Source organism: Pinus tabuliformis, chromosome 7 (assembly GCF_031772625.1).
Source record: "Pinus tabuliformis cultivar Carrire ecotype Pingquan chromosome 7, CPIR1, whole genome shotgun sequence".
NCBI lineage: Eukaryota > Viridiplantae > Streptophyta > Pinopsida > Pinales > Pinaceae > Pinus > Pinus tabuliformis.
The window spans coordinates 370432053-370504141 of NC_142293.1; positions in this window are offsets into that span (position 1 = coordinate 370432053).

Sequence of the window (72089 nt, forward strand, 5' to 3'; positions counted from 1 at the left end):
TTGTTATTTTTATGTTGGCCGACATAAGCTAAAATTAAACGTTTAGCACAAACATACTTACACATCATGGTCATACTGGGCTATAGACTGGCCGTCTCCACAGAACAAATGTCATATGAAATGATTTATGAATCTTTTGAACATGTGCTATTAATAAGTCATGGTATTGTAATAAAGCTATATTCATTCCATAGTATATTAGGTGTAATAATATTTTGATGTTTATTATGGAGTGATTTTTGTTAATATTTATAAATCATTTAAGTTTTATAGCTATGTTACTACTACCTTAGATTCATCTTAACTCTAGATTTATGGGATGTGCAAACATTTCTCATGTTTTGCACTAGAAAAAAAAGATTTACACCTTCATTATTCTAGAGGCTTAATAAATGCTAAGATAATCCAAATTAATTTAATATTTCTATATTAAAAATAAATTATTTATATTTTTTTCCTTTTCAACTAAAGTATAATACACTTTAATATAGATATACTACCCTTTAATATTAAATATATAAATATGTTTTTGATTTAATATTTTTATATTAAAAATAGATGTTTAAATATAATATTGTATTTATATGTTTTTTTCCATTCCTATTAAAATAGAAAACATTTTAATATAAATATATTTCATATAGCTTGGGTTAGTTTAATGATTAATAATATAAGTAATTATATAGAGGGAAAAATGTTAAATATCGAACCAAGCTGGGAAAATTTGGAATCGTAATTTTAAAAGAACATTAAGCACAAATTTAGGTAAGTTATCTCAGAAAAAAAATATCATGGAAAAAACAATGAATTATCAGGAAAATAATGAATTATCAAAAACTAGAGTGGTATGAAAACATATTTTCCCTATTGAATTAGAAATCTTGACGCAATTAAAGTTTACAAAATACATAATGTATTATACACGCCTGCAAAGATGTGGAAAGAGTTGCGGGTTGAGATGGATTAAATACTTATAGCTGGGCCTTAAACATTCAGTCAGAGAAGGAGGACTCATAATATAGTTACAGGGAATTCTCGGTAACAAGTTTCTACTTCTGTCCATCCCGTGCCTTCTCTCAACGTTTAACTTCCACATTTAATGTTTAATTCCTTTAGCTTCTTTTGAATGTCCTTAACATTTGAATCCTAGCCCACATGTTTACCTGTCCACGACAATGATAAACATGTGGTCTCAAATTGCAGCGCATTTGCCCAAACGCATAGATAATGATATCAATAATTCTTGGAATTCTTCCATAAAGAAGAAGCTCATATCGAAACAAAACCACCCCTCAAGCAACAACAAATATAATTTCCCTTTCTAGTCTGATCGAATTTCGAATGATGATCTAGTGCTTGACAGTGTTACGTCGTCTCACTCCGGTGCAGCCGTACATGGAAGTCATGTCAATAGAAGGATACCAGCCATATGAAAACAACTTCGATATTGGAGAAAATCAGTTGTGTGTTCCATGCTTATTCGAATTAAAACAATTAGCCTGGGATCGAAATGATGAGTCTTTAATTGATCTAGGCACCATTAATACAAATCTTATATCTCCCAGTCTACAAGCGCAGGGTGTGTCCAATTATAAACCTAAAACGTCATCGACATGCAATGAATTTATGTTAGAGGCATGCACGACTACAATATTACCTCATGATATGCCTGGCTCTGACAATAATTAGCTTCTGGGCACAACTGGAATCAACATTCCCCTGCTCTGGTTGAAACACACTCATCGAAAGGAAAAATTGAGAATGGTGATAAGATAAATGAAAACAACATCATGATTGACTATTCGACCTTCATAGCATCTAGTGGAATAAATGCATGGAGCACTGGTCATTCCTATTCAAATATTGCAGCTCATTTTACAGATATCAATTCAGAAGTTCCTTATACCAATAAACTCTTAGGAGTTAGAATCCTAGAAGATATGCTAAGTGTGCATCATGATAAGACTACTTGTTAGTCAAGCCCGTCACTGAATTTCATGGAACAAGTTGTTGGGCCCTCGATGAAACTGGCCAACAATTTCATGTTGAGGATGATTGGAAGGATCGTTCAAATTTGAGATATGATTTAAACTTGGGTTCCCCTAGGTATGCTGATATTAATGGCATCTGGAAGAAGAGATATCAGATGGAGAGTGGAGGGAGAGTGGAGGGATTGGTGATCAACTGGATTATTTAAGAATTTCCAATGAAAAAGAAGTGAATACAAAGCCAAATCCTAGAATATTTGGAAGAGGAAGTGGATAGTTGGAGATTCATGAGTATTATAAGGATGGAGATGGAGAAGTTATAGTATGGGGGCAAGACTATATGTGAAATACCAATGTTGTTGTTACTCCCTATTCCCCTCAAATCTATTTTCTCTAGTGCGTTGTCTTCCGAAAATGTTTGTTAAACTTATTTGAGCTAATATGATTGGATTCATAAAGTTGAAGTTCGCCTTGAGAAAACATTTGTAAAACTTGTTTTTAATATTTTTTAAATTTTTATATGTGATTTTCTAATAATAAATCATATGAAAAAAGTTGTATGTTTTTGTTGGCATTATGATGCATGTTATGTTGTTCTTGATGGCAACTCATTTATAATAGAACAAGTATATGGTAACTAGATGACTCCACATGATAGTTTAGAGGTGACAGAATGATGGAAAAGAATAACAGAATGATGAGACAAAGGTTTACAGATCAGAATCAAAAGTTTGATACAGGTGAATATTTGAAGATCCATACATGTGTTTGTCAAAGGAAAATTCATTTATACATGTGAGTTTAAAGAAGAAAAGGCGCGTATAGTTTCCGCATCATGGTATGCTAAATACCAAGGGTACTTACCATGGTTTTGCTCTTTAGTATTGAAGGCAACAAAAGTTGTTTTGATCTCGTCTAAGAAAACCATTGGCTGGAGTATGGTTTTGACCCGTGGTATTGAAAAAGGAAAAACTATAAAACAAGGTGAAGACAAAAGTGCTAAGTGTGCATGTGAAAGGGTTTTTGATGAATACTTCAATTTGAAGTATATTGGCATTATAAGGGCCATAGTTGACATATAGATATGAAATAATTCTGCACCGATGAATACAATGATGGATTAGGATCATGAAACCTTAAATGACTTTCCATTGTATGATATTATCATCGCTTGAATAGATCTAAGTATTGATGCATGCTTTTATCTGTGAATATTATGATCTCAGACTTTTGGAAGTTCTGACGAGCTGTTCGATTTTAGGTCAAAATTTGTAGATCTATACGTAGGTTGGTCTTGGTGAAGTCACGTATACATGCAGGGTCATTTCCTCAAAGTTGTGTACATAACGTAAGGGTATATTCTCATAAATGACTGATCCAAAATGGATACTAAATCAAGAAGAAAAGTTATTATAGACTCATGTGCAGGAAAATGCCTATATTACTTAGTGCAACAGATCAAAAAGATTGCAAATAATATAGACAATTAATATTGAGAAAACATAATAGACACACACATCAACATAGCCAAAATAATAACATAGTTCACCAGAATTTCTCGCTACATCTCCTAATCCAGCTATCAGTGTTGACCTCTATATTATGTCTTCAAGAACATATTATTACAAGAGTGAGCTCAAAATAGAGTCTCAATACAACAGTGACATTAAACAAGGATCCACTCGAAAACCTTAAGTCTAAAAGAGTGCACAGACTCTCTCGCTGTCCTATTACTCTATTCGTCTGCTCGTTGTCTTCTCTGTCTCAATCTGTTTTCTCTCTGACTGTCACTTGTCTCTGTTCTGTTATGGGATGGATCTTTAATCTTAACAGTGTTGTCTGTTTATTTTCTTGTTCCAGCTCTCTAGCTTCCGGCCTCTATCCGTTCCCTTCCTTTACAGGCTGTCTGGCTCTCGTCAAGCGTTGAACAGTCATTGTCAAAATGCTTGGGGCACAAGGCAGCTAACAGGTACAAATGCTGGCGAGCACGGGTGGAACCAACCGTTTGGCCTTCCCCCATCACAAATCCTCAAAACAATGTATTTTTAGTTCCCAAAGGAAATACACAGAAAACATAGAAAATCTTGACCAAAAATGCCAAATCCAAACTTCAATGATATAAAGTCCACCCTATAATCCTTTCAGGTCCACCTACAGGCCATAATCCCTTTGTATTCCACACCGTTGATCTACCTTCAATCCAACAGTTCACATCCAACTTGAAACATCATGTAGTCCACTTAATCTCCATTGTTGATCCACGATCTCCAATCCAATGGCTCACAAACATTTTGGGTGGCCTACTTGCATGGATATTACCTGCCCGGAAAAGCGGTTTTCTCTCTCCTATGGCGAGATACATGTTAGCCAGTGTATGGAATCGAGTGGAGCCTCTCCAATACTGCTTATCGCCTGAGGCCTGCTCAAAATACCGTTTACCTCAAAACTCAAATAAAATAAAGCTCCATTTATAAACCCTTTCGGGTCCGCTGAAAGCCTTTTGTCTATGTTAAGTCCTCCCCTTTCACATTATTGCAATGCGATATAGAACTTGCAATCTCTACCATTGATTTACGTGGCCGATGCATGGTCCATAAATCATCACTGATCACAATTCGCTTGAGTTAGAGGTCAGTAAGCTGCTGGCTTTTTCCGATGCGATTCAATCTCATCAGTTGATCCCATAGATCCAATGGCTCTGGGGCATTAAGGCTGCACTTCTGCACTCCTTGGTGCATTTGGGTTTTCGCCATTATCTATTTGTGTTTTTTTTTAAACATATTTGAAGACTTGGACTTAGAGGTTCTATTCAAGATCCATTTTGGATCACGCCTTCCCACTGAAAAGCTTTTGGACCACCAAAAGTTGGTTTTAGGCATCGATCAAGTGAGGATACAGTTCCTTCACTTCTCCAATTTCTATCCATCATGCCTTTCTTGGATTTGAACCTTTGAGACCTACTCTGAGGTACTCAACATCCCCTTGACGCATAGTTCTTACCTTCCTGTCTAGAACTGTGTCCTCCTGTAACTCACTGAGATACTAAGGAAACAAATCCCTAATAGAAGGCATCTGGCATTGCTCTTCAAGATCTTCAATCAATGAAGGTGGTTCATACAATCTCAATTTTTCTACATTAACGACTAAATAGATCTGCATATAAGCTAGAAAATCAAGGCGAAAAGCATTTTCACACATTTTATCAAGTATCTTGAAAGGTCCATACCTTATTGGTTTTAGTTTCTTACCTTAACCCTGCATCCTGTCTTTGCTGATGTACAGCAGACTTTGTTCACCAACTTGAAAACTATGCTCAACTCGATGCTTGTCATGTCTTGCCTTGTACTTGGCTTGTCTTCTTTCCAGCTGTTCCTGTACTACCTGTTGAATTTCCTAGATTCGTTCAATGAACTTGGTTGTTTTGTCCACATCAATGTGTCCATCAACTGTTATGTTTTTACCACAGAAAAAATCCAAGGGAGACTTTGGTATAAATCCAAAACAAGTCTCAAAAGGAGATCTCTGAGTGGAAGAGTGCTTGGCACGATTGTAAGCATGCCGCACATAACGCAAATGCTCATCCCAAAGCTTGGGATGCTTGCTACAATAGCCTCTATGCAACTGGATCACTGTCCTGTTGACCACTTCTATCTGACAATCTATTTGTGGACGAAATGATGTGATCTTCTTCAACCTGGTGTCCATCAACTCCCATAAACTTGACCAAAACTTCCCAACAAATTGAGACTCTTAATCAGATACGATAGAAGTGGGTAACCCAAAATGGACCCATACATTCTGAAAGAACAACTTTGTTGCTTGTTCAGTTGTAACATGCTTGTTACATGGTATCAAAATACACATTTTACTAAACATATCCACAACAACATACAAATAATCATAACCTTTCCTAGATTTTGGTAATCTCCCAACAAAATCCATCGAAACACTTTCCCAAGGACAAGAAGGAATTGGAAGTGGAGTGTACAAGCCTAATTTCCTATTATTGGGCTTGCTTGTAGCACACATAGTACACCCTTTTATATATCTAGAAACTGTCTCATGCATTCTCGGCTAATAACAGAATCTTTGCAATTGTGCAATTATTTTACTTACACCAAAATGACCTGATATGAGAGAAGTATGTGCTTCTCGAATTATGTTAACTCTTTCAGTTTGTGGAATGCATAACTTTCCCAAATGATATAAGAGTTGGTCCTTTACATAATAATCCAATTCTTCTACTTGCTTGCCATGACTTAAAGTTGCATATACATCTTTAAAATCTACATCTTGAGCATATTGTTCAATGTAACTTGCATGTATTATTGAGTTATGCTAAAATATAGTAGATGCATTTATGATTGGTCTTGATAACATGTCTACAACCTTATTGTGTATGCCCTTCTTATATCTAAGGACAAGATGAAATTGCTGTAGGAAACCCATCCACTTATAATGTATTGATTGCTGCAATTTAGTTTGTGAGTGCAAATATTGAAGTGGTTGATGATCTGTATGTATGATTGTTTCTTTACCCATTATGTAATGTTTCCACTTTTTCACACTTTGTACTAATGCATACAATTCTTTATCATATGTGTGATAATTAACTACTGCAGAAATAAATGTCTCAGAATGATAGCATATGGGTTTTCCTTGTTGCATCAACACTGCTCCCATGGCATAGTCATTGGCATCTGTCTCAATCTCAAATGGATGTTGAAGATCTAGCAGTGCTAGTATTGGTGATGTACTAATTTTTTTCTTTAAGGTCTCGAAGGCTTTCTGCTATTTGCCTCCCCACTTAAACACTTGTTTCAATCCTGTTAAAGCATGTAATGGAGTTGCAATCAAAGCAAAGTTAGCAATAAACTTTCTCTAGTATTGTTCAACCCCTAGGAAACTCCTAACCTCTATAGTAGATTTGGGTTTAGGCTAGTTCACAATGAATTCAACCTTAGAGGGATCTATCTTCAGTTCACCACCCCCTACAATATAACCCAAATAATTTAAAGATGTTCTACCAAATTCACATTTTGATAGTTTTACATAGAGATTTTTTCATTTTAAAACATCTAAAGTCTGCTTTACATGCTTTACATGGTCTTCCCATGTCTTACTAAAAACAAGAATGTCATCTAAATAAAAAATTACAAAATCATCAATAAACGTCTGAGTACATCATTCATGACTCTCATAAATGTAGCAGGATCATTATTTAAGCCAAAAGGCATAACCAACCATTCATATAGTCCTTGCTTTGTCTTGAAAGCCGTCTTCCATGCATCTTGTTATGCAACTAAGACCTGATGATAAGCACTTTGCAAGTCTAACTTAGAAAAGTAAACTTCTTTTTTTAATTGATCTAATAAATCGTTAATATGACAAAGAGGATAATGATTCTTGATTGTTATTTTATTTAGTGATCTATAATCAATGCACATTCTCCACAAACCATCTTTCTTTCTCACCAGCACGATTGGAGATCCACATGGTGATTTGCTTGGTCGTATAAACCCTTTATCGAGCAACTCCTGTACCTACTTCTTTATCTCTTCATTCTCTAAAGCTGACAACCTGTACATTCTAATGTTAGGTAATGGAGCATCTTGCTACAAACAAATATGATGTACTATTTCTCCCTTGGGTGGTAGACCTTTAGGTTCTTGAAATAGAACATCATACTCTGAAACAAGTTTAACTAAATCAGCTTTATGTTTAGAATCACATCCTTCAAATGCATTGTATTTTTCACGATCCTTTTCCTTGACAAACATTAGTAAAAACTGCTTACTTGAATTCACAATTCTTTTCATCTATCATGAGTTTATGAGAGAATAATTACCTTTGAGTTTATGAGCTCTTGCAATATATTCTATTCCATCTTTAGTTAGTTGATACTTATTCTCAGTTCGATAGAAAATAGCTTTCCTATCATACAAGTATGGACTTCCCATAACAATACCACATATATCCAATGGAACTATATATAACTCAACCTAATCTACAAATTTTGATCCAATAGGAAACTTAAGTTTACATTGTCTCATTACTCGTAGCGTTGTTTTATCACAAACCCAACCTAATGGATATGGCTTTTCATGAGGTTTTGTTTCTAATCCCAACTTCTTTACAATTGTTTCAGAAATCAAATTTACTTGTGATCCACTATCAAATAAAGTATTAATCTTATTGTGCTTAGAAATCACTCTAATACTAAAAAGCTCATTTCTTTGCCTCCCATTATTTTTGTTATGAACAGATTGTGAAAAATGACTCGTGGATGCTTCAGAATCTTTACCTTTAATATGTGTGCTTGTAATTGTTGTTTCATCGCCTAAATTTGATCCCAAGTCTTGCTAAATAACAACAACATTTTTTTTCTCCTTTCCACTCCACTGAACTTCTTAGGTTTCAGTTCTGGATGCAAAAACTAGCAGTGTGCCTCATCATGTCCTTCCTTCTTGCAATGAGTGCATGAAGGTTTATCCTTCTTTACAGTGTTTGCTTTCCTCTACTTCCATTTCTATTTCTTCTTTTCCTTGCTCTTGCTTACAGAATATTTAGATGTTCCCCCAACCTTTGGGTTTACATTCTTACCTCTAGCTTCTAGATGTGTGGCTTGAACTGATACATCATCTAAGATAGTGGGATTAAACATGAGAATAGTATGCTTCAAATAGATATGAATACCACCTATATACTTCAATAAAGTCTCAGGAAAGTCCAAGGATATACCTAGAGTTAAAGTTCTCTTTATGAATTCTTGAGTATAACTTTGTACACTTTGACCCTTCAACTGAAAAAGAGTTTGCCAATTCATCAGTGCCTGCTACATGTAAGCTAAAGGATAGAATTGCTTTTTGATAGCAGAAACAAATTCATTCCAGGTAGAAATGATTTTACCATGTTTTTGCAGATCAGCTTGTGTCTTGTCTTCCCACCATACTACTGCAGTTCCTCCAAGTCGAAGGCTAGCCATCTAAATCTTCTTCTTTTCTGAATCAACATTCTATACCCTGCAACATACATCAATTTGTCTTATTTGATTATCTAATCTTTCTGCATTAAGTTCCCCATCATAAATTAGCAAATCAAACTTCATATCTAATTTGATTAAGGAAGTTTTATTCTTCTTCTTAGAAGAGATAGAAGATGATGATGATGAGGATGATGATGGAGGAGATGGTGGAGGAGTCATTCCTCCTTTTCCTTTGCCTTCTGGATGGGCAACTACAAAATGTTCCTCTGCTCATTTGTCTAGTTTGGGTGTTGCAGTGCTTTCACCTCGACCCTTCTTAAATTCTAGATACATCTCTTCCACCATGGATTGGAGTGTCTTAAAACTTTCTATAAATTGAGATTCCGATCCCAATGAAGCTTCTTCTGCCATTCTCCTCTGAGAATAAACTCTTCCAATCTCTAGATTAGCCTCAACAAGTTCATCTTATCCTAGTCTGATCTTTAATCTAGTTAGCATTCAAAAACCAGCACAAGCTTTTATAACCTTAATAAAACCAAAACCAAATGCTATGATACCACTTGATCCGTAATGCATACTAAATCAAGAAGAAAATGTATTCCAGACTCATGTGTAGGAAAATGCCTATATTGCTTAGTGCAATGGATCGAAAAGATTGCAAATAATATAGACAACTAATAGTCAGAAAACATAACAGACACACACATCAACACAACCAAAATAATAAAGGAGTTCATGAGACTTCCTGGCTACGTCTCTTGGTCCAGCTATCAGTGTCGACCTCTATATTATGTCTTCAAGAACAGATTATTACAAGAGTGAGCCCAAAAGAGAGTCTCAATACAACAGTGATATTAAATAGGGATCCACTCAAAAACCTTCAGTCTAAAAGAGTGCATAGATTCTCCCGCTGTCCTGTTACACTATTCCTCTATTCGTTGTCTTCTCTGTCTAAATCTGTTTTCTCTCTGACTATCACTTGTATTTGTTTTTTTATGGGATGGATTTTTAAGCTTAACAACGATGTCTATTCATTTCCCTATTCGAGCTCTCTGGCTTCTGGCCTCTGTCCATTCCCTTCCTTTCCGGGATCTATGGCTCCCGTCGACCATTGAACACTCATTGTCGAAATTCTTGGGGCATAAAGCAGCTAACAAGTAGAAAGACTGGCGGGCACAGGTGGAACCAGCTATTTGGCGTTCCCCCAACACAAATCCTCAAAACAACATATTTTTAGTTCCCAAAGGAAATACACAGAAAACATAGAAAATCTCGACCGAAAATGCTAAATATGAAATTCAACAATCTGCCTATGGGTCATAATCCCTTTGTATTCCACATCGTTGATCTGCTTTCAATCCGACGGTTCGCATCCAACCCAAAATATCAATTAGTCCGCTCAATCTCCACCATTGATCCACGATCTCCAATCCAATGGCTGACAGCCATTTCGGGTGGCCTACTTGCATGGAGATTACCCACCTAAGAAATAATTTTTCTCTCTCCTACGGCGTGCTACATGTTGGCCAGTGTATGGAATCAGGCAGAGCCTCTCCAATACTGCTTACTGCCTGAAGCCTGCCAGAAATACTGTTTACCTCGGAACTCAAATAACATAAAGTCGCATTTATAAACCCTTTCGGGTCAGCTAAAAGCCTTCCACCTGTGTTAAGTCCTCTGCTTTAGCATTATTGCGATGCGGTATAGAACTTGCAAGCTCCACCGTTGATCTGCGCACTCGATCCACGGTCCATAAATCATCGCTAATCAAAATTCACTTGAGGCAAAGATAGATACGCCACTGGCTTTTTTCGATGCGATTCAATCTCGTTCATTGATCCCATAGATCCAACAGCTCTGGGGCATTAAGGCTGTTCTTCTTCGCTCCTCGCTGCTTTTTGGTATTCTGCCATTCTCTGTTTGCGTTTTTTTTTAAACATATTTAAGACTTAGACTTAGAGGTTCTTCTATTCAAGATCCACTTTGGATCAATGACTGATCAACCTTATCAATGTTGTGTTTATCTGTATTGAATGCCAATAATGTCCTCATGTTGATTTGGGTCGAGTGATTATGTTTGAAGTAGAACTAATTGAATGATGGAGTTGAATTTGGTTACATGTTGATTGGTTGAAAATATTATTGATGTTGCTAAATGTATGAGGGTTCTATAAGCTAACATAATATTTCAGAATAATTTTGGTCAACTCTATGTCTGATTCAAAATTACAAGTTTTTCTATATTGAGATATGTGCGGAGGTTTATCTATAGAAAAATGCGTATACACACGGGTTTCCTTAAGTGAAGTAGTGTGTACATGTTGACATATGAATGATCAAGGTTGCAATTGAGTTTGTGTGTTGATGTAGTATTCTGAGTTCTGTTATGTGTTCTGGTTATAGTGATCTCACCATTTTATTTGAATTAAGTTGGTGTTTGCTTCAATTGATCTATAATTTGTGATGTTTTAAAACAGGTGGATCCAGTGTGAAAATTTATGAAACGTGGTCCATGGATGTTGCTGAGGGTTGGAGCTTTTAGTGAGGAAGTCGAAGCTTCTTTCTAGTAGTAGATGGTAATCAGATTAGGGGGTTGGAGCTCCCTTCTAATAGGAGTTGTAGAATGAGTGAAGGTTGTAGCCTTCAGTAGGTGGGTGTCTGTGCACTGGCGTGAGTATGTGCTAGTACAAGAATGTAAGAAGTTTTTTATATTAATAAGTTTGAAGACAGAGAGGACAACAACAATAGTTTTCTCCCACCTTGGGTTTCCACCTTAAATCCTGGTGTTCATTTGTGTTGCTTATGTGTGATACTTTATTCTATTCTTACTGCACCTTATCACTTCTTATCAAATTCCTAATAAATATCTTAAATTATGGTTTATGTTTAACAAATAAATAATTATCCTTTTTACATGTTTACTAAGCATACCCTAGTTTCTTTTACAACAGTTGCGTACATATGCGAATTGGGTTCAGTAAGGTTGCTTATAGATTTAAGAAAAGAAAATTATTATTGTGATTTTTTAAAATACGGATTCACCCCTCCCCCCTCAGTATTTTTCCCAACAATTTAAATCAGAGAAGGTCCGTTAAAATAAGCTTGACCACTTCAAGGAAGATCTCTCAAGATGAGCAATGAAGACAGAACAACATCTATGAGAAGACCACTCTTCAACGAAAATAATTTAATATATTTGAAGATAAGAACCATATCCTATCTTGAGTCCCTTGGAGTAGATGTTTGGGAAATTATGGAAGGAGGTTACTAATACCCAGCCGCAGTTCCCATAGATGCAACATAAAATAATACATATGAAACCAATTCCAAAGTTGTCAATGCATTATTGGGAAGTCTAACGGAATAAGAAAATTTTAAAGTTATGCATTTAAACACAATACAAGAAATATGGGACAAAATCATTCAAAGCTATGAAGGTGATACCAAGAAAAAAGTGTTAAACTCCAAACTCTCAGAATTCAATATGAAACTCTTAAAATGCATAATAATGAAAGTATTGCTAGTTTCTTTCTACGTATAGATGAGATTGTTAATCGCATGAAAAATATGGGTGAAGAAATAAAGGACACCACTTTAGTAGAAAAAAGATTAAAATATCTAACTCCTAAATTCAAGTCAAAAGTCTTTGACATCGAAGAAAAGAAAGATCTGCAGACTCTTAGTGTTGTTCAACTTCATGGGATCCTGTCTGCTTTTGAAATGAGGAAAGGAGGTCCCTCAGAAGTTGGAGAAGTCACATTTAAAGCATCTAAAAAAGGAAAAGAAAAGGAATAAGAAAAGGAATCAGGATATATATCAGAATAACATGAGGTGAACTTTGTAAAGAAACTTCAACTGGGCACCGGAAGGTTCAAAGGTAACCTTCCCATCAAATGTTTTTCTTGTGGTAGAGTTGGTAATTATGCTACTAAATGTCCTCATAAAGACAATGATGACAAAGGGAAGGATACTGCAAAAGGTAATACGAGACAGTTTGAAAATAGAAGAATTTATTATACTCATGAAGATAGTGATGGCTTGTCAAATAGTGAAGAAAGAGAATATGATCAAGATCTTAAATTACTCATGGATTTTGAGAAAGATACTAATGAGTCTAATGATAAATTTGTGGATTCTTTAGAGGAAAAAGATTTCTTTGAAGAAATTAGTCAACCCAAAATTTTCTTGGAAGAAAATAAAATAGCCATAGATACTTTGAAGCATCAACTCATAGAAAAGGAAAATCATAATGAGAAGTTAGAATGTGAAGTAGTAAGTCTAAGAAAGGAACTTGAGAAAATAAAAAATCTGAATCTTAGATTTACTAAAGGATCTGAAACCTTAGATGAAATTATCAAGGTATAATGCTCTCCTCTTATGAAGATAGGACTTCGATACATTGGAGAAACATATCAAACAAAAAATCTTTAGCCACCATCAAAAAGTATCTAAATGGAGCAAAAACCAGTCAGCAAAGCTTCAGTTCTCAACCAAAGAATAAAGGCATTCCACAACTAAATCATGTTCACTCTAATCCAAGGATGAAGAAAAATAGAAGAACCAATCAAAAGGTAAATAACACTTGAATATTATATGATCACAAAAATTTCTTCTTTAATGGACAATGTTTCTCATGTCATAATTTTGGTGAGAAGGCTACTCAATGAGTTTCATACAAAACCATCATGACTAGAGAAGCAAGAAGATAAAGGAATGAGACACGAGTCAAGAAGAACACTTATAATATTTTCTCAGCTCTTAATGATGAAATTGACTGCTCATTTTGCAATAATTTTGGACATGAAGAATCTGAATGTAAGATAAAATTACAACCAACATCTCAAAAAAAGAAAATATCAACAAATTCTAAGGTATGGAAAAGAAAGGACTTACATCTGAAAGTTGTGGCATAGCATTATTTGTAGAAGGAAAAGAAAATCAATGGTACATTGATAGAGGATGCTCAAAACACATGGAAAGTGATAAAGATAAACTTATTTCATACAATGCCTTAGATAAAGAAAAGAATGTCACTTTTGGAAATGACTCACGTGTTGTCATTATGAAAAAAGGTTATGTTTTTCAAAAAGAAAATGTTAAAGCTAGTAATGTTATGTATGTTGATGGATTGAAGCATAATTGGTTGAGTGTTAGCCAAGTGCGTGACCAAGGAAATGAGGTGGTATTATGATCAAAATAATGTTTGGTTTGTGAACTTGATAGAGGAAAGACCATAATAAAAGGAACAAGAACCCTGAGAAATCTATATATATTAAGAGGTGGCCACAAACAATGTTACCTAGGAAAGGGAGAGGAAACCTGGTTATGGAATGTAAGGTTGGGAAATCTAAGCTTCTCTCAAACAAAAAAATCAAGAAGACTCAAAGTTATTCGTGATCTACCCAACATCACCATACCAGAAAGTACCATATGTAAGTGATGTCAATTCGTTAAGAAAACTAGATTTCAATTCAATGCAAAAGAAGGATCAGAAAGTAAGCCTCTTGAACTTATACATAGTGATTTGTGTGGACCAGTAAAGAAAAAGTCACCTCGTGGGGAAAAATACTATATCTTATTAATTGATGACTTTCCTAGAATGTTGGATCGGTTTATTGAAACATAAAGATGAAGCATTTGATAAATTTAAAGTCTTCAAAGCAGTAGTTTAAAATGAATTAGATCTAAAAATCAAATGTCTTAGATATGACCGAGGAGGAGAATACACATTAGATGAATTCACATGTCATAAACGTCAAATTTTTGTAGCTATGACTCCTCAAAAAAATGGTGAGGCAAAAAGAATGAACAAAACTATTCAAGAAATGGCTTATTCCATGCTTGATGAGTCTAGAACACCTAACACCTTCTGAGGTGAAGCTACACATAATGTAGTAAATATTCTCAACAAGGCTCATGTTGATGTGAAGAGGGAACAAACTCCATATGAACTTTGGTATGGTAAGCCTCCCATTGTAAATCTTTTTAGAGTTTTTGGAAGAAAATATTCCATCAAAGATAATGATGAAAAACTTGGTAAGTTTGAAGCTCGAGAAGATGAAAGAATACTTCTTGGTTAATCATCTAGAAGTAAAGGATACAAATGTTACAATAAGAGACTTTGGAAAATTATTAAATGCATTGATCTTGTGATTGATGAAGCATGCACAAATCCCAAAAAGGTAACATCAACGAAAGAGGATGATGATGTTGAATTCTTTCCCACATCAAATCACAATGATATAGAAGAAGAAATTAATGAAGTAGCAAAAGAAGACACATCAGACACTGAAAAGGCTCCCACCAGGTATGTTCAAAAGAATCATCCAGAGACTCAAATTTTGGGAGAAAAGGAATCCGATGTACAAACAAGGATAAGCCTTGTAGGATCTTCTAGTTATCTAGCTTTATTATCGACCATTGAACCACAAAATGTAAATCAAGCTAGTAAAGATGAATGTCGGGTTAAGGTCGTGAATGAAGAACTTGATCAAATTGAAAAGAATGATACTTGGGAATTGGTTCCAAGGCTTCATGATAAAAATGTTATTGGGACAAAATGGATATTCAAAAATAAATTGAATGAAAATGGATAGGTCATTAGCAACAAAGCTAGACTTGTTTGTAAAGGTTATGCTCAACAAGAAGGTATATACTTTGAAGAAAACTTGCTTCTATTATGCAACAAGAATTTGAAATGTATTTACTTGGGGAACTAGCCTATTTTCTTGGTTTACAAGTGCAACAAGAAAAAGATGGCATCTTTCTCTCGCAAACAAAATATCTAAAGAAGATTCTAAAGAAGTATGGGATGGAAGATTGCAAACTTGTATATACTTCCATGATTAAAGGATGTAGCCTTAATTCTAATGATGATTATCCCACAGTAAACCAACTAGAGTACATGTTTATGATTGAAATTTTACTTTATCTAATAGGCACCAAACCATATATCATGCATGAAGTTGGGATTGTTGGACATTTCCAAGCCAATACAAAGGAATCACATCTTCAAGTAGTAAAGGGAATATTCAAATATCTCCACGGAACCCAAGACTTTGGTCTCTAGTATCCTAAAGATGTAGATCTTACCCATCATGCATGCACAAATGTAGATTGGGTTGGAAATGTTGATGATTGAAAAAGCACTAGTCATGGTGCGTTTTACATGGGGACTCGATTGGTATCTTGGTTCATAAAGAAACAAAGTTCCATTTCCTTATCTACAGCAGAAGTAGAATATGTGGTTGATACATCTTGTTGCACACAACTTCTCTGGATGATGCAAACATTACAAGATATACAATTCAAATGTTATCTACCAATCTCCATTCAATGTGATAATACAAGTGCTATTAGTATTTCAACAAATCATGTTATGCACTCAAAGACCAAGGATATTCCTTTTAAGTATTACTTTTTACAAGAACAAGTGCTTGAGAAAAAGGTTAAATTGGAGTATGTTCCATCCAAAGAACGAGTTGTTGATATATTTACTAAACTTCTTCCGAGAGAATCATTTGAATATCTCAAATAGAAATTGGGAGTTGTATCTACCTCATTTTGTTGTTAATATAGTCTACTGAGTCTACAGGTGAAAATTTAGAAGGTTTCTTTCTATACGCGGGTTTCATGAAGTATAGCAATGTATATATGCAAGTTTATTTGCAGACATTCACATATGTGTTTCTCTGATAGAAAAATAGTTGGACAGACTCAAGATCATCCTCTTCCATGCTACTGACAACTATGATTTGATTTTTCTTGGTCTAGTGTTGATGGGTATAGTCTGTTGATATGGTATTGAGTTATGTTTTTCTCATTAATATTTATCTGGTTAATGAAGATGCTTTGGTGAATGAGTTGTTGACAATGAACAGGTAGCACAATTTCAGGGGGATCATTAACCTTTCTTAATATAATGCATTGTTGGCATTATGGTTGCTAAATTATGCTACTATTAAAATCTTTTGGTCTCAGTTAATAAATTAATATTTGTCATTTGGTGTAAAGGTGATGTGGATACCTATGATGTAATAATTGTCATATTCAGTCATGTATGGACTTTTGAGGTCATGTCAAATATGCAATCCCATTTGGTTGGGTGGTAGTGTAAAAGATGTTATCCCACTTGGTTGGGTGGTTGAGTCAAATATATATCCCCACTTGGTTGGGTGATCAATGTAAGTATGAGTCCTTAGTGATAGGAAGGTCATACTCAGTTGAGTTATAGAGTCATGTTCTTCATTTGAAAATCTTTCTGAAGATTCAACATGAGCTGAGGGGCAGCACGGATAGTATAATACAAATCAGATCCAAAGGGAGGAGTTTTGGGATGCCCTTTTCCTGTGATGTCAAAGGGAGAGAGTATCTTGGCATTTGAAAAATGGTTATTTGAAGTATCTAATAGGTTTTTATATGTTGAGGTGATCAACACCAACATGGTTGCCATTAAGTCCAAAGGGGGAGACAACAACAATGGTGCTTTTCTCCCACATTGGGATTCCACCTTAAATTATAGTGTTCATGTGTGTTGCTTATGTGTGATACTTTGTTATGTTCTTACTACACCTAATTACTACTCATTAAATGTGTGATAAATCTCTTACATTCTTGTTTAAGTTTAACAGATAAGTAATTAGTTGTTTTACATGTTTACTAAGCATACACTAGTTTATTTTACAACATTTGTGTACATATGTGAGTTGGGTTCAGTAAAGTCACATATATATTTGAGAAAAGAAAATTATTATTGTGAGTTTTTAAAGCACTGATTCAACCCCCCTCTTAGTATTTTTCCCAACAGTTTCTTGAAGAATGTTTTATATTAACAAATTTCATATCAACCATATTTTATATTAATAAAGTCATTTTTTATATCCACAAAGATTAATTTTTTCTTATTATGTAAATTTTCAAAATATATTCGTCGCTATCTAGTATGTATAATATTTACTAAGTTTTAATTTGAATGATTCAAATTTGATATTTAAAAGTTCGAATTAAAATTTTTTAATTCTAAAAAATTAGACAATATACATCTTAAAGACTTTTGTTCTTATAAAAACAATATTTTTAAGTCACTCTTTTCTAAATTTCTTTTGAATTGAAAAAAACATTTATTACCTCCCTCCAAAACTTCTATTCCTTTCAAAACTTAAATCTAAAATACTTTTCTGATTTAAAATATTATTTATACAAATTACTTCATAATAAATACAGACATATTTAAAGAATACATAAATTCCCATAAAATCAGTCTCTCTTTTTAATATTAACACTTATTACAAATTAACATGGTCACAAATATAGATGATTTCCAGGTGTTGGCTAGGTTTTTTTAAGTTTTTAAAAAACATAAATGATACTGGAAAATGTTAAACTTTTTTATTCTACTATGATATTTTAGCAGAGAAGCTCATTCTACAACCCAACATAACGGGATGTGTAAATTTGTCAGTCCATCCATGCCCCTTTAAAATAAAAATAAAATCGGCTATAATTAAAAAAAAATTAATATGTTGTAAAGTAATTAGAAGTAAAAAAATGTGTGAATGTGTGAATGTGTGAATTGGTGGTCCAACGTACCTTCTAGCTAAATGCCTTGCCTCTAAGCTTAAATCCTTAGTCGGCCTTACGGAGTCCTTCGTCAAAGACTCTGCGTCCTTTGTTGAAGAGCTCAAAGGCATAAAACTTGAACTTGAGGATATTCTTGTGAGTTTTGATGTAGTCTCCCTTTACACTTGCATCCCTATAAAGGAGGCCATGGAGGTTATCAAATGTCTCACGGATCCTGATACCACTCAACTAGTTGAGATCTGTCTCACTTCCACTTTTTTCAGTTTCGAAATGAGTTCTTTGAGCAGACCTGTGGTGTCACCATGGGCTCCCCCCTGTCCCCTGTTGTTGCTAATATTTTTATGGAATATTTTGAATCCAAAGCTTTAGCCTCTACCCGTCTCCTTCCCAAATTCTGGAAGAGATTTGTAGATGACACTAATGTCATTTGGTCTCATGGCCATGAGGAGTTGGATCTCTTCTTCAAGAATCTCAACAATCAATCCTCTACCATTAAATTCACCATGTAACAAGAGGTCGATGGTTTCCTCCCTTTCCTTGATATTCTTATTTCGAAAAATATTGATGGTTCCCTCTCCCACCAGGTGTTTTGAAAGAAAACTCACATTGAGCAATATCTTCACGCCAATTCCCATCATTTCCCAGCTCAAAAGTTGGGTGTTCTTAACACCCTCACTACTTGTTCCTAGAGAATCTCTGATGAAAAGAGCTTCGATAGAGAGAAATCCCATCTCCTTAATGTCCTTTTTGAAAATGGTTATAGTAGAAACCTCGGTCAGAAAGCTTTCATTAAAGCCTTCAAGAACTTAGAGGTAAAAAAAGAACCTAAAAATCGAATCCCAGGGTCCATATGCCTTTTATCCAAGGGACCACTCATAAGATTGCTAGGATTCTTAAGAAGCATATTATTCCCTCGACCTTCAAACCCCTTAAAAGCATTCATAATTCCCTCCGATCAGTAAAAGATCCCATCAACCCCAAGGACATGAAGGGTGTCTATATTATTCCCTGTTCATGCAGAACCCCCTACATTGGTGACACTAGTCGCTCTATTAATCAGAGGATTAATGAGCATGCAACTCACCTAAAACATGGGAGAACCAAGTCCTCTACACTGGCGGAACATGTGGAGAAGACTAAACATCATGTTTGTATTAAGGAAGCCCGAGTGATTGCTAAGGTTGCACAATTTCATCACCGAAAATTTAGGGAAGCTATTGAGATTGGAAAAAGTCCAAGTAATCTTAGCCCATGGGGCTTTGGATTGACGGTGAATGGGTGCACTATTAAGGCACTCCTTTTGATAGGTCACTAGTTCAAATCCCCCATTGTTGCTTACCTACCAAAGAAAAAAGGCCAAGTAATATCAATAGGGATAACGGTTGGAAGATCAATAGTTGTTGGATCCCTGCCCTTTCTTCCCAGTCATATCTCCCCTCTTCATCAACTCCTCCTCTATTAATGACTTGAACTAATTTATCCCCTTTCCTTTTCTTTAAGATTTCCCTTGTCATAACTAACTGAGTGGAGGAATATTCCCCCTTTTTTTAAACAATAAGATTTGCTTCTCTTTAGATAGCTTAACGAATAAATTTACTTTAAAAAGTTTCCAAAAATCATTAATGATAAAATATTATTTTTTAATTATTTAATATTATTTAATTTAAGAATAATGTTGAAGAAATACTATTAATATTGACTGTATTAAATAACATTATATTATTACTATACATTGATAATATTATTAAAATTGACCTTATCATAACTAACTAAAAGGGTTAATATTACATATTATAAGATTATTATTTGGATTTAAAATCGTAAGTTTATTACTATGATAATGTTATAATAATTTAATAATACTTAGTATCATTATATTGTAGCAATACTATTAATATTGACGCGTATTAAATAAATATTAATATTATCATTATAATTAAGATTACCCTTGTTATGACTAACTAAATGGGTTAATATTACCCATTATAAGATTATTATTTAGATTTAAATAGTAGGTTTTGGCTAATAAATTTATAATGCTAAAAATATTACCACTAGTATAATGTTATGATTTATTATTACTAATTTTAAGGATAATATGATATCCACACTTTTAATATATAACATGTGACTCAATTTTTTATAAAACTCATTAGATAGACCAAAAAAGTATTAAATAGCATTATAAAATATTAATATTTTTACTCTAATTTATTGATAACTATATTATAATTAAATAATTTTAACTTACCAAATCTATCCATTTCTTAATCAATTATGGCCTTGGTCCAATCGAGTCTAATATAGCCGTTTTTCCAGTGAAACCTAACTATTTGGAAGATTTGCCATCCCTATTTAACATGTAGCCATGATCTGATTTTTTCAACTTGACCCGACGATGAACCACACTCGTTGGTTCCAAACGCATCGATAAAGATTTCTAATGTGATTTTTTGAAAAATATTTTAAAAAACTCAGATGTTTAAATCTTATACTTTTAAAAATTATTTCAGCTAGGGGTTCAAATAAACTCTTTGAAGATATCTGTTAACTAATTTATTGAGACATGTTTTCGATGATAATCACATCAAAATTCATTTGTCAATGAGTTTTGAACCAGTAAGTGTGGTTCATCATGAGGACAAGATGAAGAATCAGATCCAAGTAACAAGTTAAATAGAGATACCGACCATTCAAATGGCTAGAAAGAAACAACTACTTTAGACCAAAAGAAAATGGCTACATTTGACTTGGCTTCAAGTACAATTGACTCGACCATGAGTTAGGAAATTTTTTATTAATGAATTATTTAATTAGTTAATATTTTTCTTATAGATTATTTATTCATTAATTTAAATGTATAGATGCTGATAATTATCTAAAATCTTTTAACTCTGTTTATATGTAATCTTGTTTATTATAAATATTGTTTAATCATATAAAAACTAATTAAAAATATATTAGTTACATATTATACTATACTATATTATATATATATATATATATATATATATATATATATATTATATATATAAAAATAACTAAAAATGCTTATAAATAACCAAAAATACTATGCATTAATTAAATAAAAACTAACTTAAAAATATATATTAGTTAAATAAACTTGATACATAGCTATTAAGGGAAATTGTTTTATGCTTTTCATTAATACAATATATATAATCTTATATCAATACTATTATAGGAATATTATGAGATAAATTAGAACTAGAAATATATCATAATAATAATATTAAAACAAATAGATAACAATAATAAATACTAAAAAATAACAAAAAAAATATAAAAACAACAAGTAAATAGAAAAGGGAATATAGATTAAATCGAACCATTGAGGAGACGAGGGAATAAAATCAAAACCAGAAAGGGAAACACCAGAGAAAGGAAAAAGAAGGGGTGGGCGGTTATAAGAGGAAAGGGAAGGGATCCAACAGTTGTTATTTTTCCATCCATCATCCCTGTTAAGATTAGTCAGCCTCCTTTCGAATTCAATGGTCTCTCTAAACTTCTGGTGATGAAAAGAAGCAATCCTAGTGATGACCCGAACCTCGTCAATGCATATATGATGCTTATTCTTCTCCGCGTGTTGTGCCAAAGCTGAAGACCAGTTACCCTTGATGTTGAATGTGTTCTCATGAATTCTCTGATTAATAGAGCACCCAATCTCACCAACATAGGGGTTCCCACAAGAACAAGGAATAACATAGACACCTTTTGATATCCTTGGGGTCAACAAGGTATTTCACAAATCTTAAGGAGCTCTGAATGGTGTTAAGGGATGCAAAGGTTGAGGGAACATTATGCTTCCTTAGGATTCTCGCAATTTTGTCAGTGGTCCCCGGGATGAAAGGGAGATGCACCCCTGAGATTCTATCTTTAGGGTCTTTTTTAACCTTGGGACCTCTACCAGCTTTGAGGAAAGATTTAAGACCATGGTGCCTACTATATCCATTTTTAACAAAAACATTAAGGAGATGGGGTTTCTCTTTATTAAGGTGGTTCTCATCAGATATTCCCAATGCATGAGTAGCTAGTGTGTTGAGAACACCTAGCTTCTGAGATGGGAAATGATGAGACTTGGCATGAAGATACTACTTAGCATGAGTTTTATTCCAAAACACCTGGTGGGAGAAAGAACCATCATCTTTCTTCGAAATAAGAACATCAAGAAAAGGCAGGCACCCTCCAAATTATTGCTCTATAGTGAACTTTATGGAGGGAGATTGATTGTTGAGATGCTGGAAAACGTAATCTAGCTTTTCTTGGTCATGAGGCCAAATGACACAAGTGTCGTCTACAAACCTTTTCCATAGCTTGGACTAGAAATGAGCTGAGGCAAAATCCTTCGATTCAAAGTCTTCCATAAAAAGATTAGTCACAACCGGGGATAGGGGAGAGCCCATGGAAACCCCACAAGTCTTCTCATAGAATTCCCCTTCAAAGAAGAAAAAACTAGAAGTAAGACAAATCTCTGCTAATTTAGCGGTATCACGATTACTGAGGCGATTTATGAACTCAATGGTGTCTTTAATGGTGATGCTACTGTAAATGGAGACTACATCGAAACTAAAAAGGGTGTCCCCATGATCAAACATTAAGCCCTTTAACTAATTGACAAACGAAGAAGAGTCTTTAAGGAATGACTTTGAATGAACAACAAGGGGCTTAAGCTTTAAGGCCTAAGTTGGTGAAACTGGGCACTCTATTAATCAGAGAATTCATGAGTATGCAATCAACATCAACCAAGGGAGGACCCGATCTTCAGCTTTGGCAGAACATGCGAAGAAGACTAAGAATCATATATGCATTGAGGAGGCCTGGGTCATCGCTAGGATTGCTCCTTTTCATGACCGAAAGTTTAGGAAGGCCATTGAAATTGAAAGGTGGTCATGTAATCCTAACATGGATGATGGACGGAAAATTAGTAGTTGTTGGATCCCTGCCCTTTCCTCTTTGAAGGCTCCCCCCTTCTTTTTCCTTTTCTTGGTGTTTTCTTTTCTGGTTTTGATTTTATTCCCTCGTCTCTTGAGTAATTCAATTTCCTCTATGTTCCCTTTTCCATTTACTTCTTGTTTTTCAGATTTTCTGTTATTTTTAGTATTTATTTTAGTAATATTATTATGATATATTTTTAATTCTAATTTATCTCATAATATTCCTATAAGATTATATATATTATATTAATGAAAAAAAGTACAATTTCCCTTAATAATTATGTATTGAGTTTATTTAACTAATATATAATTTTAAATTAGTTTTTATTTAATTAATATATAATATGTTTGGTTATTTTTAAGCATTTTTAGTTATATATATATATATATATATATATATATATATATATATATATATATATATATAACTAATTTATATATCTATATCTATATCTATCTCTCTATATATATGAGAGAGATTTAATATACTTTTAAGTTTTTGTTTAATTAAACCTCGTATTTATAATAAATAAATTTTAATATAAACATAGCAAAAAATTTCTAATTATAATCATATATATATTTAATTAATTTTTATTTGATTAAACATAGTATTTATAATAAACAAGGTTACATATAAACATAGTTAAAAGGTTTTAGATAATTATAAGAAACTATAAATTTAAATTAATAAATAAATAAATCTATAAAAAAGAAATTAACTAATTAAATAATTAATTAATAAAAAAATTCCTAACTCTTAGTCCAGTCAATTGTAGTTGAAGCCCAGTCAAATGTAGTGGAAGCCCAGTGAAATGTAGTTGTTTTCTTTTGGTCTAAAATAGCCATTTCTTTCTAGCAGTTTGAATGGTGAGTGTCTCTATTTAACTTGTTACTTGGATTTGACTCTTCATCTTGTCTTGACAATGAACCTCACTTGCTGGTTTGAAATGCGTCAATGAATGAATTTTGATGTGATTATGACTCAAAACATGTCTCAAAATTTTGATATAGATCACAGAAGCCTTAATTCAATAATTAACTAATTTATGTCAATATCAACTTCATATATATCTACATATAGAAAAAAAAGATATGGTTAAATTTTTTATTATATGTACTCAATTTAGCATTCAAAATTACAATTTGAACAATGAAAAATAAAACATTGTATTTTGCACTCTAAATATGTTTGCACATGAAAAAATTTGATCCCTCTCTACTCATGTTAGATCCCTACTTATGATGGATCTTGGTTTATTTTCTTTTGTATTTTCTTTCTTTATACATGGACTCCATCCCATTACTATAGATTTTAGTAAATATTGTTATTCACCTCCTCTCTTATTGAATAAAAAATCTCCATCCCATTACTATGGATTTCAGTAAATATTTCCATTCCATTTACATCCTTTGTTATTGAATAAACAATCATTAATATGGATTTGAGTATATATTGCCATTCACGCCTCTGTGTTATTGAATAAAAAATCTTCATCCCATTACTATGGATGTGAGTAAATATTTCCATTCACATCCTCTGTTATTGGGTAAAAAATCAGTCTGTATAATAAACTACCAATATTTTTAATATTTCATAATTAACCATTTATCCTACCGAATCTAATTTCAATGAATAATACGACATTTGTATTGAATAGGTGAATTTTTTTGACCCGATTTGGGAAAACTTGGTATCTATGGTATATATGATTATGTAGAGGCTAGTATTAAAAGAACATAAATTATTTTGGAAAAAAATGGAAATTAGGATAAAGTTTGGTAAAAAATTATGAAATTTTTTTTACAATGGTTAAAGTTCAGCATTTTAGGCGCTCTACAGATTATGGATGGTGTTGAATCCATTTCCACTATAAGAAAAACAATTCAAACACTATAAATTTTTTATTTTTTAATTTTATTTTATCAAATTCCAACAACAAAAATCTATTGTTCAAACTAATTTATAACGTTGATAAACATTTATCATATCTCAGTCTCGATAGAATTTCTCACCTATTACAAATCTAGATACTAAAATTTTATATTATGTCTCAGCTTCAGCTAGACGTCCAAATGACACGTCAATAATTTCTACATAAAAACAAACCATCATCAAGACTTTCATTATCCAAACGTTTTTATATATCATCATAACTATTTTTTATATCAACAAAGTTTCATTTCAATAATAAAATTAAGTATTTTACTCTATAAAATTTAAAAATATTCTAAAATATTCTTCTATTATTTATACACGGGTATGATTTAACATTTATCACCGCTCACTCTCTTTCGATAGAATTTCTCACTTACAAGAGATCTTCAGTTAGACATCTGAGTTCCACGTCGATGACGGACAACCCATACCTTGATGACATGCTATATAAACACTCGGAGGACTCGAATGTGAAATCTAACTTCTTCTCGATCTTTCTATTCTATGATTTCTTGGCGTCTCAATCCTATCATACCTCAATCATGATATGAGCTTGGACGAGATTTCGATGTGGTCTCACTACTCATAAACTTAAATTTAACTTATATTTATGAGTGCAACCTCTTCTCGATCATTCTATTGTATGATTTCTTGGTCCCTGAATTCTATCATATCCTCAATCCTGATATGAGCTTGGACGAGCTTTCGATGTGGGCTCACTGCTAGCTCATAAACTTAAATTTAGCTTATATTTATGACTGCAGTCTTTTTTCGTGAGGATTTATTTTTATTACTAAGAAAATCTTAATGCAAAGAATTTTAGACACTCCCAATTTATGAAAAGTTTATTAACAATATGAATTCATTCACGAATCTTAGAGACTCACAATTCAGGGACAAGTTGTTCACTTCGAACATAAACAATATTAACATAATCTACACAAAGATATTTTTTAGAAATTATTCTTCACTTTGAAAAGTAATAACATCACAATGAAAGTGAAGAATGATGAAATGAATTCTCTATATAACAAGAAGTATGACTAAATATACCACCTCTCAAAATTCCACATGGCCTCACGCAAAATTCACACAATCATTTTTTCTTTTTGCAAATAGATTTAATAAAATATAAACCAAAATGGTCTAGCCTCTCTAGCTACCTCTTTCTAGTGGGATCATAAAATATAAACCAAAATGGTCTAGCCTCTCTAGCTACCTCTTTCTAGTGGGATCATAGCCGTCATTACTCTTGCTCTTTTTCATGTGCAGTAACATGATTATTTTATTATAAATATTCAAAACTATTACATAGCCAAGATCTTTGGCCCTATGTAAAAAATATACATTATTAAACCCATGGTATTATATTCCCTTACCCCTTATTTTCACACCATCCATCACACCATCCAATTTGGATAGTTTATCAATCACATGCATTCTTAACATGTGTAATCATTTGATCATCTCTATTTTCCCATTTGATTCTCAATGATATATTGTGCTAGCGTTAATATTGTATTGAACCATTTAAACAATACTCTCTAAAAGTTTGAAGTAATGTTTGAATCTCTATTTGAAACAATTTATTTTGGTACTCCCTGTAATATAGAAATTTCCTTCATGTATATTTTTTCAATGTTAGCTACATGTTCTCATTGGAATACAATGAGAATCCATTATCAATGTGTCAACTAACATCAATATTGGATCATCTTGCCTTGTTGTCCTGACCACATTTTTTCAATGCATCCACTACTACCATTATTAAATCATGTTTCTTTGTTGTTCTAGTAAAGTTGGTTATAAATTAAATAGTTACAACATTCCATTTCCACTCATGAAAAATTGGCAATGTAAGAAACACGATATTGGAAACCAATACAACTATATATTAATGGTTGATGTCAATGAATGATGTACAATGTGTACATACAAATACATACAAGAAACCGTTGATTCAGTTTTTGGGTCTTCTTGGACTCTAATAACCACTCACCCTTATACAAACTAACCCAAATTTAATCACGAGGATTAGCTATCTAATATTCCCCCCTTTATCCGAAGGCATGTCTCAAAGTCCAAGAATATGAGCTCAAAATGCAAAAAATGCATCCCAACCAAGAGCTAAATGTCTCTCAGAAATAGTTTTTAAGGGTAACCATAAACCAATGTGGGAGAATTCAATGTCTCTAACAACAAAAACTCTGGAACCTTCATAGAAATTCTTAGGACAATGAAAAATGTGGTTTTAAGGTGACCACTAACTTTGGAACTATCAATGTAGTTCCTCCAAAAATTCCAAATATGAAAGTGCTCGTTCACAAACAACTTATTCAGCAAAAACTAAAGTCTCTTTGGCTACAACTCTGGCTCTAATTGGTATAGGTTGTGGCGCAATGGATCTCTGACTCAGGCTTGTTTGACATCTTCAAACCTATAGCAGACCATAAAAAAATCCCCCCCTTGTCGGATACAACATGAGAAGTATTCTTCATCACTCCAAGGTCGGTCAAAGCTTTTAAACATATCTTGTGGTATAACCTATAAATATTCTTGGTTGTTTTCGACCAATCCCAAGAAGAAATCCTCCAAAATTTAGTTTCTCTCTTGTAGTAGTTTGGTTTTTGTAACACCTCTTTGAATGGTGATTATTCTTTCCACAATGATTAAGTGGGTGAAGATCAAAACACCAATCTTTCACATATCCAATCCCATCACAATGTTGGCATTGATCAATTTGTTTTAGAACAACACTATTCATAAATCCATCCCTACGAATTTTATAGGTTTAGAGAAATCAGGAAGATGAAAACATACATCTAGGACATCTTTGTTACATCCCAAAGCAGTTATGTGTTTGTTATGCATAATCTCTTTGCATGGTCTTATAATTTTTTTGGGAATGACATGCTTCTCATAAGCACTGTTGACTGCATCCAAATTTTCTCCTAAAATGCATGCATTTCTTTTCATTTGTTGCTTGGAATCGTGTGAACGTACTTGAGAATCAATTTGGAGAACTTCAATTGTCTTCAATGCATCATGTAAACGAACTTAAATATCAACAAGGCTTGCTTTGTTAATATTTATAGTTTCATCAACAGTAGAACTAATGAGATTGTTTAATAATTATAAAACATTTTTAATATGAGTTGTTTCAATCAATCTTGAGTGTCGGGTCCAATCGAAAATACAACCTTTTTGCAATACAGATATAGATGACACCTAAATGTCAAAAAAGTGATAAAAAACTGATAAATAAATTAATTCAAAAGCCTCCCATAAGAATGATTGGTCTTCAAATTGGTCTTCAAACCTTCAAAATAGGTACTTTGGCTTTCCACCCTTCAAAATAGCGGACTATTTCCTTTGACACATATATATAAGAAAATCATGGATACCTTGCAATTTCATTATTCTTTTAATCAACTGTCTTGCCAAAGTTCTTCAATCAGCGTTACTCCCGAAGTTCTATACAAAAATGTTCTTACTCAAACTGTTAAATTTTCCAATTGTCTCTTTAAACAAAACCACTTTTCATCTCCTACGATCACTGGGGCATTCATTATAAGAAGCCATCTTCTTCATGTGGATATGAATACAAACAAAATTAACACTTTCTTCATAACCCATTCTGAATTTTCATTATACTATGCACGCTAACAATGCTCAATTTTCAACCTTACTAACTTAGAAATAAATATCACTTTCCACTCCCAGAGAAAACCTACAAGCCTTCGTTCCATGATTTGACTTCTGACCATCATAATGGAATAAGAGTGCGATATATGTTCCATACTGCAACAAGCCCATGTTCCATACTCTGTCAAACCATCTCAATCAAAAATATGGAACCACAAGTCTCAGTTGATGTGTCGTTGGACAGTGACTGTCTAACTTTTCTTATTGAGATAATGCTTTTTTTTAATACAAGTGCCAACAGTGGAATTTCAAGAGATATCCTTTTAAATAGTTTTTAAGAACCGACAAATTAAAGAATGGCAACAAACATTTTTTTTTTTTAATCTCAGATATATGCAGTTACAAATAAAAATAAAGTCGAACTTTTTCTCAGTTAGGAATGGGGGAAAGATAGGAAGAGGCATCATACAAACCACACTTCAATCTTGCCAAAACTCTACAAAGTTATCGCTGAAGAGCTGGAAACTCACTTGGTGGGAGAATATGACACTTCGGGTGGAAATGAGGTTAATAATTCCTTTTTCCTTTCAGTTTAAGAGAAGGAGCACTCTCCAGATTTTAAATGAAGCAATCTCGTATGAGCAGGTCCAATGAAGTCCAATGAGTAAGTGTTTTGAATACTAATCTCATGCACCATCGTTCATTACAGCTGGAAACTCACTTGGTGGGAGAATATGACACTTCGGGTGGAAATGAGGTTAATAATTCCTTTTTCCTTTCAGTTTAAGAGAAGGAGCACTCTCCAGATTTTAAATGAAGCAATCTCGTATGAGCAGGTCCAATGAAATCCAATGAGTAAGTGTTTTGAATACTAATCTCATGCACCATCGTTCATTACAATTTAAAATCCTTTGCAAATTATTCACTTAACACTGTGCATTCTACAACGAAGAAAATCCCCAATATAGAGCTTAAAACTGGCTTAATAAATGAGACAATCAGCCAACATTTCACACAAACAGAACGCAAACATCATGAATTATAAATCACTACTGCTGTAGAAAGGGGAAGGACCGGCCACTGGAAATTAAACTTATCGCATAAAGAGGCAATCATCTTAAAAAATGTGCACAACTTCACTTGCAAATGCAGTAGCAATGAATCTCATACCACAATATAATATGGCAATGAAAATCATGGCTTGACCCAAAATTAGAGGTTTAAGTAAAATTCACAAAATAAAATTTTATTTGAACCTGAGTTTATTTTATTTGCCGCTGCCAAGAACATCCCTTTAATGACAAATTATTCCCTTAACACTGTCCATTCTACAACCAAGCAAATCCCCAATATAGAGCTTAAAACAAGTTTAATAAATGAGACAACCGACCAACATTTCACACAAACAGAATGCAAACATCATGAATTATAAATAGCTACTACTGTAGAAAGGGGAAGGATCAGCCACTGGCAATTAAACTTATCGCATAAAGAGGCAATAATCTTAAAAAATGTGCGCAAATTCACTTGAAAATGAAGTAGAAATGAATCTCATACCACAATCTTCAGTAATATGGAAATGAAAATCACGACTTGACCCAAAATTAAAGGTTTAAGAAAAATTTACAAAATAAAATTTTATTTGAACCTGAGTTTCTTTTATTTTCTGCTGCCAACAACCTCGCATAAAATCCTTTTCAGATTATTCTCTTAACACTGTGCATTCCACAACCAAGCAAATCGCCAATATAGAGCTTAAAACTAGTTTAATAAACGAGACAACCGGCCAACATTTCACACAAATAGAATGCAAACAACATGAATTATAACTCGCTACTACTGTAGAAAGGGGAAGGACCGACCAGTGGCAATTAGACTTTTCGCACAAAGAGGAAATCATCTTAAAAAATGTGCACAACTTCACTTGGAAATGCAGTACCAATGAATCTCATATGGTAATGAAAATCACGGCTTGACTGAGAATTAGAGGTTTATGAAAAACTGACAAAATAAAATTTTATTTGAACCTGAGTTTCTTTTATTTTCCGCTGCCAAGAACCTCCGTCTATTTGCAGTGGTGTATCTTTAGAGTGGCCAATTTGCAACAATGCTGAGACACAAAAAATAATTTTAGCTTTTCATTGGTGATGACGTCCTTGTGAAGTAATTAATTTGAAACCTTTTTAACTCTGTCGACTTCCTCATTAAGACACACGACAAAAGAGATCAGTCTATGATTCACAGACAGCCTCAAGCTCTAGCTTGCTATCTCTGTTTTCCAGGAATACTGTACAATCACTGCAGATGAGTTCTTTTTCAACTTTAAGTATGGCCCCAAAACTAGTGGATCATATTAACAGAGTCAATTAACCCCTTACTAGTGGATCATATTAACAGAGTCAATTAACCCCTTCCTTGAAACCACCGTAAGACACACGATATTGGAAACCAATTCAACTATATATTAATGATGGATTTCAATGAATGATATACAATGTGTACATATAAATACATATAAGAAACCATTGATTCATTTTCCAGGTTTTTTTGGACTTTAATAACCATTCACCATAATACAATTTAACCCAACCTTAGTCACCAGGATTAGTTGTCTAGCAGGAAATAGTTATTGTGCTAATAGGAACATTTTATAGCCCATTGGGAGGGAGATTTATAAATCTGTGCTCAACCTAAGTTGACATATGTCATTTTTTTTTAAATGAATAGAGTTCACATGTATCCCTTTTTAAATGAAATAGAGTTCATATTTATCCTTTTTAAAATGAAAATAAAATATTTATTAAATAAAAAAATACAAACAAGTATGAGATCCATTTTAATCATGGATCTAGCAAGAGCCGAGAGGGATTAAATCTCTTTAGGTGCGAACCCCTTTTATAGTGCAATACTTTAAATAAATTATACCTCCAAGGATTACATCCATCTAAAGACTTGATAGATGATGGGATTTCTCTCTCTCTCTATATAGGACTCAGCCCCTTGAAAATCCATGGAATACATGAAATAAAATTGCTAAAACATGCAATTTCAATAAAATGAGGATACTTATAATGTCACAATAAGAATTTAAATTTTCAATTACTTTTTTTATTATTATTATTATAATAATATATGTAAATTATTGACATTTATTTATGAATTACATGGTACACATTAAAGCCTCTTTTTCTATTAAAATATTTTTAGTATTGCCTAATTTTATATATTAGAATAGTTTATTTGCGATGCATATTGGTTTTTTTAATTACTATTAACATTAACCCTTAATATTAAGTTCCTTATTATTTATATTCCTTTGCTTGGGATTTCATTTAGCCTAAGTATTGTCTTATTGATTTATTAATAATAATTTATTTATAATAAATTGATATCATGAATGTTTAATCATTACATAATAACTTTAAAAAAATATTCTTTTGACTTAAATTATTATTAACTTTAAATATTTATTTATTTTTATTAATAATTTATTATAATAATTTAATTTTTCCATATTAATGATTTTTAAGAGATTAATAACCTGAATTTATATTCCTTGGTCTTAGGATTCCTATGCATGTATTCTAGATTATTATTATTTAAACTATGGCATATTTAACCCTTGATATTATTAATATTAAAATTTATTTGAGTTATGATATATTTATTTATTATTAACCTTTTATAATAATTTAATTACTTTAGTTATCTATTATCATCATTTATTTTTTATTTCATTTATTTTCTAACTACTATTTTATTGGATGTTTGACCTAATCATTTATTTTATTATATTTATTTTGTAATGACTATTTTCTCTCACCTTTAACCTAATCATTTATTTTTATTTAATTTATTTCCTAAGAATTATTTTCCTAATCTTTGAGTTTGTAGGAATTTTCCCCCTTTTTGTATTCCCCTATTGGATCAGATTCTCTTCATTTATGTTTGAATTCAAAACTTTTGTGATTCATAAAAAGCGTTTTTCAGATTAATCAGATATGAGTTTTGGCATCAGCATTTTGAACCCCCTATTGTGGAGGATATAGTTGGAGGATGTGATCTAACAAAGAAAAATAAATAGTGTGGAGATTCTCTAGAAAATTCCAATAGAAAAATCAAAATAATACGTTAGAAATTCAAAGAAAACAAAAAATTCAAAAGGCTAACTATTTAATTCATATGCGATTAATTCGAAAGAGATTTTTCTCTATTCTCTTCATCTAATCATCTCGAAGATGAACCATATTAGCTGGCTCCAAACCCTTTGGAAATTTAAAAGAATTATGTGATAGATAATCTTTGAATAACTTTACTCACAAAAACCTCCATTCAATTACTATTAATATTTTTTAAATGTCACATTAATTTTATATTAAAAATTGAATTAATTAATTGTATATAAGAAATAAATTGAATCTTTTTAGTTTCAATTACTTCTTCTCTTTGAACATTGAAATATTTTATTGTGGTTCATATATTTACATGTACTTTTATGTTTTTTCTAAAGTTGATACTAAAATAAATTAGCTAAAATGGATATTAAAATGGGTTATTTAAGTATCCAATGGAAATATGGAGATATAAATAATATTTAACCTTTTGTTTTCTATTTTAATTACATTAAAATAAATTTAAAGTTGATATAAAGTTTTCTTGTTTCATATAGACATGGATATATTTTATTTATAAACGAGTGTGAGAGTGAAGTAATTATAACATATCTCCTTTGTATCAGGTTTTAATATCAATCAATAACCAAGAAAGAAATCATAGTTAGAGTGGAACTACATTTTATAATACTTTTAAAACTAGCCAAATATGTATACTTGTTTTTTATTTTCATTTTAGCTTACATTATTTTTTAGTTTAAAGAATATTTTATTTTCATTTTAAAAGGGACATGTGTCAACCCCACATTGAGAACAAACACAATTATGCATCGCCCATCATATTGGGATGTAGAATGAGCCTCCTAGCTTAATTATATTTTTGATAGTTTGAATTTCAATGCTCAATTTGGAGTTTAGTCCTTTATATATATATATATATATATATATATATATATATATATATATATATATATATATATTCATTAAATAAATAAAATAATGTTAATGATAGTAAAGCACAAAAATAAATATACATATTTGGTTTGTTTCAACTCAAAACAATATTGTTGATTAATATTACAACTCAATATGAAGGACGTCTAATTCCTTCCATTTTCATTGTAAAGTTGACATGTGGCATTTTAAAAAATATATGTATTAATAAAAAAATATGAATACTAGAAAATTATTCCACTTTTAACCTAAGCATAGCTTTATATCCACTTTATATAGAGGTAGATAAACTAATGGAAAGGAAAAGAATATTTATATTTTAACTTTAGAGTATGAGGAATATGTTTAATTATTAAAATGTAGTTGATACATGTTGCATGCACACACACGCCCAAACACCCACCCACACACACACATACACATCTGTTCAATCACCTATAGGGATCAAATCTCTTTAGGTGCAAATATTTGTTCAAGGTTTACACATAAATAGGTTTTCACTGAGAGGCATGATCCGTTTTGATCCATGGTTAAGATGGACCTATGTTGGTAGTAAACCAACTAGGTGTATATGCTTAGCTTTAACTTAGCTTTAACTCTCACATTCCATGCATATAGAGATATAGAAGATAGTAAACCACATCCTTCTTAATTCTTGGCCAAAACATTCGTTTCTAATTGCTGAAATTATATTTTGATAACTTTGATGTTCACATATGGAACATAATGCATTTTTTTAATAATGAAATTCATCAATTCATGGAAATTAGAAGCATAGACTTTATTTTTACACAAAAATATGTCATCTTCCTATAACTTGTACTTTTTAAATTTCTATAATAGTTCCTTTTGCTATATACTTTCTTTCACATGTAGGTCATACTGATCAATAGAAACAACCTATAAAACTTTGATTTTTAAGTATGATGTATGCATACAAATGACTATAGTATGCAGAACACATACCCTTCTAGTGAGTGCTTTGGAAACTTTTTCCTCCTTCCCTTTGAAGTGCTTGATGTGAAATTCATACTCACTCACACATTCCAACCAGCTTGTTTGTCTAACTTTTAAAATTGTTTTCCCAAATAAATATTTCATACCAATGTGATCTATCCTTATTTCAAATTTTATTCTCATTAAATAATTCCTCCAAATATTAAATGTATGAACTATGGTAGCAAGTTCCAAATCACATGTGGCATAATTTATTTCATTCTATTTCAATTTTCTTCATTCATAACTAATGTCATATATGCATTTGAATTACTCTACCAAGTTGTTATTTGAATGAATTTATATTTACCACTAAATCTTCATTTGAATTTGCAATATTCAAGATTGTTTCACTTGTAAGGAAATAATTCAACAGCTAAAAACTATCTTTACATTATGTTATTCATACAATCTTTAATCCCTTCTTTTTTAAAGAAGTAATGGAATGCACAATATTTGAAAATAATATTACAAATATACTTTAATATTCAGCTAACCCCATAAAATATCTAACTTCTCAAACATTCTTTGGTGCTAGGAATCCCTTAATGGACTGAATTTTATTTGGATCCAACACTATTCCTTATTTTGAAATTATAGGCCTTGAATAATGGATTGGTCTTGGTAAGAATAAAACTTTCTTACCTTAGAATATAGCTTGTGCTCCATTAACACTTGTAGTACCAATATTATATGTTTTGTATACTTTTTCTTTCAATTGGAATAAATGAATATATCATCTAAGAATCAAAATAACAAATTTGCCCAAATAATTTATGAATATACCATTCATTAGGCAGATACATATAGTTGTTGCATTTCTCAGTCCAAAAGGCACCACTACAAACTCATAATTCTCATACTTCATTCTAAAACTTATCTTACTTATGTCTCCTTCCTTGATCCTCTCCTAGTGACATCCCAATCCTAAGTCTATCTTGGAAACTATGTTTTCTCCTCTTAGTTGATCAAAGAGGTCATGAATTTTAGGTAGAAGGTATTTATTTTTCATTGTAGCTTTGTTCAATTGTCTAAAGTAAATATGTAACCTTATTGTTCTATCTTTCTTTTTCTATAAGATGATGATGATGATGATGATGATGATGATGATGGTTAACGTCCGCTGAAACCAAATAATGGTCTATCGGACCTAAAGAAACAAATTATCTATTTTGATTTAAGATTTTATTCCTATGTTCAAAAATCTTGGAGAGAAGCCTCCCGAGCTCACTATAATTTTGACATTGTAAAAGGCTAGGAAGGTCAGTATTGTAACAAAGATTGTGAAACTGAGATCTAATGTGGTTATACGCGGGGCACTCTAAGAGGAAGTGGTTTTCATCCTCGATGTTCCTATTCTTACATATATGGCAGATCCTTTCCGTCCATGGCATTTTAGGAACTGCCCAACGACCTGTTTCACTATGGAGCTCATGAGAATTCGTTCTAATCTTTGCTATATTAATTTTCTTCTTTGAGCTAGTTAAAATAGAGAGATACTTTTGATCTTCTAGGGTGGGGTTGATGACCTTCTTATAATAACTTAATTTTCTTTTAGCCGCTAAGCCTTTCTCACACCACATTTTTCTTTGAACTTAGAAGTAACAATATCTTTAATGTTATTTATGTTTTGCAATGCATCATTTTCGTTGATCTCCCAATAGTTTTAACCAGGCCCTTGTGTCTTTATGCCACCCTCGATTGAGCCTTAGGTGGTTTTGGCTAGAATTTAAAGCTAGCTTAGGAAGTCTATGATCGTTTATGTTACTGATTTTGTGCTTGTACAACAGAAACCTAAGCATAGCTAGGCTCTCAATAGGGGAAAGACCTGCTTCTATAACGAGAATATGATAGGGTGTATTACTTTTAATTTTCAGGTTATAAGTTATAAAACGCTTCTGGATTTGCTCAATCTTTCTCCATGATTCTCTGTAGATGCTGCAACCCCAAACCTCACAGCCATATAAGATAACAGGAGTGACTAAAGTTTCAAAGAGGAACTTCTTTTTATCCCACATTACAAGGTTTGCAATTTTACAATTATTTTCAAGACCATAGTAAGCTTTCCACCCCCCATTAATCCTTTTCTCAATGCTATGGTTCCAGTTGAGCTTGTGATGAATATCAATTCCTAGGTACTTGTAAGAATACACTTCCTCCAAGTTATTATTGTCATACATAAAATTAGCGTAAGTGTCCTTCGTGGATTTGATAATCATAACTTTTGTTTTGTCAGTGTTAACAGTCATACCCATGGTAGAGCAGAAATCATTAAGAAGCCTGAGTTGCTTATTAAGATCAGATGGGCACCTTGCCAAAAGAACAATATCATCAGCATAAAGAAGAAGGATGACGACTATCCCAGCTAAGATTGTGCCATCACATCCTGCTTCCTCTAAATAGCCTTCGAGCTTATCGATGTAAATGCCAAATAGGGTAGGGGAGAGGGGGCAACCTCGTTTAACTCTGATGTTACACTTAATATCTTTCAAGAATATGCACCATTTATTCAACAATTATTATATCTACACTTGCAATTATTTTAACTCTAAGTTGTTGATGCGATTGATGCAAAGAAAATGATCTAATGCTTTGCGAGGTTTGGAACATTGACACCCCGCACATTGAAGGATATTGGTGTATTGAATACAAACAATCGGCCATAGTAAGCCCCAAGTAGTGTGGAATATTTGTAGGCCTTTGGGTGGATTTTTGATAATGAAGGGATCCCAATCATAGAGGAAATTAAATTATTAGGATTAACCTAAGTGTTAGGATCATAGTAAGTGAGTTGATCTATGATGACATCCTCCCATTATGAGATAATTTCTTGGTGCAATAAATTGATGAAAATAAAACCTTCATGATGTTTACGAAGCTATGACCTAAGAAGAGATTATAGTCTAAAGTGGCATCGATGATCTCGACATGTTTGAAAATCCAATATTAATTGTTGGTTCAATACTATAGGGAAAAACCCTATATTTTAATGCATCAAAAATTGCACAGCTTCCAACTGCATCCATGTTTCATTGATTAGTTCAACGACAAATCTCGACAGAAATTGCACAACATTTTTTTTATTAAAGAGCATGCACCTTTCCACTAATTGGATAACTCCAAGAATCGAATGAAAAGTTGAATGATGGATGATGTCAGGAGTTCTGAGACATTTAACACATCACTCTCATATAATTATGACATGTGGACACTAATGCAATTAGCCTCAACATCATGGAGTAGTCATAGATTGGCATTCAGTGCATCGTGGAAAGATGAGATGATGTTGCCAATATAGTCAACGTAACATGTTAGTTGATGACATCATCACAAGTGACACAGCGCCACCAAAGGCTGCCATGTGGTAGATAGTTTTGGCAAGTTTTGATCAGTGAAAATTTTGAATGTGGGTGGCATTTTGAAGTCATACTGATGTTATCATGCATGATGTAGCCATTTTTCATTTTTTATTTCAAAAATAATATATATATCTATATATATCTATATATATATATATACATATATATATATATATATACATATATATATACATATATATATATATATACATATATATATATATATATATACATATATATATATATATATATATATATACATATATATATATATATATATATATATATATATATATATATATATATATATATATATACATATATATATATATATATATATATATATAATATATATATATATATATATATATATATATATATATATGAGAGAAAGAAAATATAGGGACTCATATGATTTGTATTTTGTAGATTCATTGTATTAAATATTTATCATATATCTATGTTATGAGCCTAACATGTCAAGCCCAAATTTTAAAAGTCGAAGATATTCATATAAATTTCAAGCAGTGCACCACCCCATAGATATATACAATGGTGGGAAAGTATGAAGTGTGCATGTTGCAAGTGCATCATCATATTCTTTGACCAAACCACGCCTATAACCAAACTCGACGAAATGAATAAATCAAAGGTTAAGTGGGGAGGAACCCCCGAGATGTTTTCTCTTGAGACAACCATTGTGTAGATCTACGATCTAGATCTTCCCCACTAGCTCTCAATGGAGCCCTCGAGGGTGGAAAACAAATTCCATTAGGCACTTATTATATAGATTCATTTACTCTTGCTCTTGGCTCAAAATTGGAAAACAAATTCCATTAGAAACTTATTATATAGATTCATTTACTCTTGCTCTCGGCTCAAAATTGTAACGTCCTCCTCCTAAAATATATTGGTAATAATATCACCTCATCCTGTCTACCTTTTTCTTGTCAAGTCATCTGTGATCCTCCACGCTTGACCTGTGGCTTGAGGAGCCGCAACCTAAGGGAATCTAATATGGCAAAGTCACTCAAGGATTACACATGGCATGGGCCACCACAACCTTTAGCGGACATGATTTTTTAGCATGTCGCCTCCCACTAGCATAGGGCACAATGACCCCCTGTGAGGTCTGATCTTGGGCCACAATGTTGATGAGGCCCATCCTCAATAGGTTCTGCTAGTGGGACTTGACCCAGGTATTCTCTACTTTAATTAAAAAACAAAATGCTACAATTGGCAAGAAAACTTCTCTGTCTATTTCATCCACACATATTCCACTAATGGATATGGAGAGGGACATTTTTGGCCCTATCTATTCTTTAAACCTTATGGAAGTTCAACAAAACCTATTTGTCAGTCAATTGAGTCATCGGTCTCTGTTCGAGTAGTTATGTCTAGTCTTGGATCTACCATTTTTCTTCATACTTATACTTTTGTAGAATTTTTTGATTGGATAACTTCTTCTCTTTATCCTTAATGCAATTTTGCAATGAATTATGTAGGGGCAAATATTTTCAAGGTGTCTTCTCAATTAAGACATCAAGCTGTAAATTTCCCATAATTTTATAATTACACAACATTTACCGATGACCCCCTCTTATCCTTTCATCCAAATATTACTAAAGAAGATACAGAGAAGTTGTTAACACTCATTTTTCATCCCAACGTTGTTGTCCCTCTAACTACTACAAAGTTTCCCATAACCTTATTTTTAGAAACTACCAAAACAATTCTTTCAGTTATTTTTGGAATATTAGGGAAGGATGATATAAATATCATTAATTTTTAGGATTTTTCTTTTTCCATTTGATGATATAACCCAATATTGTGCTGGACGTTCCTACCTATTGGGAGTGTTCCATCAATTTTCAATGTCATAATTTTTTATCCGAATAAAAAAAAAAATTGTCATTAATTGAACCGATATTGTTAGAAAAAAAGAATAATGAAGGTTTTTCCCATTATATATCTTTTTCCATGTCAATTTCATACAACATTATAAATAATCAGCCTACTCCTAGAATTATTCCAGAATAAAACTGCTTATTGCAGTTTAGTAAAATTATGAGAGTCGTTGATTGGTACATTTTTAAGAGTATTAGAAATAATATTATATGGTGTAGAGACTCAACCTTATAAGGTGCATGTATTCACACCTATGATGATATTTTCCTTGGAATTTATCAAATAGAGTTTCAATATGGATTAGATCCATTTTGTTCTAGATTAGAAGGGTTTCTTGTTTAAGCTACTTAGAATAGTGGGTCCATTTTTTGTTAATAATAGTTGGGTTACAGAGGAAATTGTAAAAATAATGCCAAAATTGGGTTTTGAACAAGGAGAAAAATGGAATTGAGACCCTCATCAAGTAATTTCCAAAAGAAGAGTGAAAATAACTTGTGCTCCATACACCCATGTGGAAAAACCAGACTTGGGAAAGTTGACAAATTTTTTTATGGAGAAGTCACAGTAAAAATTAGAGGTAGAAAGTCCTCTTCCAAAATAAAAGGGTTTGAAAAGAAATGCTTTGTAATTTATTAACATTGATATTGAATGTTCACAATCCAGTAAGAAATCTAAAATTCAAGGAGGAGAGGCAAGAGCTTCATAGTTGATTTGAAGGCCCTCAAGTGAAATAGGGTTTCTAGTACAATTGGGAGATATGATATGTTAACCTTCACCCCCAATTACCACCGAAAAGGAGACTTCTTCCCTCAATTCTCTGTAGAAATATTTTTAGTAGATTGACGAGAGAAATCTAAAAGTAAGAGGTAATGTTGGAACACAATTAGAGGCCTTCCAGTTTCTAATTATCAAACCAAACCCTTCTCAACCATGGATCTTGAGAAGAATCGATTTAGGTTATCATTTACTCACCCAGTGTCTCAATCTATTTCATCGGGTATAGATTTTAAGACATTAAATTTATTTGTAAACACTAAAGGCATTACTCTCCCAGTTATATATTTTAAGACACTAAATTTATTTGTAAACACTAAAGACATTACTCTCCCAGATGAGATCAATGTAAACAAGAAAATATGTGAATTAATCTACAGTGATCTTAACAAGACTTCTTTCAAAGCTAATAAAGTAGATGCACTCTTGGAAAAGATAATATATTGACCTAAACAAGAGAGGGAAAATTCCAAAGCCATGCACACTCAAAATGAATTAGGTCCCTATAATACTAGTGATTACCCCATTAATATTTTAGTTATATCCCTTATTAATATTGTTGTGCCCCTATTTTCCCATATTGTTATTACTGTGCCCCATAGAATCCCTCTACTGTTATTTTTGTGCCTTTATATTATTATTGTTAGGTCGGCTGGGTTATATTGTGGCTCCTTAGACTCCTATATATAGAAAGGAGGTTTTGTCATTTTAATCATCCAAGAATTGTTCATTTGTGTAATGTAAAGGAGGTTGCCCCCTCGAAGAGGCTAAATTCTAAGGCGTTCAACTATATTTTCTATCTTTTTGTGAGCTGGTTTCATAACATTTGGTATCAAAGCTTTAGATTCTAGGGTTTCACTGCTCCAAATAGGTCATCATGGCATTTTCGCTATAACTTTTTTTTGCGACATTTCAAAAGCGAAAAAACAGCCCATTTGAGATGAAATTTCATTGAACCTTGGGTCCAAATTTCAGAGCTTTTCACGCTATATTTGTGGAGATATGATCTGAGGAAGTTGGTCTTTTTGCAAACTCCTGAATTACATTTCAAACAAGTGACATGGGGAAAATCATCATAAATTTCTCTCTGAGCATCGGATTGAAGTTTCGTAAGAAGGTACAGAAAGAGGATAGACTGTAGTTTCTTGTATATATTTTTCAGAGCCAAAGGTCGAAACGGGGACACATGGCATGTCGTACAAGTTAGCTCTACTGAACTAGTGTATAATCAGGTCACTGTGGGAGATTTCGTATAACTCTTCCTTGGAGAATCCAATTTGGATCAGACTGGTGGCATTGGAAAGAGGACACAGAGGGATACTGTAGGTCACAATTTCAAAACTGGATGATCTGAAATGATAGAGATACATCAGAGGCAATATCGAGCTCCTACAAAGAGAAAAAAGGTATGTAGATTTTTTTAAAATTTTTGCTTAAGCTTGGTTTGAAAAGTTATTTTGAAGGAATTCAAAGAGCATAGTAGAGAATTATTATCGGTAGCTAATGCCTCGAGGAAATAAAATGCAAACACCAGGTAAGCAACCCGAAAGCTATAGAATGACTCATGAAGAGGAGGAAGAAATGCTACATGATATATCAAAATTACAAGACCAAGTGCAACAAATGTCACTCTCAAAAAAGCTAATAGAAGCTAAGATAAATGGCATGGAATCTAAGATAAAGGGCATGGAAGTTAATATGGATGATTTGAAGATAGATTTGAAGACAGATTTGAAGAGAGACATGGTATATTTGAAGATAGATTTGAACACAGACATGGCAGATTTGAAGACATATTTGACAAATTTTCTACAGGAAATACTTACAGATGGTGAAAGGGTAGTAAAGGAAACTCATGATGTGAACAAAAGAAATGTTAATCATGATTTCATATACTCTAATGTTGTATCAAAGACACACCATATTCCAAAAATAGATATGAGGAATTTTGATGGCAAGGATCCCGCAACATGGATATTACAGATGGAGCAATTTTTTGATCTCAATAATGTGCAAAACACACAAAAGGTACGTATTGCAACTTTATATTTGCAACCAAATTAGTTTCTATGGTATCAATGGCTTTGCTCTTGTAAACAAATTATCACTTGGGCAATTTTTGTGGAAGAATTGATAGCACATTATGAGGATACACAAAGAAACACTTTTTTTAGCCAATTGATAAGTCTCAAACAAAAGGGTTCAATAATGGAGCACAATGAAGAGTTCCAAAAATTGAACATAAGGGTAAAAGATATTCCAGAGGAGCATAGGATTGATGTGTTCATAGAGACTTTAAAGGATAATATCCAACATAAAGTTCACCTTTGGGAACCTGATTCATAAGAGAAGGCATTCAGGTTAGCAAGAAAAATGGAAAGCAAAATTATGGAAACTAGGAAGCATACCACTCACAACTATAAAGATGGAAGTGTTGTTGCCCCTAGTCTTCCACAACCTATAAGGTTGACACCACAACAATTGGAAGAAAAAAGAGAAAAAGAGATTTTTTACAGTTGTGATAACAAATACACTAAAGGTCATAAGTGTGCTGAGAAGAAATTATTCTACATAGATTGTGAAGAGGAAGAAGAAAAGGAGCAAGAAAGGTCAAAAGAAGAGGATATACTCCAGGAACAAAGCATAGATAAAGAAGAAATGAATCCGACTGTATCTTGTAATGCGTTGGCAGGAATTACCACTCCTCAAACCATCAAGATAGAAGGACATATCAAGAAGAAAAATGTAATAGTGTTGATTGATTCAGGAAGTACCCACAATTTTATTCATTGTAAGGTAGCAAAAGAATTGAATTTCTTCCTATATCCAGCACCAAAGTGTCAAGTGATGGTTACAAATGGAGGAACAATAAGTTGCTTTGGAAAGCTCCATAATATCAAGCTATCCATGGGAGAATATGTATTGACTAACCCAATGCTTTCCATTCCAATGGGAGGTGTTGATGTTGTACTAGGAGTCCAATGGCTACGATTCTTGGGTACAATAGCTTTTAATTTTCAAGAACTTTTCATGAAATTTTCTGCAGAAGGAAAGGAATTTGAATTAATGGGTATTGCAAGGAAACCAGGAAAGATAATCAGCTCTAACAGTATGACAAAGCTTCTAAAAAAGGGAACAAAGAGGTGTAATTGTGCAATTATGTTTTCTAGATGCTTCCACATTGAAATCATCTATTTCTATAAATCTCCAAAAAGTCTTGGACAATCATTCCAAGGTCTTTGAGACTCCCAAAGGTCTCCGACCTATTCATGATCATGATCATGCTATTCATCTGATTCCAGGAAGTGTTCCTCCAAACATCAGGCTGTACAGATATCATTATGCCCGAAAGAGTGAAATTGAATGTATGGTTGCAGAAATGCTAGAGGGTGGTATAATTCAACCTAGTCAAAGTTCTTTCTCTGCTCCAGTAATATTGGTGCACAAGAAGGATGGATCATGGTGCATGTGTCTGGATTATAGGGAGCTCAACAAGCTCACTATTAAAGATAAGTTTCCCATTCCTGTCATTGGATGAATTACTGGATGAATTGCATGGATCAATTTACTTCACCAAGTTGGATCTTCGTTCAAGATATCATCAAATCAGAATGAAGACTAAAGACATTCCAAAAAAAACATTTAGAACTCATGAGGGCCATTATGAATTTTTGGTCATGCCTTTTGGTCTTACCAATGCACCTTCTACATTTCAAGGTTTGATGAATTCCATTTTCAAACCCTTCCTTAGAAAATTTATGTTAGTATTTTTTGATGATATACTAATATACAACAAGTCTTGGAAGGATCATGTTGAAAATGTTGACAGGGTGCTACAACTATTGGAGGAGAAACGATTATATGCAAAAATATCCAAATGTTTCTTTGGAGTACAAGAGTTGGAATATCTGGGTCATATTGTATCTCATGAAGGAGTTAAGGTAGACCGTAGAAAAATTAAAGCCAGTAGGGAATGGAAAATCCCCACATCCATAAAGCATCTGCGACGATTTGTCGGGTTGACAGGGTATTATCACAAGTTTGTTAAAAATTATGGGAGAATAGCAACACCTCTAACAACATTATTGAAGAAAGATGCATTTTCATGGACTCCAGAATCAACAAAGGCCTTCGAACATCTTAAAGAGGCAATGTGCCAAGCACCGGTCTTAGCTACACTGGACTTCACAAAAACCTTTATTGTGGAATGTGATGCTTCAGGGAATGGAATTGGTACTATTTTAATGCAATATGAAAGACCCATTGCTTTTGAAAGTCGTCCAATCAAGGGAAAGTTTTTACACAAAGCCATTTATGATAAGGAAATGTTGGAAATACTACATGCACTTATGAAATGGTGACCCTACCTAATGGGAAGACGCTTCAACGTAAAAACAGTTCATGATAGCCTTAAATATCTTTTAGAACAAATATTATCCTCTGAAGAGCAACAAAAGTGGGTCACAAAGATGTTGGGTTATGACTTTGAAATCATCTACAAAAAAGGGAAGAAAAATGTGGTGGCAGATGCACTCTCAAGAAAGGATGAGGATGTGGAAGCATTGTTGTGAGCCATTTCTATTATCCCACCAGATTGGATAAACGAAGCAAGGGAGGAATGGAAGAATGATGAAGAAGTGTTGGCACTTATTCAAAAGTTACAACAATATTCCAGTACATCTGATACATTTAGCTAACAAAATGATTCGTTATGGTACAAATATCGCTTATACCTCTGTAAGAATTCCAAACTCAAACAAAAGATTCTTATGGAATTGCACACTTCTCCCTTAGGAGGGCACTCAGGATTTTTAAAAACTTACCACAGGGTTAAGAAGGAATTTTTTTGGGATGGCCTTAAATTGGATATTCAAAAGTTTGTGGCAAAATGTTTGGTTTGACAACAAAATAAAGTTGAAACAATTAAGACCCCGGGTCTATTACAACCTTTATCCATTCCAAGCCAACATTGGGAGGAGGTTTCAATGGATTTTATCACAGGTTTACCCAAGTCTAAGGGAAAGAGTGTCATCATGGTGGTAGCTGACAGACTTACCAAATATGCACACTTTTGTGCATTATCACGTCCATTTAAAGCCAGTACAGTTTCTACTACATTTATGGAAACAATTCAAAAGCTACATGGAAACCCAAACATTATTGTAAGTGACAGAGATCCTTCACTGGAAATTTTTGGACAGAATTATTTTCTTGTCTCGGTGCTCAGTTAGCTCATAGCTCATCTTATCATCCTCAATCTGATGGGCAAACTGAGATAGTAAACAAATGTTTGGAAGGATATCTTCATTGCTTTGTATTTGATAAACATACATAATGGGTCAAATGGTTGCCTCTGGATAAATGGTGGTATAACACTTCCTTCCATACAACAACAAAAATGACCCCATTTATGGCACTTTATGGCTATCATCCACCATCCATATCATCATATTTAAGAGAAAATTCTAAGGTTCAATCAATGGAACATCACATCGAGCATCAACAACAAGTCCAACTCTTAAAGGATAACCTCGTGATGGCGTAAAATAGAATGAAACAACAGACAGATCAACATCATAGTGAAAGAAGTTTTGATGTAGGTGATTGGGTATTCCTATGGCTACAACCATATAAACAAATGTCCGTCAAGCATGCTAAGAAGGATAATAAATTATCACCAAAGTATTATGGTCCATACAAGGTGTTGCAAAAGATTGGTACTATGGCATACAAATTGGAGCTTCCTGCAGCTTGTCGAGTGTACCCAGTTTTCCATGTTTCATGTTTAAAGAAGGTTATAGGCGACAAGCTCCCAGTTCAAACAATATTGCCAGAACTTGACGAGGAAGGAAAAATTATATTGGAATCAGAAGCAGTCACAGAAACAAGAACTCGATAGCTATGAAATCGATCAATTTTGGAATATCTAATCAAGTGGAAGATCTTATCCATTAAAGATTCCACATGGGAGGATGAGAATTTTATATAGAAGCATCTAGAACTACTCAAGCATTGATTACAACATTTTTTTGAAGGAGAGGGGCATGTTAGGTCCCTATAATACTAGTGATTACCCCATTACTATTGTAGTTATTCCCTTATTAATATTGTTGTGCCCCTATTGTCCCCATATTGTTATTACTGTGCCCCATAGAATCCCTCTATTGTTATTTTTTTGCCTTTATATTATTATTGTTAGGTCGGTTGGGTTATATTGTGGCTCCTTAGAGTCTATATATAGAAAAGAGTTTTTGTCATTTGAATCATCCAAGAATTATGCATTTGTGTAATGTAAAGGAGGTTACCCCCTCGAAGAGGCTGAATTGTAAGGCGTTCAACTATCTTTTCTATCTTTTTGTGAGCTGGTTTCATAACATTATCATTTACTCACCCAGTGTCTCAAACTATTTCAATGGGTATAGATTTTAAGAAGTTAAATTTATTTGTAAACAGTAAAGACATTACTCTCCCAGGTATATATTTTGAGACACTAAATTTATTTGTAAACACTAAAGACATTACTCTCCTAGATGAGATCAATGTACACAAGAAAAAATGTGAATTAATCTACAGTGATCTTAACAAGACTTCTTTCGAAGCTAATAAAGTAGAGGCGCTCTTGGAAAAGATAATATATTGACTTAAACAAGAGAGGGAAAATTCCAAAGCCATGCACACCCAAAATGAATAATTTAGGAAGTCAATCATTAAGCTATGAGTAAATCTTGAGGATAGAGCAACAATTTGAGCTTTGTTGCAAAGTATAGAATTAGAAGTTCAAACATTAAGGAAAAAACTAAATATAATTGTAGAAAATCATGTGAAAAAACCTAGGTCAACTCAAGTAGAAGAACAAAAATAAAATTTAACAAAGAAATGGATGGATAGAAACCAAGAGATAAAAATCCTTAAGTAGCAAAATCAAGAACTACAACAAAAGATAGACAAGCATATATGAATTGTGGTAGTGTCAATAGATTCAAAAGACCCTAAAGATAAATTGACTAGGGTCATGACTGAATCAAAAATTTCATAACATGGACTAAAGAAGCTGGAAAAGGATTTAAATGGTAAATTAATGAAAGTACCACCTTCATGTTGTTTATGAAGCTATGACCTAAGAAGAGATTATAGTCTAAAGTGGCATCGATGTTCCCGACATGTTTGAAAATCCAATATTAATTGTTGGTTAAATATTATAGGGAAAGAGCCCACATTTTTAATGCATAAAAAAATTGCACACCTTCCAAGTGCATCCACAGTTCATTGATTAGTTAAGTGAAAGATCTCAACAGGAATTGCACAAAATTTATTTGATTAAAGAGTGTGCACCTTTCAACCAATTGGATGACTACAAGAATTGAATGAAAAGTTGAATGATGGATGATGTGAGGAGTTCCAAGACATTTAAGACATCACTCTCATAGAATGATGACATGTTGACATATGTGAAATTAGCCTCACCATCATGTTCTAGTCATAGATTGACATGTAGTGCATCATGGAAAGATGAGATGATTATGCTAGTATAGTAAAAATAACATGTTAGCTGATGAAATAATCACAAGTGACGTGGAACCACCAAAGGTTGCCCTGTGATAGATAGTTTTGGCAAGTTCTGATCGGTGAAAAGTTTGAACTTGGGTGGTATTTTGAAGTCATACTAATGTCATCATGCATGATGTAGCCAATTTCCTTTTTTTCTTTCAAAAATAAAATACAAATACATATGTGTTTGTGTGTGTTTGAGTGCCTGTATGTATGTCAAAACAAAATGAGAGAGAAAATATAGGGAATCATATGATTTGTATCTTGTAAATTCCTTGTATTAAATATTTATCATATATCTATGTTATGAGCCTAACATGCTAGGCCAAAATTTTAAAAGTCGAAGATATTCATATAAAGTTCGAGCGGTGCACCACTCGACACATATATAGAGTGGAGGGAAATTAGCAATTTGTTGCCTTAAGGGGTTTAGACCCATATACAAATTTAGTTGCGCTAAACAACAAAACCCTACATTATCGGCCCTTTCAGCAAAAACCCGCATAGCGCAGGCTACAGTCTTAACCGAGACAGCATTGGGGAATCCTAGAACCATGTTTATACATCCAAAGGACTATGTGATGTGTTTCTGTTAAAATTAGGGCGTTATATCGACCTTTGTGATCCTTAACCCTTAGAACCGTAAATTAAAATAATTAATAGTTAGCAGATTTATGTCGTTTGTCAATTACACTAAATATGCATAACATTATATAACTACATAGATCTATGTTTTCATGAATCTATTAAGTACATTTCCTTATTAATTTCATTCAACATATAAAAAATACAGTGAATGCAAAGAGATGTAGTAATACATAGATACACAGATAATTCTTCAAAACAAACCTTTATTATGCTTTAGATATTCAATTATAGTTCTTTCAAACCCTGAGCCGAAAACTACAAGGGCCCGCACACTTAGCTGCGGACTTACCAAGGTCTCCCCACACATAGCGAAAAGAGCATTTCCCTTCATCTAAATACATAATAGATAAAACATATCCCAATCTTGCACTTCTATCCTTGACTATTGGTTTGCTATGACTCTTCTATGACACCTTTCTATATTATTCTTCATTACAATAACATGGTCTGCGAACGATGAGTGGGTCACAAAATAGCTTGAATCTTAACAAACTAAGTGTCTTTGACCTTCTAAATCCCCTTTGACCCGTATTGACCTATGCTAATTACGCTTTTCTCCTCAAAATGCAGAGACTTTACAATATTTAACACAAATTTACAAAATTCGACCCTAGAGGGCCCCGTCCTAAGAGGCCCCCAACACAAAGTCGTGACTCATCCTGATCCACTCTGCTGGTATTGCCTCGATCTTTTCTTCCAAACCACTGAACTTGATCTTAAATCCTTGAAGATCTTTTGTTCCCTACTGTTATAGACAAATTTGTGCCTTACAGCAACAAGCATGAATTGTCAATAATCCAAGGGATCCAAAGTTCCCTAAACATGATGTTCCTACCCCTAGAGGAACAAGGTCAGCAAACCAACAGCTCTCAGATCAGTTCTCCACCTGAAAACACTCAAAAACAAGCAATCCTGAAATCAAAGCAGGTGCTCCACTAGGTTTCTGCGCTGAAACTCAGTTGCTCCATGGTGTACCTGCATTGCAAAGCAAGTGGAACAAAGGCCACCTGCGCTGAGCGAGATGGGACAAGTGGCACACTGAGTCATTGCTCTGGAATCTTCCAAAAATGACACTTGGATCAGGTATTTCGCCTTGTGATGAGTCAGAGGCTCTGTTTCTCCAAGTGGAAGCAAGGTTCTGCAAGTGGACTCAAGAACTGAAGATCAACTGAAGATTAACTGAAGAGAGAGAGGACACAAGGCAGCTACACATCAGTTGCAAGCTGACTCATCCTTTCTCAATTCATCTATATATTGAGCTCTCTCCTATGAGCTCAGGAGGCTGGAATTTTGTGCAAAGTAATGATATGTTGTTGGTTTCACTATAGAACTATTGGGTGATTGTTTGAGAGAGGTGAAGAGGAGAAATTCTTTCTGCTGGGAGGTGTTGCTGGGTTGGAGCCTTCAATGGTTGTAATACTCTCAGAACCTTTACTTCTTCATTAATAAAAGCTATTGAGGTTCTTCTATGTGCTCTTGTTTCAATAATATATTGTGATGATTGCATGTTTGGTTTACACTAATCCATGAACCAGTTATGATTGCATGCCTCTTGTAGTTTCCTTCTTCGTTATTTTGCAGGATCTCATTGTAGCTGGGCAAGCAAAAGAACAGGGAGCTAAGAGCAAGCGGCCAAAGAGAAGAGTTTGGATTCGACATTAAGCGCAAGGCAACGGTTAGTGCATTTCCCCATTCTCTTTTGCTTTCATAAAGAAGTAAACCTTAAGTAGTTTGTTTTACAGTTGTTGCTAAGGAACTATCACCCTTAGAGTGGGATAGGGTCATCCGAGTCGGATACTTTTCCCTACAACAAACTGGCGACTCCGCTGGGGATCGTATCCATTTGATTGTGTTTGTAGTATCTTGCTATTCATTTACTGAACAAAAGAGTACCAAATCGAAAAGCTTTTGACTATATCAAAAGCGAAGTAGAGGGCAGCTACTCTAGCTCATTTCTGAGCAAGTTCATGATTTGAAGAGCTGATCTACAAGGATCCTTGTAAGATCTTAGTGATAGCTTTTCACCTTCCTAATCATCCCTTTGAGTGTGCTTGACTGATTGCTTCTGATTTGAGCAAAAACTGTGCATTTTTGAGAAAATTGTGACCCAGAAACTGAGAAAACGCAACTTTCGTTTTCCAAAGCAGGTAGTACACAGGCTACCTGCTTTGCAATGCAGGTCCCGAAGGGGCTACCTGCGCTGAGAGCCAGACTGGCTGTGCAGCACCTGCGTTGGCCCAATTTTGCCTAGTGCAGTTGGGGTTTCCTCCCTTTTTCTTGCCTGTTTTCACTATTGATTTGGCTGCCAGTTACCAGTCTTGCACCTGTTCTGAAACCAATATTACTTGCCATCATTCTGCCTCTGTTATATAACGAAATTGTACTTGTTCTTTTTATTTCTTACTCATTTACAATTTCCCATAACAAAGAGTAAACTAGTCTTGCTTTTGGCCTCTTAGATCTGAACCTGTGTTAGGCATTTTGCTGGTCTAAAGAGTTAGCTTGTTTGCTGTCCATAGCTGATTAGTCATTTACTTTCATCATTATGGTTTGATTTCATGCATTTCCAGTGATTAAACAAGTGAATCTTAAGGTGTCTTTTGATTTTGGACAAGCTTGTTTGTTTTCGCTTTAAATCGAAATCAAAGTTATATAACAACTTTCTTTTTGTAATACATCAACATTAAGAAAGGGAAAAGAAAATACATGCATTGTGCATTTTGCATTTGAAAAAGTTTGCATGATGATTTAGGAGAAAGTGCATTAGTTTGTGCTGTATGAACTGTGTGAAAAGATTTTCCTTTCTTCTCCCTCAGTAGTTAAGATTTTCATCAGTCAAAAAGATTTGAAAAAGCTTGCTTCTCATCTTAGGCTGCATTTAGGAATTGTTCATATACATCTCGTGGTGAACCCCGAAAGGCAAACTTTAAAAAGATCAACTTAAAATATACTGAATGAACCTAACAACGCATTTGAAACATAACGCAAACACATAGAGGTCTAGGTAGAGACGTGTTTCGGCGTCGTTAAACATAGTGACTGTCGATCTCTACGAAGGTGGGTGATTCCTCCTGAGAGTCGGTGGCACTAATACAGACTTGTGCTCCCACGTACCGTCGCGTATATATTGGGAGACCCCTATAGGCATTTATCCTTTATCCTTAGGAAGCCGTGTCGACCGCCCTACTGATCGCGATGCAGTGAACACAGCATTCACGAAGATCGATCACCCGTACCGTAAAACGTATTCTGTGGTTTCGCGAAAGGTTTGGCACATCCTCTGCCTAGATCTCCAGAGCAGTTTCTTTTGGACTTTTTCAAACTCTATAACTGAAAAGGTCCAACCGAGCATTTGTCACTTCGGGCTCGTTAATACATCGAAGGAGACTAGAGTCATCTTTAGCTTTTTCTCGACTCTTAAAACATGAAAAAGCAAAGTTATGTTTAAAAGCGTCTAATAAAATTCACTCAAATAGGAAACACAAATTTCCCCCTTTATATTTTAGTTGATCGAGTAATCCGCAATCGTGGAAGAAAGTTAGTTGAATATCCGTCGTTCTCGGAGGCTTGCGAGTCAACCATCTTTGTCTCCGGAATCGAAAACAATCCGGACAAAGCGAGCTCGTCGAACCAGTTCAAAATCTCCTTTAAAAGTTAGAACAAGTGTTCCGACAACATCTGAGATTCTGGTTACTCCAAACATTTCCGGAAATCCTGCCTCTATAGAAGAAGTTCAACCACCACAGAAGGACAGTAATACTGATCCTAGTTTGGGGGCAAATACTTGTATAACTGAACCAGTTCCATCTGTAACTGGTCCAGAGAGTTTTGTTCCTCAAACATCTGTCGCTGTTGATACAACCCCTTCTTCGGCACCGGAAATCTTTTACGGACCTGACGGTCTTCCTCTTCCACCTGGTCTGATTGCGATACAGGAAATTATAGAGGAATCGCAAGTATCCACTCCAATTCATTTCGGAGTAGGGGTCACTCTATTTCCTGCTACAACAGAAGTTTGTCCATCACCAGTGGAAGTTCCTGTAGAATCACTAGGCAATCAATTGGATAGACTCAAAATGTCTGAACAACCGTCGACATCTAGGACTGTGTCAAATGACACGGCGACAACAGAATTACCTGCTGCGAATCCAACAATGTTCGCCGGCATACCATCTGTCCCAACTAGCTCTCAATCGCTAGAAGGAGTCCACCAAGGGACTATCTCGACAGTATGGTCGGTTCCTGTTTGTTCCGGAGTAATGTCTGGTAACTCTTATGGTGAGACTCATCAAATTGACCCTTTTGGAAATCAATTTAGGCCATCCAGTCCTCCAGGACAATCAATTGCCTTGAGTTCTGGATTACCACTGTATGGGGGGCAGTATGCTTTTTCATTACCCCCTCCGGGAGGGTACCCATACGGGAGTTCTCAACCTTACTCAAGTTATGGTGGAATTGCAACGAGTAGTTGGGTACCTATGCTATCCCAGCCACCAAGAGTTGTATATTCTATGCAACAGTGTGTACCTGTGACGAACATCCCAACTACACCGGCTATTGTAACCGTGTCGCAAGTTCAAACGATGCCTGTTGTATGTCAACCTCAGATTTCTCAGGTTCTCATGCAACAGCCCCTTGACCCTGCGACCCAACCACAATCGCCTACTGGTGGGGCAACACAAGTACAATCGGGTACAAGTACCCCACATCTTGGTCCAATGGTTAGTGTAGCACAACAACCATGGTATCGCAACCGTGGATAGTGCAATACCAACAGCCACAATTCCAGCAAGTGTACCAAGGTTCTGAACAGCAAATCTTTGCGAATACTGGACAACCATATATCCAAAATGGTCAAAATCAACCACTTTATAGTGGTCATGTCCATCAACCGTATCAGTCATACCAACATCAACTCCATTATGCTGGTATGCAAAGACCAACTGTTCAGGCGATTCCATCGTACCCTGGTTATGCTTCACCTAACTTGAATCAACAGTTACCATTCGTGGCGACTTTAGAGTTGCCTGATTTACATCGGTTAACCAATGATCCAATTGCTTACGCCCCATGGTGGCCAGTGATCCCACACAAACTTCCATCCGACATTCCTAAATTCAATGGAAATCCAGGTGAAGACCCGTCGAATCATGTGATGACATTTCATCTGTGGTGTTCGTCGAACACTCTAAATGATGATTCGATAAGGCTTCGCCTCTTTCAGAGGACATTGATAGGTCCAGCGGCAAAATGGTATATAGAATTGCCAAGAGCTTCGTTCGACAATTTTAGCTCCCTTGCCACGACATTCTTAACCCACTTTCAATTACCAATAAGGTATGAAACGGGAACAGAGATATTGACTAATTTCAAACAGACAACCGCAACTCATATATCAGATCATATACATGAGTGGCGACGTCGACGAAGAATGGTTAAAACATACGTTCCTGATCAGCTTTTAGCTGAGTGGTTCATAAAGTCGTTACTTCCGGCCATAACGGAAGATGTGGCGAAGGGAGGAGTCGTAACAGAAGAGCAGGTTATTGCTCGTGCGCAATATTTGGACTTAGTATATACTCAGTCCGGCACGCTCTATGACAAAATACCAGATGCCCCTAGACTAGAGTTTTCAATCCCTCCTCCTCCTAAATCAAATAGTGACTCTCATGCCGGAGATGGCGTGATTGGCACGGCAAACACGAATCCGAAAAGGACCCATCAAAAGAAGGCTCGTAAGGATTTGAATCAAAATGCACATGAAGAGGTTCTTGCTTCGGAAGTAAATGCCGTATCGACAGATAAGGGCAAAGAAACCAATCAACCAGGAAGCAAGAAAAATCAAAACAAAGAGAAGAAGAAGAAACAAGGAGAGTCATCTCCTCGAAAAACTTCTTCAAGCCCTCCTCGAGATAGGAAACCACCTTATGGGTGTCAAATATGTGATGAGGATCATTGGACAAGAGAATTTCCATACAAAGCTGATCTAAAAAGATTCTTAAAGAGTTCGCAAACTCCAGCTGTGTTAACTGATCCGTTTCCCGATCGAGGAAAAAATCTGGTTGGTAGTGGAAATGCTTCACCGTCGCAAGTGCTTATGTTATCGATATCGAAGCAACAGAATGATGCTTTGATTTCGACAAGGAACAAAGATTACGGGAATCCACGAGTGTCGAACGATAAAGGTAAAGATCAACCTAGCAGTTCGACAACAACTTCAGCAGAAGTTGTACCCCCCATCACACATGAATTAACAATAAAACCGCCAAAGGGAGTAGTACACAAGTCGACATTTAATCCTCGTGCCAGAGCAGCACAGCATTATAATATAGTGGAAGATTTGGCGCAATCACCATCTGCTATGTCGACTCTTGAAGTACTACAAAATTGCCCATCCCAAAGGCAGGCATTGTTATCAGCAATTGGTGGGGTGGATCCTAAAGATTCCAATCTTGTATCCTTTGATCACAAAGGATATGATCCTCAGTTACCAGCTCAACTAGCTTTCCTCGTCCAAGTGAAAGCCCTCAACAAAACTGTTCATCGAATAATTATTGATGAGGGGGCATCGACATGTATTATGTCGATGAGTTGCTGGAAAACTTTAGGATCTCCAACCTTGTCGCGATCATCGACAACATTAAAAGCATTCGACGGAAGGACATATACCCCTTACGGTATCCTTAGTAACTTAAAAGTTGAACTAGGGGGCAAAACAGTAGAAATAGATGTTGAAGTCATCGATGGCAATCTTGACTATAACATCCTACTGGGAAGACCATGGATTTATGCCATGGAAGCTGTTGTGTCGACCTATTTTAGGAAAATCGCATTCCCCATTCAAGGAGAGATTACGATCATTGACCAACAAAATTTCCTCCCTAATGGTTCACAAGTTACAGGAAGCGTTCGTCTGATCCATGGAAGCGACCATTCGTTTCAAAATATCGGAGTAGGCCTACTAAAAGATCCTACATTAATGGGAACTTTCACCCTTCCGCCAACGTTCATCGTGGGAGAAGTGGCGACAATAGGAACCTGCAATATGATATCTTCCGCACAAAAGATGTCAGAAAACGATATCAGCATGGATCATGCAAAGGTTCTGTCCCCAAGCCCAATGGAAGTATTGTAGCAATCAATTTTCTTGGCCTGGGGGGCAACCCCAAATCAATGCTCATCAAGCGTTTGGATAGATAGGTCTAGAGAATATGGCACCCCTTTAAGTCCTTGGTCGCAAGTGTATGGAACCGACAAAGGAATAGTCCAATCAATGGTAATTGACGGGGCACCATGGAATGATGCCCACCATCGCTCCCTTCTCCCGGGTTGTGGGGAAGATACTCAAAATAACCTTTATCATCCTTCAGTTTTCGATTTTCTATCGAGTACTGTAAATACAGTGGGCAATGAGGATAGTTCTTTTACTATGTCAACCTCATTAAAAAATGAAACGATCCCCTTTCCAGATCTCAATGGTAAACCTTCATTCCAACCAACAAAGTTGAATGCAATGAAGCTTGGGGGGCATGCACCTCGATTTGCGTTATTATGCTGGGGGCATGCAAACATATCTTCGAGCAGTTTTAGCACACAGTTCATGCTCGTTAAAAAATAAACGCAAGATCCGAGCAGTTTTAGCACATAGTTCATGCTCGTTAAAAAATAAACATAAGTTGTGAGCAATCTTCCCCTAGAGTTCAAGCTCACCCAGAAAAAATGAACCGGTAAATAACCTTGGTAAATGTAACCTTTGACTGCCATATTAAAAGCCATTGGTCGTGTTTATATGCCATCACCTCCATCTGTTCATTTGGCCAATCGTTCATCTCCATATGTTTGTTTACCCATTTTGAGGAACAGCTGCGAAGAGTGATTTCACTAAGCCATCCTTGTGACACTGCCGTGATTGGAATATTCCAACCTGTACCTGGAATCTGCTGCTGCCCTGTTAATCACTCGTTCCTCGAAAGACGAGTCGTCTTTAAGCTCTTTTCACTGACTCGTAAAATATGAAAAGATTGGTGAGTTTTGGCCTTCCAGCTCGTTAAAGCGACCGGAAAGCTATCCCTCCTCTAGATTTTAATCTTTTTGGACCTGAGGGATTATTGCACAAAAAGATCGAGCGCTTGTTTTGTTCGGCTCGTTAAAGCAATCGAAAATTCATCCCTTCTGTATTGTTTTATACTTTTTCGGACTTAAGGGATTAGAAGATGAAAAAGGAATTTTGGAGTTAACTTTCCGTACCTTTTCAGACTCTCTAAAAATGAAAAGGACCGAGTTTTCCTTGTTGTTAGACTCGTTAAAATGATTAAATAGCGACAAACTTGTCTTTAGACGAGAACGAGTTTCCCTATCGCTAGGCTCGTTAAAACATAGCGATGGGCTTGCCCGAAGGGCAGGTTATAGAACAAGCATATGTTATCCTCCTCAAGCTTGACAAAAATAAAGAGGTACTGGTCAGCGATGACTGGGGAAAAATTGGGAGAACCTCACAGCATTAATGGTAGCAAGTCACTCTTGAACATGACACTTTGTTCTCCGTATCACATCGGGTTGGGTTGTTTCATTCACCAATCTCATAACCATGGTCCTCGCCACACCATCCACAATTGGGGTAATGCTACCGATCCATCACATCAGTGTCATTATATGTTAAAGAGATGTGGTTCTGCAAAGAGTCAACCGTGTCCCATCCACTGCCATACATTATCCTTCATCCACTTCATGACCGCCACCCTGAATCATACATCACAGTTTGTTTTCACCTCATCACAATCACTAGCTCCGTTCCGTGTCACTGATGTGGGATTCATTAAGGCCCTCCTTTGACGGATCGCTCCTTGTCGACATCAGCTCATTATCCAAAGAGTTGATCTAGGAACAACCCCTTCAGTACTTTGAAGCTTGCATGCCTCAATGGCAAGTTTCTCACTTCCGGTGACAGGTATACATCAATGACCTTCGACCAGAGGATTTTGCATGGTGGTCGACGCCAGGTCCTTTATTCCCACCATGTGAATTGTACTGCTGTACCTTGAGGGTCATCATCCTTATCGGTGATTCCTCTCGTGCTTGTTAACGGTTTACATCATTGGCTAGTAATCAAGCGATGTCTTTCCATGTTCGACTTCAAGAAATTCTCACATGGATCGACTTGTACATCGAGTGAAGATCGGAAGAGATTGAAGACCCCGGATCTAGTTTCATCCATCCGGGCTGCGATATATATTCAGGATATAAAGACATTTGATATGTACATCATTGCAGCAGATGATCATCCTTCTCAAAGGATGATAATTTCAGCAGAGAATTATCAGTCTACAATCAGACGATCGTCTGTTCTATGTACCAAAATGTATTTATAAAGCTGAGCATGGGAATGCCCGCCTCAGCTAGATCATGAAAATGTATGAAAAATAATGTATCGTATTGTATCTTATTACAGGACACTTCTCAGCAGATTGAATGAACTTCGGATCCTCTCAATAAAGCATTTCACCCGATAAACGACCTCATACTGTAGGGGGCATCTGTTATAGACAAATTTGTGCCTTACAGCAACAAGCATGAATTGTCAATAATCCAAGGGATCCAAAGTTCCCTAAACATGATGTTCCTACCCCTAGAGGAACAAGGTCAGCAAACCAACAGCTCTCAGATCAGTTCTCCACCTGAAAACACTCAAAAACAAGCAATCCTAAAATCAAAGCAGGTGCTCCACTAGGTTTCTGCGCTGAAACTCAGTTGCTCCATGGTGTACCTGCGTTGCAAAGCAAGTGGAACAAAGGCCACCGGTGCTGAGCGAGATGGGACAAGTGGCACACTGAGTCATTGCTCTGGAATCTTCCAAAAATGACACTTGGATCAGGTATTTCGCCTTGTGATGAGTCAGAGGCTCTGTTTCTCCAAGTGGAAGCAAGGTTCTCCAAGTGGACTCAAGAACTGAAGATCAACTGAAGATTAACTGAAGAGAGAGAGGACACAAGGCAGCTACACATCAGTTGCAAGCTGACTCATCCTTTCTCAATTCATCTATATATTGAGCTCTCTCCTATGAGCTCAGGAGGCTGGAATTTTGTGCAAAGTAATGATATGCTGTTGGTTTCACTATAGAACTATTGGGTGATTGTTTGAGAGAGGTGAAGAGGAGAAATTCTTTCTGCTGGGAGGTGTTGCTGGGTTGGAGCCTTCAATGGTTGTAATACTCTCAGAACCTTTACTTCTTCATTAATAAAAGCTATTGAGGTTCTTCTATGTGCTCTTGTTTCAATAATATATTGTGATGATTGCATGTTTGGTTTACACTAATCCATGAACCAGTTATGATTGCATGCCTCTTGTAGTTTCCTTCTTCGTTATTTTGTAGGATCTCATTGTAGCTGGGCAAGCAAAAGAACAGGGAGCTAAGAGCAAGCGGCCAAAGAGAAGAGTTTGGATTCGACATTAAGCGCAAGGCAACGGTTAGTGCATTTCCCCATTCTCTTTTGCTTTCATAAAGAAGTAAACCTTAAGTAGTTTGTTTTACAGTTGTTGCTAAGGAACTATCACCCTTAGAGTGGGATAGGGTCATCCGAGTCGGATACTTTTCCTTACAACACCTACGTGGTGGCCTGACAAACCTTTTTGACCAATTTCTCTAAGGTTGGAGCTTCGACTGCAAGGCCCATTGTTCTCTGTATTTCTTGTAGAGGCTTTAAGTTACTCTAGACTGTCTGTGATAGTTGAATAGCCTCAGTGGCCCAAGACTGCAAGCTTGAGGAGATAATGGAGGCCTTTCGATTAAGCTCATTAATCTAGGATTGGATGAACTTTTCTTCCTGAATTCTGGTGAACCTTTACACAGGTGCTAAGGTCATCATTGTCACCTTGATATCGTTAAACTGCAATTTCTTTTAACGGATGTCTTCTTCAATCTTCTGCAAGTGTGGATCCTCCTGTAGCAAGGTCCACATCTCCATTGTCTTCTAAAAAAATTGGCTGCAATCCTTGACTACAGCAACAAGAGAGGTCATATCTTCTTTAATAGTAGCCTCACACTACTCTCTCACTTCCAGAGGAGTGGTTGGGTGTAGCTTAAGTTGAAATTCAGAAATCTGCAATTGCAGCTCAAACTAGACCATTCCATTTTCCTCCTTAGATTCATTTATTACAATAGCTAACTTCTTAATTTTCTCTGTTGAGGCCGCTTTTGCTGGAATTTGCAGTTAAGGGAGCACACTACATACTTGGGTAAGGGTGGTCTCTAGTTGCTAATTCTGTTGTGTCTCCTCATCGTGGGCCTATAAGACCTATTTCTCTTCAAAAATATGTTGATTGTTAGTTTTTACCTCATTGATAATCAACAGTGATCGCTTCTCCCAGATGTGGAGCTCATCGGAAACTCCTTAGTGCATCTCATGTAAGGTCTGGATTGGTATGTTGCAAGGTTGATACTCAGGTTCTTCTAGAATTGTGCGTGCTCCTAGTCTTCGATTGTCTCAAACTAGAGAGAACCGCCTGGTAGTAGAATTGGGTGAAGCCTGGACGTGATTTCCACTGCACTAAATCTCTTCACGCTCACTTGACCCACGCTTGCTTGACCCATGCTTCTGTGGAACACTGCTATCTAGATCTACAATTCCTTTAGGCCCTACTATAATTTTTCTAATACCTAGTGGTACTAGTCCTCAATGTGTCCCTATAGAGTTTCACTCACAGAATGAACAACATCTCCTATCTCATACAGGTCCCCTTCTGTGAGTATTAATGGTTTTGCACTCACACACTTATCGCACTTCTGATTCCTGCAAGGTCCCATGGAACTTCACTTCTACCTCTTCTTGACCCTGAAGGGGGACTCTAAGTTTGTGCCCCCTTCCTCTCCACCTTTAGTTTCCACCTCAACATTGCTGCACTCCGTTCAAGTTCCTCAAGGTAAATAGTGACCTGTGACATCGCTGCAACTTTCTCCTTTGGTGTTTCCTTCTCTTTTGTAGAAACCTTCTCTTTTTGTGCTTCCTTCTATTTTGTAGAGAACTTTTCATGTTGCACTGTCATTTATTTTTGTGTTTCCTTTTCTTTCTGCAATGCCTTTTCTTTTATAAAATCCTTCTATTCTTCTCTCTCCTTGTCTTTCTTTGTAGCTGTTGTTTTCCCTATTTTGCCTTCTATGGCCTTACTTGCTCATATGCCTGCATCAAATGGGGTGAGCCATTTTCTCAGCCATTTACTAATGACCCCTAAAATTTCATCATCTTCGATTAAATATGGCAACTTATGCCATGTTCCTGTGGCATCGTTCTTTGCGCATATGGACAGATTGTGAAAATCTTCCTTGAAATCTCCAATATTAGTATACAACACATGTAAACTTGGTGAAAATCGTGCTTATTGTTTGATCGCCATCCACAACGCTAACTTGAAAAACACCCAAAAGATCTTCCTTTCCATGATGTGGTTAGGATCCTTTGTCTCCCACAACGAGGCAAATTTCACAGCCTCACACAAGTCTAGATCATGTGTTGGGAATTGGCTCTCCTTAGGCATCCTCCATGTAGCCAGTGCAAACAATAGAAGTAACCATGCATAGTGGAATGCCTTTCAATCCTCCTGGGCTTTGCATAAATCCTCCAGGAACTCATGATAGAGATACTTGGGCCAATTATATTGGAACCCTTTATTGCACTGCACAACATGAGCTAGTACTGGTGCCAACACTTCATCGGCATGATACTTCCACTTTATTTTTCTATCCAAATTTGTGTAACAAAATCCACAAATACATCCAATATGGAGCTAGTGGCATAGTCACATGACTTCTTCACCAACCTGAAGTCACTCTTCATCTGATTGGCAAGATTCTTCTACTACGATTTCTCCATAAAAGCATCTGTTTGTGCCCTGATAAGGAAACTGGGTGATTCAGTGGACCAACATGTCTTCAATTGGAATGGACCCTCCCAATTAGTGGCACCCATCATGAACCAACTCCAATAATTGATGCACACAAAAGGTATTAATGATGTTGCAGCTAAATTTTGGCGGCCACAACATGTGGAGAATTCTCACGCACTCAATTCCGTCCACCCACTTCATTGGCTCAAGTCATCTAACACCTAACTCCACATAGTAGATTGATTTCAAATATTTGTTGTATTCCAACTGTGGGAACTTTGCATGATCACCCAGGTCGCAGTCCTCCATATTAAAAAACAGTACCCAGGCCAACAAATTGCTCTCAACAGGTACGTCCTCTGGCAAGAATGGCGTGAAGACCTGTATTTCACCTAGTTTGGGTCCTTAGTCACTTTGGTGGTGGATTTCCTAGGGAGTACATAAGATGGTAGCTGAGTAATCAACACTACTTCCTCTATGTCAATATCTTCAATACCAATTGTCAATTCTTCCTCATCCAAGTCCAAGGGTTCAATCGGTTGCATGATTTTATTCATACAACCCTTCTGTCTAACCTATGTTCAATTTTTGTACAATGATTTTTGCACTGATGCTTGTTTGGATTCTTTTTCTTTTTCTCTCCTGCCACAGAGGTAGTGGGTTTAGGCCTCGGCGACCTAGGCACCGTGGTAGGGAATGGTGGTGTTGTAGTGATTTCTCCCAAAATATTTCTTTCTACCACTAAGTTAAACCCTCCTCAAACCAAAATCCTTGTTGCAAAAAATTCTTTTGTATCTCTTTCTAATCCCGTTCAGACATGCAGCAGTTGTCTCGGTGCAAACTAAGTCGTAAAATCTCAAGGCGATTTCTCTAGAAAAAAGGTGTTCGAATGTGGAGTGGGATGTTGTATTTATAGCCCATTTTCTATTCAAATCCATATGTTCTCTCCAGATCTCCATCATCAATGCTCTTTTGGCGGTATATTTCCAAAGATATTATCCTTAAATGCTCCCCTCCACTCCCTTTAACGGAAAAATATCCATCCCATCATCTACAGTGTTGCCAACGGCTACTTTCTGGCTAGACTACGTGGGACCCACCGTGCTAGCACAACTCCTTCACCATAGCTCCACTCTGCTCTTGTTGGCATGAAGGGCCCTGACGCATGTTCAGCGTTAAGCAGCCAATCAAATCCCTACACTACTGGCCCTTTTGGCATCAATCTGCGAGGCATGAACTGAAGTCTCACCTGAAGAACTATGGGGGGATGCAGGAAACATGTTTCTGCACCTGGAGATAGTCATGATGTTGATCTTATACCCTCACTCCTGTCTTCATGAAGATCAATAAGCCTTTAGGGATTATCAATGTACTTCTTCTTCCGTTTTCAAAACCTTCGCGAAGGTATCCGATTTCCCTTCAAGCAACCCTAGACAATGATTCACGCAGTTACATGCCTCTCTAACTAGGTCACTCAATTTTTCCCCAAATTGTCTTAGGTATTAGCCAATTTAACCATACAATTAATATTCTCCTTCTGTAAACATATATTATTACTAGCATTCATGTAACAGATGGAAACATATATTTTTGTGCATCAACTTAACATTATATCTTAAACTCAACATTCAACATAGCATAATCGCAACATTTATAGCAGTAATAAAATAATTCTTACAAAGATGGAAGGTACACAGTAAGTTCAGAAAACATCTCTTTATTGTTGATTTAGATTTTCAATACAGACTCTAACTATTTGCGCAGGGGTTAGCGCACTTAGCTACATAATTCTACCCTAGGCCTTTGCACACTTAGCTGCAGAGCCTCTTCCTCCGCTGAGACGCTTTCTCTTAGCTCTCACAAGACTATTACATCAATGAGTCATGACTACTAAGCTGCCTTAGACTCTCTAAGACTCTCCTTTTTATACAATCCCATGGTTCGTGGACCAAGGCTAGATTTCCAAAGCTGACACAAACTATCTAGACTGAGGGTGAAAATGTAGGTTTTAACCCTGTACAGAAATTACCTGCATACGAATTCTTAAACAAAGAAAATAAACAATGCGAGAGCATAACCCATAAAACACATATGCACAGAGATTTTTCCCTGGATCCCAAAACCGGGACTACCAGCTTGATTTTTTTTGTTATATTCCTTTCAATGTTACAATACATATTTATACATGCCGAAGCATCCAATACCATGGAACGAAAACCATCGCGTCCAATACCATGGATCGAAAAACCATCGCGTCCAAAAAACATGTGCGAAAATCATGCACAAAACCATAGGTGGGTCCGCCCAACCTAACATATGGTCCAAAACCAAAATTTTCCGAGGCGCTGCCCCAGACCCCATAAAGTGGGGTTACGGGTGTCCTTCAAACCCCCTATTAACTACGTGGAAAGAATATAACACAACCCAACAATCTCCCACTTGTTTTCTTTCCATAGGGGGCCACAGGAGAGCTTAGTCATTTTTCAGCCCTGAGATTCCCATTGCTTCTCTACACCAAGAGAACTTCTCAGAGCTCACAGATTTTGTCAATGCATCTGCAGTATTCTTCAAAGTGTCCACCTTTACCAGCAACACCTTTCTGTCTTCTATCATATCCATCACAAAGTGATATTGAACATCAATGTGCTTTGTCTTTGAATGATAAGCAGGGTTCTTTGCCAAGAAAATTGCACTTTGGCTGTCACAGTCTATTCTTATAGCTCCCTGTACTAACCCCATACTTGAACACAATCTCTACAACCAAACTGCTTCCTTGCTTGCATGAGTGGCTGCCATGTATTCTGCCTCTGTAGTTGATAGTGCCACTACAGATTGTTTCTTACTCGTCCAACTGACTGCACCTCCAAATAGGTTAAACACATACCCACTTGTAGATCTTCTCTGATCCAGATCTCCAGCCCAGTCTGCATCAACAAAGCCATGAATATCCATCACTCTGTCCAATCCTGGTCTTCCTTGGTAGCACAAACCATAATCACTAGTGCCACGCAAATACCTGAAAACCCGCTTCACTGTTGTCCAGTGCTCCTTCCCAGGTTTTGACATAAACCTGCTCAATACTCCCACTGCATGTGCAATGTCTGGTCTAGTACAGACCATTGCATACATCAGGCTACCCACTGCACTTGCATATGGAACACGAGACATGTCCTCTTCCTCTTCTTGTGTCTTGGGACACTGTTCAACAGATAACCTCACACCTATAGGAATAGGAACCTTCACCGGTTTACTATCCTGCATATTAAACCTTTGGAGTATTGTCTCGACATACTTCCTCTGGTTTAACTAGAGCTTCCTCTTTGACCGATCTCTTTTAATTTCCATGCCCAAAATATAGTTTGCAGCACCAAGATCTTTCGTGTCGAATTTGGAGGACAATTGGGTCTTCAAATCCTGGATAATTTCTTTGTCATTTCCAACCAGCAACATATCATACACATACAAGACCAGATAAATAATACGGTCACCAATTAATTTAAAATACACACAATGATCTGCTTTGCTTCTGGTGAAGCCAAGTCCTCGTATAAATGTATCAAATTTCTGATACCACATCCTTGGTGACTGTTTTAACCCATACAGAGACTTCTTTAACTTGCATACCAGTTCTTTCTTACCCTTCACCGCAAAGCCTTCAGGTTGCTTCAAGTAGATTTCCTCTTCCAAATCCCCGTGAAGAAATGCTGTCTTCACATCCATCTGTTCTACCTCAAAATCAAAAGCAGCAGTAATAGATAAAAGTAATCTAATAGAAGTTACCTTGGCAACAGGAGAAAAAATTTCACGAAAATCAATTCCCGGCACCTGGGAATAACCTTTTGCTACCAACCGAGCTTTGTATTTCTCCACCTTTCCTTCTCCATTTGTCTTCTTCTTGAACACCCATTTGCTGCCAATGGGTTTCCTTCCAGCTGGCAACTCCACCAGATCTCAAGCCTCATTTTTGTGCAAAGATGCCATTTCATCGACCATGGCCTCCTTCCAGAGTTTTCCATCCTCTGAATCCACTACTTCCTTCACAGTTCTGGGATCATTATCAGTAACAGACAAAGCAAAATTTGAACAAAAAGCAGATGGACTATACCTTTCTGGCTACCTTCTTTCTCGAACTGATCTTCTCACAGCCAGAGTTTCTGGCTCTTCATCTTCTGATTCCTCCTCTGCTGCAGAGTCTGATTCTTCCTCCTTTGGCTCAAACTCTATCTTCTCAGGTTCCTTTGGTTGGACTTCATGTTGAATAACATCTTTTACCTCTCTGAACAACACATCTCGACTGTACACAACCTTCCGTGTGACTGGGTTCCAAAGCTTATAACCCTTTAAACCATCCTTATACCCAATAAAGATGCACTTTTCAGATTTACTATCCAACTTGGTTCGTTTCTCCTTTGGAACATGTACATATGCATCACATCCAAATACCCTTAGATGTGAAAGAGAGGGTTTCTTACCAGTCCATACTTCTTGTGGAGTCTTATCCTCCAACGCTGATGAAGGTGATCTGTTGATCAGGTAACATGCAATATCCCCCGCCTCTACCCAAAATTCCTGTCCTAACCCAGCACCACTGAGCATGCTTCTTTCCCTTTCCATCAACGTCTTGTTCATTCTTTCTGCGACTCCATTTTGATGAGGTGTATATGGAGTAGTCTTCTGCCATGCTATACCACACTTCTTACAAAATTCTTCAAATTCCTTGCTACAAAATTCTCCACCATTATCTGTCCTCAGCACCTTTATCTTCTTCTCTGTCTGATTTTCCACCAGAGCCTTAAATTCTTTAAACCTGTCAAAGACTTCAGATTTCTTCTTAAGAAAATATATCCATGTATTCCTTGAGAAGTCATCTATGAATGATACATAGTACACAGACTTACCCAGTGATGGAACCTTCACAGGTCCAAACACATCACTGTGCACAAGCTCTAATATATGTTTCGTCCTCTTACCACCAAAGGGGAAACTCACCCGATTCTGCTTCCCATATACACAATTTTCACAGAAATCAAAATCCAGAGAGCTATTATTCATACCTTCTACCATACCTTTACCATGAAGTATTCGAAGGCCCTTCTCTCCAATATGTCCAAGCCTTTGATGCCACAACATGGTCTTCTCTCCAGAGACCACTAGATTCTCTACTCCATTTTCAGGAACCATAGAACTATTGCACCCATCAACAACAGTGCTACCTTGCAGCTTGTATAGAGTTCCAATCTGAACTCCCCGCATTAATATCAGTGCTGCTCGAACCATCTTGCAAGTATCTTTCTCGAACACTGTCTTTACACCTGCATCATCCAACTTGCTTACAGAAATCAGATTTCTGGCCAATGCAGGAATATGTAGAACACCTGGAAGTGTTCTAACCCTTCCACCTTGCAACTTCAACTTTACTTTTCCCCAACCAATGATTCTAGCCTTCCTGTCATCTCCTAAGAAGACATCACCACCATCGTATTTCTCATACTCACAGAACCACTTTCTATGGGGAGTGAAGTGAAAGGATGCACCTGAGTCAATGAACCATGCCTCATGATTTACATGTGTACTTGAAGAAGCCAAGTACACATCCCCACCTTCATCTGAGGTGGTTTTCGCCTCTGCAGAAGGAGCATCATCAGATCCCTTTCCTTTATCAGGAGCTTTAGATTTACAATCCCTTCTGAAGTGCCCTTCCTTTCCGCATTTCCAGCACACCACCTTTGTAGGTTTTCCTGGAGATTTAGATCTCCCTCTAGATTTAGATCTCCCACTCGATGACTTATTTTTGTTTTTTGTTCTAGGACCTTCCTCGTACAAACAAGGAATCACCATTCTGGTTGTCCATATTTTTCCGTCTCATCTCCTCCGTCAACAAGGCTGAGACTATTTCATCAAACTGCAAGGCAGTTGCATTGCTACCTATTGCAATAACGAGACCATCCCACGAATCTGGTAGAGAACACAACAGACTGATGCACTTATCTTCATCTGAAATTTTAATATCAACAGATAATAACTGACTTACCACAATATTAAACGCATTCAGATGCTCTGTCATCGAGTCTCCATCTTTCATCCTCAGGATATACAGCTTTTTCCGTAGGAACAGTTTATTCACCAGAGACTTAGATTGGTACAAAGTCCCTAACTTGACCCACAAAGCCTTTGCTGTAGCTTCCCTTGATACATTCAGCAATAATGAATCTGAGACACACAATCGTATTGTGCTCTTTGCCTTCCGATCCAACTTCTTCCATTCTTCATCAGTCACTCCCGATGGTTTAGTACCCGGATCTACTGCGATCCACTGATCTTTATCCACCAACAGATCCTCCATCTTGAGTTTCCACAACTCAAAATTATGACCATTGAACTTCTCAATCTCTATCTTTCCACTGCTCACCATCTTCTTTCACCACCAGAATCGATCCCACAGATCTCCCACTGAACAGGGTCTACCACAGGCCCGAGCAAAACCCCTCAACAACAAAGGCGTCCCCTTGAAGCCAAAACAGCTCTGATACCAAATGTAGGTTTTAACCCTGTACAGAAATTACCTGCATACGAATTCTTAAACAAAGAAAATAAACAATGCAAGAGCATAACCCATAAAACACATATGCACAGAGATTTTTCCCTGGATCCCAAAACTGAGACTACCAGCTTGATTTTTTTTATTATATTCCTTTCAATGTTACAATACATATTTATACATGCCGAAGCATCCAATACCATGGACCAAAAACCATCGCGTCCAATACCATGGACCGAAAAACCATCGCGTCCAAAAAACATGTGCGAAAATCATGCACAAAACCATAGGTGGGTCTGCCCAACCTAACATATGGTCCAAAACCAAAATTTTCCGGGGCACTGCCCCAGACCCCATAAAGTGGGGTTACGGGTGTCCTTCAAACCCCCTATTAACTACGTGGAAAGAATATAACACAACCCAACAGAAAAGCCCTTTTTGACTTTATATATCTTCACACTCCACGACCATAAAATGCAAATACTTTACATTCTTTATACAAAATTCAGGCCTTCTGCAACAAAACATGGGTTTGTAACCCCAAAATTGACCCCCAAGGGACTTATTCCCAATAGCCCCCACAACATAAACATGGTGACTCACCCTCAAGTCACTTGGCTGGCGTAGAGATCTTGTCATGAAGACCTCCTAGATCGACTTGGACAACTGCTACTTTGGCAATGCATTGTGTTGCCGCTTGCTTCATCTCTTTGACCAACTGCTCTATCGTTGGCCTTGCGCTGTCAGCATGTAGCTTCTGGTAAGTCTCTTGTCGACTACCCAACTTGCATTCAATGGTGGTCGTGATCACATAGGCCTCATCCAACAAAGGCTTCAAGCATGCCTTTAGCATGGCTTCCTTGTACTAAGCTGCATCTTTCTGTTCTTTCAGTGCCCTGGCCTCCTGCACCTTTGTTAGTCTCTGCATGATGGAGATAGTGCGCGTTGTCGCTTTAACCTCCTCGTAGTACTATTGTAGTCCCCATGCTTCTGTCTCTAGCCTCTGCACATTTGGTTCTTTATGCAGGCTGGTGAGTACCTCGAGTGACTTCTTAAAAAGGGTCATGAAGTACATCACTAGACTCACTACTTATATGATTACATTTGCCACAACAAAAGTGTGTTGCTCCTTGAATTTCAGTGGAGTCAAAGGCTGGGCCTTCAACTACAATTTTGCAATTTTGAGGTTCTGCTCCGGTTGAACCTTTACTAACTTTGTGTGTGCATCGCACATTCTCATAGCGAGTTTCCAAACCCACACATCTACTGACTCAGCCTCGAGAATGGCTAGCTCTGGGACAGTTCGACATGCCTCATCCACAACCTTGATTATTCATTAATTCTTATATTACAGGTCTGTCACAAGCTGAACAACAGAGTCTCTTTGCACAACCAACTGATCTTTGTTGACCTTTTTCTCACTGATCACCTGTAAAGTGCACTGTTCATGGGCATGAAGTTTCACAATCGCACCATTCTGTAGAAGGTGAATTTCCTTGCTAGGAAGCGTGGCCAAGTTAAGTCCCACCCCCTTGAGGGTGCAGATAGTGGACCTGTCCGCTTTAGTCTCCATCGTTAATGCTCCATCTGGCAGCACTATGGCTTGGGGGTCCCTTACACACAGCATCACTGTGGCTTCTGAGGTGCCAAAGGCCAAACTGGTGGAAGCCGTGCTGGTCTAAGTCTATGATGCATGGATCTGAAGCTCCCGCAAACCCGTCTGAATATCCCCCAACAACTGTTGTTGTTGCTGCTTGAACTGTTACAACAGTTCTGCTGTGGCATCCCATACTGCATCCCCTATATCATTCATATCCCCCTCCATTAGGGTGATCGGATCCAGATACATCTTGCTAGCCTTTCACTTCTTTCACAGCCCTACCTTTTATGGTCCTTTGGTGCACTTGATATGGAATGAAGTTGTCTCTAGGTTTGTGCCTCCTTATTTCTTCTATTCATCCTCCTCTTGCTATATCTCTGGTGAAGGCAAATTCTGACCTTTGTCAGAGCCACACTCCTCTTCTTTGCCTGTGCACTTGATTACTGTGTGGTAGTGCACTCTGCCATAGCCTTGTCATCGACCTCCTTTTTCCTTTTCATAGCTAGTTGTTCCATCTTCAGCATGGCCTCTTCCTTCTTGCGTTGTGTGGCGGACTTGCTCGATCCCACAACCAAGTCCGAGGTAGTATGCCATTGGCCGGCCAGCGGTCAAGGACCACGTTGATCGCGTCATCTGTTGCCAAATAGGGCAAGTCATGCCACTTCTGCTCAGGGTCCTTCCATGCCCATATTGAGACGTGGTGGAAGTCATCCTTGAATTCCACGTACTCCTGCAATCTGTCAAAATTGGTAGGCGACAACCACAGCTTGTGGTTCATGGCCATATGCATGTTCATCTCCATCAAGATCCAAAAGATCTTGCTATCTTTTGTCATCCGAGGGTCCTTAGTCGCCCATAATGAAGTGTACTTCGCTGCCTTTGGTAGGTCCAGTGCGACCGGAGGAAATTGACTATCTTCAGTTAGCTCCCATGCTACCAGCACTATGGACAGCAAGATCCATGCATAGTGGAAAGGCTTGTTGAGATCCTATGCCTCGCAGCAATTCGTTAGCAACTCTTCGCAGAGTTAGCATGCCCAATTAAATTGAACTCCCTCCGTGCATTAGCCCACCAAAGCTATGATGGCTGCCGGCACTTCATTTGTGCGACACTTCCACATGACCTTCCCTGCCAAGACTTGTGTTGTCACTTTAACTACAGGGTCACAGATGCTTGAAATGGCGTAGCCGCGCAACTTCTTTACTAACTTGAACTTTTCCTTCATGGCCTCCGTGAGGACATGCTCGCTAGCCTTTCCGCCAAAGGCCATGGCCATATTTTCCCCTGTGTACTGCAACTGCGTGATCCTATGGATCATCATATCAGTGAGGGGTATTAGCCCCTCCAGCCACAAACACCCATCATGTACCAAGCACAACAGCTTCTTAATTACCACCATTGTTGTGGGTGTGCGGTTGTAATGCAGCACCCATAGCAGGTTGAGCAGTCCTGCCTTATCCACACCTCTCATCCACTTCCGTGGTTCCAACGCAATCACTCTAGTATTTTTGTGGAGGACCTAATGCATAAGTTTTCTCATTGCTAAATGAGGGAACCACTCTATGTCTGCTAAATCCCAGGTTTCTAATTTCATAAGGGGGACACACCTCAAGCACATTCCTTCAGACATAATTTGGTCTAGTAAGAGGGGTGTGCGTAGGGTGACCTTCCTTTCATCAATGTTT